At 32.8% G+C, this 64,299-nt stretch overlaps 2 protein-coding genes across 2 annotated transcripts; one reads left to right on the forward strand and one right to left on the reverse strand.

Moving 5' to 3' along the window:
* The first annotated feature begins 25,603 nt into the window (after window positions 1–25,603).
* Cpr73D (Cuticular protein 73D) lies at window positions 25,604–44,368 on the forward strand. Its single transcript, XM_072538141.1, has 6 exons — window positions 25,604–25,648; window positions 31,276–31,465; window positions 31,888–32,092; window positions 32,155–32,370; window positions 34,748–35,571; window positions 36,587–44,368. The coding sequence occupies exons 1-6, from the start codon at window positions 25,634–25,636 to the stop codon at window positions 37,057–37,059; spliced, it is 1,923 nt and encodes a 640-aa protein (XP_072394242.1). The 5' UTR covers window positions 25,604–25,633; the 3' UTR covers window positions 37,060–44,368.
* A 3,727-nt stretch (window positions 44,369–48,095) lies between these two features.
* On the reverse strand, window positions 48,096–58,962 carry LOC140446970 (uncharacterized). Its single transcript, XM_072539566.1, has 3 exons — window positions 58,809–58,962; window positions 51,556–51,835; window positions 48,096–48,545 (listed from the first exon to the last, which is right to left on the reverse strand). The coding sequence occupies exons 1-3, from the start codon at window positions 58,818–58,820 to the stop codon at window positions 48,280–48,282; spliced, it is 558 nt and encodes a 185-aa protein (XP_072395667.1). The 5' UTR covers window positions 58,821–58,962; the 3' UTR covers window positions 48,096–48,279.
* Window positions 58,963–64,299: the final 5,337 nt, after the last annotated feature.

Below are 64,299 nucleotides of genomic sequence, written 5' to 3' on the forward strand. Positions count from 1 at the left end.
GACTACTGATAGTTAAAAAAAATTAATAATGGAAATAAACACAATTTTTATTTAAGGTCACATGCAGCGTATAAAACATAATTACCAAAAAGTGAATTCAAAAAGCTCTATAACCATAATTTAATAAATTATTGAATAAAACTTACATTGACGCATCGAACTCGACCAGCACTTATTCACAAATACACCAATCTCGTGGCCGGCCGTTAAATTAGGTGCACGAGACTTAATGTGGACAGTGTTGCCACTGTTTATAATAAGTATCCAGAATTGCGGTGACGTAGAACCGTTAGCTTGACTACGAGAACAAAAAACCATTTTGCCCGCCTATGCCATTTTACCCGCCCTTCCCCTACATATTACAAAATAATATAGTTAACATTTAACATGAGAAAAAAAAACATACTAGGTAACATTTATATTTCATTTAGCAGTTGATTTTTCTCGAGGAATTTGATCACCTTGTTGATTTAGTCTGTGCTGTTTAGGATCTCCTTGAAGATAGTTTTGTGTAACCAGCTGTTAGCGTATTTTGGCATAAATGGAACATTCGATAAGTAGGTATATGTCTGATTCTGAGAGTCGTATTACAGTGCTGACATTTTTGTTGTGGAGATGATGGCATCAGATAGCCATGTCTTAGACGGGTATTTCCTATACGCAAACTCCGTATGATTTCCATATTTTCCGAGATAAACTGGGATAGATAACTTGGTTCACTGATGGTTTAATTTCATGCAGCACCGAAGTAACTTTATTCCAGTGAATCTGCCAGGTGGATGGATTAAGCTTCTTCAGTCTAGCTTTTAGATCGATACAGATTTGTATATTAATAATGGTGTCCATGGATGATGTGGCTTTTTTAGCAAGACACTAATCCCGACATGGAATATTACCCATATCAGAATGACTCTTGTATTTTGATTTATAAGGAGCTGATATGTGTCATGAATATCTTGGACGAGAGGATGGTTGGTGCATATAATATGAATGAAGACCCAGCAGACCCAACTGCGGTGTTCTACTAGCTAAGGCAGATATTAGCTTGTGGATAGTGAAAGGAGAATTAAAGGATCTACTATGTTGATAATATGGACACGAGTCCACAAGGGAGGTGATTAAGAAAAAAATAAAAAACAAATCAGGGAGGCGGCATAAAAAGAAAATTGAAAGTTCTTCTGACAACGATAGTGAGCAGGAATTTCAACCAGCTGATGAAGATATGGATTTGGAAGAGATTCCTGGTGTAACGGATCCGGAAAATACGGATGTAAGTTGTATTTTCTGTGACGGAACATTTTGTGAGGAATATCGAGGTGAAAAATGGATTTAGTGCCTTATGTACAACTTGTGGGCACATATAGATTGTTCTGGTACAGAAAGAGACGAATATGTGTGTGAATATTGTACATAAAAAATAATAAAATAAAAATAAAAATATTTTTACTAGTATCCCATATTTATATCACCTTGAGTGTTTTTATGACATTACAGAAAAAAATATCTTACTAGGCAGAAAACGGACTAGCACTAAAGAGCAAAACAATTCTACATGCCAATTATGTAATTTGAACTTTTTCGATCAAAAATGGTAGCCCATATTTGTACCTTCTCCTCTATTGTAGTATTGATTTTTATGTAATTCATGCTGGGTAAAATGACCCAATAGAAATGTCTCATGTGCTTGACGCCTATTATGCATAATTTTCAGATATTAATATTTCATTTAGATTTGCTTTAATCCAAGTGGACAGTTAGTTTGTAATTGTCATTTACATGTTATAACATATATTATACTTAAGGAAATAAATAGATTTGTATTCTCAACATACAACATAATAATATCAATGCCCGATAATTAAATTTCAATAAAATATTCGCCTAAACCCATCTTCACTTAATCCCTAATGTAAGAAACTCCACTTCTTCTTTTACTAAATGCTTTTAACAATAGGTCGATAATTTTTCAAGATATATACAATTCAGCGCAACATCCTGTCTTTAAACAAGGTCAAACTAATAAATCCGATGGAATTGTAAGCAGATTTTTATCCAAAAAATCAAGTTATCAGATTGCTGTATGCTAGCTGTCTTAAACATTCAGTATTTTTTTGGTTCTTCCCCAGGAAATCAAGTATCTTTAACAATGCGGTTGTAATTTGTATTTCTCTTAGTCACGTAATCGACGTTTTTGAAGTATATAATAATAAAGAAGATTAAATTTATGGTCGTATAAATATTTTCTTTTAGCATTTTATTTTTAATGATTATACAGGGTGACAATTCGAGTATTTCTTACTGTTAATACCTTCATGTCATTCTTCTCCTTAAGGCATCTTCCTGTATCTGTATGTAATTGCTCTCAATCGTGAACAGTTCTTAATAATAAATGGGTGTTCATGCTTCATGCTTCATTCGGATTAGGAACTAGAAACGAGAGTGGAGAAAGGCTTATAGAATTCTGCCAAGAAAAGAATATGGTAATTTCCAATACTTGGTTTCAGCTTCCTAAGAGCGGAATATATACATGGACGTCTCCTTCACATACAGAAAACCACATTGTCAGAAACCAGATAGACTTTATACTCGTAAATGGCAGATATAAAAACTCTATAACCTCGGTTAAAACTTATCCTGGAGCAGATGTTAACTCAGAACACAATCCGTTAGTTGCTGACGTGAAAATAAAATTAAAAAGAACTGAACTGTAAGAATGTTAAAAAACGAAGAAATAAAAAATGAATTAAAAAATAATGTGAATGTTAATATGCAAAAAACACTAACTGACAACAAACAAATTATAGATGTAATAAAAAGTGGTATAATATAAAAAACACATTACTGAAACCAGCTCAAGAAAGTTTGATACAACATAGGTCAGAGGCTAAAAAACAGTGGATCACAGAACAAATACTATTACAGATGGAAGAAAGAAGAAAATATAAAGGAAAAGATCTACAGAAGTATAAAGAAATGCAACGAATAATTAAGAAAAAAATCAAAACAGCTAAGGAAGTCTATTTGATGAAACAATTTAAAGAGATAGAAGAACTAGAAACAAAATATGATATGAGAAATATGCACAAAAAATAAGAGAAGTGACTGGAATAGGTCGAAATAGACAACAAGGACACATCAAAGACAAAAAGGATTACTAGGTACTAATAGATTTACCAGAGAAATTAAGACGATGGGAGGAGTGCGTTAGAGAACATTTTCAAGATGAAAGAGGTGAAATGCAGAAAATATAAGAATTAAATCCTTTAGAGAGACAGAAGATTACGATACATGAAATCAAATATGCTATCAAAAACTCCAAAGACAATAAGTTAGCTGGATTAGATGAAATACCAGTAGAACTGTTAAAATTAGTGGAAGAGGATTACTTGGAAGTATTTGGCAGAGTAGCTGAAGTCAGCATCTATAACCATCCCTAAAAAACAAGCAGCAAAAGAGTGCTCTGATTATCGAACACTGAGCCTCATGAGTCATACTTTAAAAGTACTGCTGAAAGTAATACATAAGAGAATATACGAAAGGCTAGAGGAGGATATTAGCGAGACGCAGTTCGGGTTCCGAAATGGAATGGGTACTCGAGAAGGACTATTTGCTATCAACATATTGATTCAGCGATGTCGGGATGTAAACGTTGATCTACACTTGTGATTTGTTGACTACGAAAAAGCTTTCTATAAAGTACGACATGAAAAACTAATATCAATACTTATGAACAAGCGCATTGACAGTAAAATAATAAATATAGTGCAAACATTATATGGGAACCAAAGAGCAACAGTTCAAATTAATCGGCAACACTCAGAAGAAATGAAGATCTGTAGAGGAGTTAGACAGGGATGTGTTTTATCGCCACTTTTGTTTAATTTATATTCTGAAGAAATTTTCCAAAACACGCTCAATAATATCAAAGCGGGAGTTACCGTTAACGGAAAATTAATTAACAACTTACGATATGCAGACGACACTGTGATCATAGCAACGAGTATAGAAGATCTACAACATCTTATCAAAAGCTTAAGTATGAATAGTGCTGAGATGGGAATTACTATAAACGCTAATAAAACGAAGTACCTACATACTAATTACAAAAAGACCAGAAAATATACATCACCTATTGACAATCAATGGTAACGTGATAGAACAAGTAGAAAAATATCAGTACTTGGAAACTTTGATCAATGAAACCAATGATCATACTGCAGAAATAAACAGGCGAATAGAGATTGCCAGATTAGTATTTGTACGAATGAAGCCACTCCTAACGTGCAGAATTCTAAATTTGGAGATCAGACTACGTACCATTTGCTGTTATATATTTTAAATATTTTTATATGGAGCTGAGACTTGGACATTTAAAAAATGCAATTTAAAAAGAATCGAGGCTTTCGAACTCTGGTTATACCGCAGAGTATTAAAAATATCATGGAATGATAGAATTACAAATAAAGAAGTACTGAAGAGGGTTGGTAAAGAAACAGAACTAATCACCACTATACAAACCAGAAAACTGGAATACCTAGGCCACGTGATCAGGGAACCAAAATATGAAATTTTGAGACTCATATTACAGGGAAAGATTCAAGGAAGAAGATCTGTTGGTCGAAGGCAGAACTCATGGTTGAAGAATCTACGTGATTGGTATCAATGCAGATCGATTGATTTGTTTAGAGCAGTAAGTTCAAAAATAAAAATAGCCATTTTTAAGTTCATGCTTTTCCAGTCTCTCAATTTTTCACACACGAGCGTTTTATTCTTCCTGTACTTCTTTTTCCTTCCTACTTCCCTTTCGTTATACGTCGTAGGAAGTTGTATTTTTCTTCTCTATAAATATGTCCTACATAACTCATTTTTTATAGTGTTTATGAGTTCTTAGTCCCCATCCTTCTCAACACCGCATTGTTAGTCAAATGCTCTGTCCAAGAGATCTTCCGCATCCTTCGAAAAACGCAAATCTCAAAGGTCTCATACTTGTCACTACAAGACTCAATTTCCACTCCGTACGAAATTAATGAATGTCTTTACAAATCAGTTATGAATATTCAATGATAAGGAAGAGTACATTAGGATTTTTTTCATTCTTTAAAAATACACCCTTAAATAATATAAAAATCGGGAAGATAGTTTAATTTTGTTTTCAAGGGTAAGATTTGCGAGTACAGTGAATATTTATAACATCCAAAATTCTCTGACTTCCTACCAAAAGGTAATGTTATCCTTACAATTTTAAATGGGAATGGGTGTTAGTGACATAATCACTTTAGAGCCATTAATCTTCTTCTTCTTGTGCTCTATCCATTGCGAACGATAGTTATTAACATAGCAATTCGTATCCTTTTAACGCTTTTCTAAATAGATAAATATATGTTAGGCTGAAGCACTCGTGAAGGTTTTACATCCAAGAGTTTCTTCTTCTACCCGAACGTCTCCTTTTATCCATTTCCCCCGGATAATAAGTTCCTGGAGGAGACATTTACTGTGCCCTATAACATGGCTGAAGCATTATAATTTTCTTTTTTTTACTGTAAACGCAATTTCCTCTTGTTTACTCATTCTTTCCATTACGTCCCTGTTCGTTATATGGTCTGACCAGAGCATTCGGATAATTTTTAATATGCCCACATTTCAATGGCCGATAGTGTTTATTAACTGTTCTCTCAGGGTCCACGGTTTCACTCCATACAGTAAAACTGGGAACAAGTAACATTGAGTTAATCGGATTTTTATTGGCACTGAAATGTTCCTGCTTGTAAACATATTCTTGATCTTATAAATTAATTCTTCTTTTCATGGCGCCGTCTTCTTTCGAAGGTTGGCGATCCAAATGGCAATTATAGTTTTGGAAACTGCTGCGCGAAAGATTTCTGCGGATGAGCGGTCGAACCATCTCCTCAGGTCTTTCAGCCACGAGTTTTGGCGTCTTCCTACTGACCTTTTGCCCTGTACTTTTCCTTCCAGTATAACTTCGTAGTATTTTCAATGCAAGTATTGCATTTTCCTCTCTTTGATTATTTTTAGTAATTCTTTTTGTTTACACATGCGACGAAGTACCTTAACATTAATAACTCTTTGTACCATGGAATTCTCAACATTCGTCTGTATATATACATCTTAAAGGCATCTATTCTTTTTTCTATTTCAAAGTCCATTGTCCAACTTTAGCAGCCATACAGTAAGACAGAAAAAACGTAACATCTGATCATTCGGATTCTAAGCTGCAGACTAAGGTCTGATCTTGTAAAAAATGTTTTCATGCTCATGAATGCTTTCCTTGAATTCTCATGAATGCTTATTACATGCTTTAAATTAATACAGCTTCATTAATCTTATATAAACAAGCTATACGCTCCCGAAGAAGCTGAAGTTGTTTTCACTTGAAGATCCCTTTTGTGTGGGGGATCATCCCATTCTGGGTTTGGTTTTACAGTTTCTAGTGTGACTTCTCTGTTTCCACTACTTTTCTCCATTCTTCTCTCTCTTTGATTGCCCCTTCTATATTTCTAATTTCCAAACTCCAAAGTCTCTCCTAAGTCTTCTTTCACTTGTTGTCTCCATCTCAGCTTAGGTCTGACTTTGGTTCTTCTACCTGGTGTTAAAAATAATAATAAAACCTTAAGAAAAATCTTAGGTTAGGTTCAGGTAATTTTGAAACCGATATTTAAGCGACTGTTTAGTAAACATTTTAAATAAGCCTACCATGAGAAAGAAAAGTTAAACGATATTTAAAATGATATACCAGTTGGCCTCCTTTCCAGCCAGTTTAACACGGGTCACATTGGTTTAAAGTTCTTGCTAGGGGATAGAACTTCGTCTTCTTTTTATAATTAAGCCTTAGTCGTGTTTTGTCCTATCCTAAGGCTGTAGCTGTATTTCTGACCTTGACAACCAGTTACCTCTCCATCATCTTTTAAAGTGTATTCTTGATGGTCCGTTGGTCTTAAATCACTTGGTATTCGGATTAGTCTCTCAGTATTCATTTGTGTAACATGCTGGTCTTATTTCCGTCTTTTCTGTCTTCATCATTAGATAGCGCTACAGCCCTGACCAGGTTTCACACCTATTCCAGGAGGTTTATTTTGATGGTTTTAATGTGTTAATGTTTTATGTAAGAAATAATAAAAAAATATAAAAGCAGTACAACGGCTTTACAAAAATATGACGTTAAACATTAAAACTGGAAACAAATTAACTAAAGAAATTTCTATTAGTAAGGGTCTAAAGCAAGGTTGCTGCATAGTATCTACACTCTTCAAAATATATCTGAATGAGGCGCTCTCGCCGTGGAAAAGAAAATGCATTCTAATCGAAGACGAAAGATTGTACACAATACACTTTGCTGACAGCCAAGCCATTCTATCTGAAGACGAGAGTGAATATAGACTATATGCTTAGAAAACTGGAGGAGTAGTGCACCAAGTGGTACCTTACAATTAATATATAAAAAAAACGAGTATTTAGTTACAGGAGAAAAACCAGAAAGAATACAAATTGAAATGGGAACTATAAAATCAACTGAAACCTTTAAATACTTGCGAATCCTAATAACCTTAAAAGAAGGGAGTAACGAAGAAATACATTCTAGCATTGGCCAAGCAAGATCAGTCACTAGACATCTACACGAACTATTGTGGAATAATAAAATAATAAAAGAAAATAAAAGATGAATTTATAAAACAATAATAGAAAGTATTGGGTTGTAAGGCGCCGAACTTCGGAAAGAAAATCAATCAAAGAAATAAATAAAAAATTAAGGACATCGAAATGGACTATTAGAGACGATGTTGCCGGCACACTAGACTTGATAGGTTGAAAAACGTGGACATCAGGAGAGAAATGGGAATTGGCCTAAACATAATAGATACTATCGAAGCCAAAAGACTTAACTAGTATGCACACCTGCAGATAATGCCTGAAAATGGATGGTCAAAAAAGATAGAAAAATGAACTCCACCCACTAGAAGAAAACGAGGTAGACCAAGACGATCATGGAGAGAAGATGTCGAAGATGTCATGGAGAGAAATGTCGAAGAAATTAGGACGCGAGAAACGGCGCCAGCTGTAGAAGACTCTTCTTCTTCTACGACACTACAGCCCAAATTGAGCCTTGGTCTCCTTTATTTTTTGCCTCCACCCTTGCTTATCTGTGGCTGATCTTCTCCATACTCGAACTCCTAAAAGGGCTTGTGCGTCTCTGTTTACTTGTCTTTCCAGCGCTTTCTTGGCTTTCCAACCGTTCTCTTTCCCTGCATTTTAGCATTCAGTGCTCTTTTTGGTAGCCTATCCTCTCCCATTCTTATCACATGTCCGGCTCATTGCAATCTTTGTATTCTAATAAAGTTTGACATTGGTGCTTCCTTATAAAGTTGATAAAGCTCGTTATTGTATCGACTTCTGATGATTCCGTTTTCCCTCACAGGTCCTAGTATTCTCCTCAGTACTTTCCTTTCGAATGTATCGAGTTTGCTTTTGGATGTTTCTTTCAGGACCCATGCTTCACTGCCATAGCATGCTATTGGTCGAATTGTTTTATAGATTCTTATCTTTGTATTTCGGTGGACATTTTTAAACCGAAATATATGGGAGAGGGCAAAATAAGCTCTGCTTGCTTGCGTTATTCTCTTCAGTATTTCTCCATCTTCTGATCCGTCGGCATATGTTTCTACTCCCAGGTATGTAAATTTTCCAACCGTTTCAATGTCATCTTCATGTATATTGTTTTGTGGTACTATATTTGTTCTCGTCTGTATAATTAGTTTTGGTTTTTCTGTGTTAATTTCCAGACCTAGTATTTTTGTTTGCGTTTTTAACTCTGCGTATGTTTCCTGCGCTCCTGTTGATGTTCTACTCATAATGTTTCCTCGTCCAGTTTGCATTTGCCTAACCGCATACTCCAGTGCCAGGTTAAACAAAGTTGGGGCCAGCCCATCTCCCTGCTTTAATCCCTGCGAAATTTTAAAAAAGTCTGTCCGGTGGTTTTGTATTCGTACATATGCCTGACTTTCATGCCTGAGTTAATTTCAAGAATTTACTGCTCTCTTCCTCTTCTGTCACTTCTACATGGTTACCTGTTTTTCTTTTACAGACTATACTGGTATGTTCCACTTTTTGACAGTAAAAACATTTCCAATTAACTGCTGGGTATGTTTCTGGTTGATGTCGTCTTCCACATCGAAGATATGCTTTCAACACTGACTGGTTTCTGGACTCTAACTGACTTTTTGACTGACTACGATATTGCTTATTAGACATTTGTAGTTTGCCTACTGATACTGCTGCCACCCCGTGAACAAGCTTGCTTTGACATTCAGCCGCTTCTTGGCTTAAGGCTTTCTTACAAGTATCTTTAAATGTTAGGGTCTCAACTTAGTCTGGATACTAGTAATAATAACACCGCAAACTAAAACATCTCGTAGGGGTTGATCGAGGAAACCTTCAAATTTGCAAGACTTTGGCAGCGCTTTTATTTCTTTTACATAATGCTCCAGCAACTCTTCCACTTGTTGGTTTCTACTATCAGATCTGTATCTTTCATAGATTACACTTGCAGTTGGTGCATATCTGGCTTTAGGTATAGTGACTAACTGATCGTATGTTTCGCTGCAGGGGTATCTGTGAATAAATATATTTTTAACAAATCATACGTTTTCGCACCCATAAATGTTATTAAATTTGCTACCTTTCATTTTCAGTATCATTCACTATGAAATACTGCTGCAGGCGCTCTTCCCAGGCTTCAAACGATTCCTTCTCATTATTAAACTCGTCGAAGTTTGGCATATTGACTACTGCCCCTGAACACAAAATTTGCAATTACTTATACCTACGTGGAGTTCTTTCCGACTCGTCGCCAAATGATGTGTATTGAATCATACAAATTTATTGATAAAATGGACTTTTATTAATATCAAAGAAATAACATTATTACTTAACCTAAAACTAGGCACACCCGACCATCTTTGACATCCTTCTCGCAAAGTAAGTTCCGTTATTCACAACAGCTTATATCAGGGGTGGCCAACCTTTTTAAGTCGAGTGCCAATATGAGAACAAAAAAAATTTGGCGTGCCACTAAAATTTTTCGACATACTAACATTAATAATATACGGTACAATATGTATTTCTTATGTAAATTCCACATTTTTCCGTTTAGTCAAGATAGTGGAGGTTTAAAAAATAACGTAATAAGTAAAACATAACAACAAACTTACTTTATTGTTAATAAAAATAAAATAAAAACGTTAAACAAAAAAACTTAAATATTTTCTTATTATCTAAAATTCAAATTATTAAACAGTTACTTATTTAATGTGGTATTTGAACTTGTATTTTTTTAATTAATTCATCTATATTGGGATTAATTTCGGAACTAGCCAACAGAATTAGATTTTTTAAATGCATGTCAGTTAATCGTGACCGATATTTTGATTTTATTATGTTCATAATAGAGAACATTTGCTCACAAACGTACGTTGAACCAAATCTACAACAATATCTTAGAGCTAACTCGTGTAAATTAGGAAAATTGTTTGCTGGTACAAATTTCCAAAATTCAATATAATTGGGATCAGTAACAGTTGAAATAATTTCCCTATATTTGGTTTTTAGTATAGTGTGGTTCTGTAAATCAATAATTTCGATCTGTATTTCAGCTGAGTAACAATTGATATCTTGCAGAGAAATAGAAAAAGGATTTATGAAAAGGTCAACATTCATTTTGTCTTTTTGAAAATCTTCAAACCGGGTATTGAATGAACCTAGCAAAATAGATATAAGGTTTTTAAATTTGTCATAATTTGGAGTTCTACTGACCTTGTTGGCTAATTCCTGCATTAATGTGAAATGTGTCAATCTCTGTTCTCCAAAATTGTTACAAAAAAGCATAGGTTTATTCACAAAAGAAGATATATGACCAACTAGAGTAGGAAAAATACAATTTTTTCCCTGTAATCTTAAATTTAATAAATTTAAAGGTCTCATAATATCAGTGAGAAAAGCTAAATCCCAAAGCCAATCTTTATCATTAAGTAACGAGCACTCACTGGGTAGTTCATTGTTTTCTTGCAAATATTTTAAGACGCACTCCTTCAAGTTCCAAAACCTTTCGAGTGCATTTCCTTTGGAGAGCCAGCGCACACTGCAATGGAGAAGTAACTCTCCATCTTGCTCCGTTTCTTTCGCGAACAGTTCTCGAAATTGTCGTCGATTCAATGCCCGAGCTCGTATTTTGTTAATGCAGCGTGTTACAGGGTCAACAACAGATGACATGTTTAGGTCCTTGGCACAAAGAGCTTCCTGGTGAATAATACAATGGTACTTAAAAACTTTTCTTCCCAAATAGTTTTCCAGTAATGTAACAAACCCCTTTAGTCTACCAACCATGCAAGGAGCTCCATCTGTACAAACACTATCTAATTTTGACCATTCAACTTTGTTGACTTCGATTACGTTTTTAAGCTGTTGAAAAATGTCCTCTCCTGTTGTTGTGACTAGTTGGCGCAAATCCAGAAGCTCTTCGGCATTTTCAAAATTATCATTGGTATAACGGACAAAAATGCTTAACTGCGCATTTTCTGTGTTGTCACAACTTTCATCCAACGCTAAAGAAAAGAATTTGCAGGATTTTAATCCACTTATAATTTGGGAAACAACATCCTGGCCCATATCATCTATACGGCGCATGACTGTATTTCGGGATAATGCAATATTATCGACCATATTTTTGATCTTTACATCTCCCACATTTTTAGCAAATATTGCCAGACTATTTTTAATTATCTCCTCTCCATCAGAGTAGGCTTTTTTCTTCTGGGCTAACAGCAGAGAAAGTTCATATGATGTTTTAACCATAGTTTCCATTTCATCACTTCTCTTCTGAAACAGTGACTGTTGGCTGGCTAGAGTTTTCTTTTTTTTTTCAATAAAGTCGGCTCGCAAATGTGAACCAATAGGATATTTGTTGCTGAAGTCCTTATGCAGTTGTTTATAATGTCGTTCCAGGTTAAATTTTTTCGGAACTGCTACAGACAATCCACATATCATACAAACAGGCTTTGAAGTATTACGATTAGTAAATAAAAATTGTTCTTCCCAAGCAGGTTGAAAATCGCGAATTGCAATATCATCTTCGTATTTTCGTTTTGAAGTCGAAGGCTTACTCGTGGACATATCGAACAAATACTTTTAAAATTTTAAAGAAACAATGCGCGATGACAAAATGTGCACATACAACGGGGCAGTTTAAAATAAACTAAGCAAGGGTAACGCAGTCCTATTGCATATTACGACAGCTAGGATCACGTGCACCAATCGCAGCAATATCGCTCGCCAGAGGATGCAATGATGCCGCATCTATCGTAACTTCCGTAAACCTACCAAGTTTCTTCTTATTATTTTTTGTTTTTCAAGTTTTAATTTTTTTGAAAGTGTTTTAATCCAAAACGCTACGCGTGTCACTGATAGGACTCAATCGTGCCACAGAGTGGCACGCGTGCCGCGGGTTTGCCATCCCTGGCTTATATCCTAAAAACTAGTTTTGGTATTACCACACTAAGTATATTTTTTTTAAGTTTGTTTGCGTAAATATGTTTTAAAATACCTAATTGTAAGACAATAAATTTTTATTTTTTTGTATTAATTACATATTGTATTCTTCTTCATATAGTCCTTTTAAACGGATTTGTTTTTTTTAAACTCAGAAAAAAATCAGCCTAGGTAATATTTTTGTTTTATTTATAATAATGTACTTATTGATTTTTTTCGCAATTGGAACATATTTTTCACTTGTCTTCTCTCTATGCACTAAAGGGTTAAGATGAAGATGAATCTGGATACAAGAAGCTGCAAGGTGTGTTCACAGACAGATGTTCTGTAACCATACAAAAACAAATTTTATTAGAAAAACACGTCAATCTGCTATCCAAGGATATGAAATGCACATTTGAGTTTTCTACCCTTTCTGATCTCTTTACTTTGGAGAAAGCATTTAAGTATGAAATTTCTTGGTCTGACTAAAACCGGTGAAATGATTTTGCCACCAATAACAGACATCTATTACTTTATATTTCGCCTGTTTTTGTATTTTAAATAATATTTTCATGTAATTTATAAATTCCTGCGAATATCAATTACATTAATTGAAATCCTTCGATTTGTACATCCGTAAGTCGATATTTCAAGCATACACGTATGTAAAAAAGCAAGAAACATCACTAATTGTTAATTGAGTATAACTAGTTGGTATTATGCTTTAATTAATTACATATGACTAATTTTGCTATTTATCAGCTGGAAGTGAAGGTAGTAGATTTGATATGCATCTACATTAATAAATTATTAAAAAGAATTACTACGGAAACGGTAAAGATGTTTTAGAGATGTAAATGTGATTTTAAAAAAGAACATGTTATCAGAATTTTAATATATGTTTAATAATATATATTTCTTGAGGATGATAATGATGATAACGGATGAATGAACAACAGATGTAAGGAACTGGGGATTTACTAAGAAAACATGACCACTTTAATGCATACAAAAAGATAAAGGAAGTCACAAATATCAAGAAAATATTCACTACAACATGTGGGAAAAGCAGAATCACAAATGAATAAAATCCAAGAAACAGTACTTGATCTATTAACATGAAAGGCGTCAGATCCAGATGATATACAAATATCGGACACAGTGTGAAAAAATAATGGGTTGATAAAACAATTACATCTCATCGCGATGCTTTTGTTCGTGGTCTGACAACAGGATTAAAAGCTCCAACAGCTCGTGGTGCACGGTTCGTTTTATTGCACGCAGGATCTACCAGTGGATTTGTTGATAGAGCAGAGCTCACGTTTTTGGCAAAGAAAAATACTCAGGACTACCACGACGAAATGAATAGACCGACCTTCGAAGATTGGTTCAAAAATTACTTAATGCTAAATTTGCCAGAAAAAACTGTTGTGGTAATGGAAAATGCCTCATATCACAGCAGAAAGTCAGAACAAATTCCCAACAGTTCAACACTAAAAAAAGATATTCAAGAATGGCTGTCAAAGGACCTATTTTTTGAAGAAGACTACCTAAAATGCGAGTTACTTGATGTAATCAAGGCCTTCTAAGCGAAATATGACAGGTACATAATAGAAGATATTGACAAAAAGCACAATATGAAGATTCTTAGGCTCCCACCCTATCACTGTGAACTCAATCCCATCGAAATGGTTTCGAGTGAAGTGAAATGGTATATAGCTGGACACAACGCGAATTTAAGAGAAGCTGAAATGCGAAATTTAATTACAGCAGCGTACCAGGTCATTACGCCAGAGAAATGGAAAAACTACGTAAACCACGTAATAGCAACAGAAAAAAAAATGTGGGAAATTGACAATTTATTGGATGATATCGAACCAATTATTATAAATATAAATAACCGAGATAGATAGTGATGACAAATGACGATAATAATGATGATGATGATAGTGAAGCAGAAACTAAATGTGACAGCGATTGACAGAAAAAGGAACTAAATAGAATGGTGTACAATTACGATTACTTACACACGAAATTAAATACAATGACTTCTTTTATTTTCAACTTATTTATTAGTTTTATTTTCGGATATTTCTACGTTTTGTTACTGCCAACATATACAGTGCGGTTTTTAAAAATCCTTCCCCCCTTAACTTTTGAATGGAACAATACATAAATAAAATGTTTCTTTATATTTTAGTTTTATTTTAATCGATTTTATTTAAATCTATAAACAAATGGTTTTTATCGCTAGCACATACTGTAGAATTAAAAACAAACTGCTTGTGTGACATAAATAAAAGGCATTTCTTAATTTCTGTTTTATTTTAATTTAACCCAAGTATGTTGTAGCAAATATTATTTATGTTTGAGAACCACTAACAGAAGGAAGCCAGGCAGGGTCGTTAATGGGCATTAGTACTTAAGCTACCCTCAACATAAAAGATGGATTAGGCTAAGTAGTAAGAAGTGACGTTTATTTTAATACAAGTTTACAAAGAAGTATGGCATCGATGTTGTGCATTTACCCTGTACAGACTAGTCACTTTGAGACAATCTATAGCATCGGGATTGCCCGGGACCCCGCTATCGAATATGATATAAAAAGATTTTAACAGCGCAGCTAGTAGAAATTAGAAGACGGGGTAGACCAAAGGTGAGGTGGATAGACAGGTTAACACAAGATGCTGAGAAGATCGATGTTGTTTACTAAAAAATCCAAGCAGGGAACAGAGCAAAATGGCATAGAAAGCTTGAGAAGGTTGATGCCCTTTACTGGCATTAGCACCGTGATGATGATGATTACAAATAGGAAATAAAATAGCTGGAGCATTACATAAGATACATCAAAGAATGTTTCAAGAAAAGCAAAATTACATAATATGTATTATTATTACATATTGCTGAGATAGAGGTAATGAATTTATATGTGGAACCTACAATTGCTCAATTAGCCAAAGCAACAAGACTAAGATGGTTAGGTCAATTGGAAAGAATGAATGATAAAAGAATACCAAAGAAATTGAGACCCGCAGAGTTGACAAATAAGAGACGAGTAGAATGACCTAGAAAAAATTTGTCTCGATGAGGTGGAGAACGAACTAACAGACAAAGACATTCAAAACTGGAGAGCGAAAATCAAAGACCGAAGAGAATGGAAGAGAATTATCAAGCTAGGGACCTGAAAGGGTTAGCTGCGTTAGCTTTATATGTATTATTAAAAGTCAAATGGTTTGTACCTATGTAGTATAATAAGTCTAATACTATGTATGCAATAAAATTCTTTTCTCCGAGCAACTAATTTTTTCTATCCCTTTGGTTTACTTAACAATTCTTGTAAAATTTGGGTCTTATTTTGCTAATAACTCGACAATACTCAAAAAGTTTCCTCGAAAACGTGGATCATTGCTATCTGTCTTTTCTCTGTGACGAAGAAAGGCTAAATTACACGTTTAAAGATTAGAGTAACGTCAAGGAGACTAGAGAACTCTGTTCTACCTATCTACGCATTGGACATTTTCAAAACAGTTGCAATTTAGTTTCTTGTTAAAATGCGGACGAAAACATTATTTCATATTGATTTTATAAATCAACAAAATAACAATTCAAATGAACGTCTAGTATTCAATAATTCAAGCACTCAACCAGCTACAAGTGATACTTGCAATAATAATCAAACAAGTGAACAGTCTACTGTGCTATTTCAAACAAATTCAAGTTCTATAAATACCGAAGAAGGTATAACAAATGCATCTATTCTATTATCCACAGAAACATTCAAGGTTAAGGACATTCATGGCAATTTTCAAGTGGGTAGAGCCTTATTGGACTTTGGAGCACAATCGAATCTAGTAAGAGAAGCATTCTGTAAGAAAATAGGTATACCATTAAATTCTGCAAATTTATCAATTATTGGCATAAATCAATTAATATTTACACTGACAAAAAAGACTTCATTAACAATATTTTCCAATGCCAGCAGTTTTCAATGTAATATGTGGTGCTATGTGATGATGATGATAGTGTGTTTGGCATGGAAACTAGTCCTTTTGCCACAGATTTTTAAATGATTTATGTTATGTTTATCAATTAAAAACTTGATTGTACTAAATTTATATTATATATCCGGATGCATATAAGTGAGTACATATTAGTTCGTATATAGATTTCTGATTCAATGACAGTAGGTGGGTTATGTTTACTGGAAGTTGCACATTACTTTTAACCAGGTTTTCATAAAACGTAGATGAGAGTGCTTTATTTTTAATACATCCAAACAGGATGTGATTAACATCACACTGGGAAATATTATCGCATAAACACTTTCCTGATTCTATAATGTTTAATCTAGCCAGGTGAGCATGAACAGCACCGTGACTAGTTTTTAAGCTTGTGATAGTTGCTGCTGATCGTTTAGATATATTATAATGGAATATGTGTGGTAATTCTGTTAGGGATGGTAACGTAGGATGGATCTTGTAATAATGATTATTTGAAGTATTCGCCAATATTTTCCATCTGTCTTGCCAGTTAAAATTTATTTTTTTATTATAAAAATTGATTAGGTCTGATACCGTGTAAATATGTTCTTGTATACCTGAATGAGTAGAATACTTAGCGAGCTCGTCTACTATTTCATTACCTTTTATCCCGGAGTGACTTTTTGCCCAAATAAATGTTATATCTTTGTTTCTCATTTTTTGTTTAATGTCACATATCAGCTCACATGTTTTATGGTTTAACTCAGTATTATTAAGTCCACTAAGAATTGACTTAGAGTCTGAGATGATCACAGCATCTTGCAAATTTGCGTGCTCTAGCCAATCCAGAGCTTTCCTAATAGCTACCCCTTCTGCAGTGTAAATAGAGGAGGAATAGTGGAGGAATAGTGGAGGAAGCTTTATTTTAAGTGATTTGTTTTTGGAAGGAATATACACTGCAGACCCTACTTTCCCATCGTTCAGTTTAGAGCCATCTGTGTAAATTATAGTTTTATTAGTATATTCACTCAATATAGAGTTCAACAGCTTGTTATTTATTTGATGTGAATCTGAATATTTCGGAAATATAATATTTAATTTTTTGAAGATTGTATTAAATTCTAATTTATAAGATGGTTTAATAAAATTTGTTGAAAGTGTAACCGGTAAATCATTGGTTTCCAGAAAGGCATCTGCTAATGGTGGTGAATTTTTTATTCTCCAATAATTGTTTACTAGATTTTGTATGGATAATTCATACAGCATACTTAGTAGTCCATTTATTCTAGCCCTTAATTTTAATACATATTTTGTTGCTAATAAATTTCTACGATTTTCTAATGGCATTTCATTACTTTCAGCAAGTAACAGGGGGCATGGTGTTGATTTCATAGCACCCAAAGTTAATCTCAAACTTTTAAACTGAATACGATCTATTTTTAGTAAATGTGTTTTGCTTGCTGATCCGTATAACACACATCCGTTATCCAAAATTGATCGCACGTAGGTCCTGTAAAACATCAATGCAACTTTGGGATCAGCACCCCATTTCCTGCAAGTGACACATTTAAGGAGATTGATGCCTTTCTCACATCTTTTTTTTACATATTGGACATGTTTAGACCATAGTAATTTGGGGTCTAGGATTATACCAAGATATTTATACTCAGTGACAATGGGTATATCATATCCTGACAGGTGTAGACTATCAGGCGTACGTAACCTATGTCTTGTAAATATCATAATGGCAGATTTTTCTGGGGATATAGTAAGTTCGTGGTCTTTAGTCCAATTATCTACTAGTTTCATGATGTGTTCCAGGACCTCCACACAATCGTCATATGAATCACGGACGGAGTAAATACATATATCATCGGCGTATTGTATACATTTTATGGAATCAACAAAAATGTCGTCTATACTTGCCGAAAATATGTTGAAGAGAATTGGGCTTAATACAGACCCCTGTGGTAATCCTGTATGAGTTATTCGTGGACCATATAACTGATTACTATGGTCTCTGATATATAAAGTTCGGTTGCTAAAAAGATTAACTATATTAGCGGATAAATTTGTGGACAGCCCCAGTTTGCATAACTTTGAATGCATTACTGTTAAATTATCACAGTCGTAAGAGCCTTTAAGGTCTAGAAAGAAACATGCTAAATATTTATTTTTAGAAAAATTTAGTTGGATATCTGTTGTTAAGTGACTTATTGCATCTAGTGTTCCCAGACCAGATCGAAATCCATATTGAGTGCTTGGCAAAAGATTATAGTGTTCGACTGTCCAGTTAAGACGATTTTTGATAATTCTTTCGAAAGTTTTTGTTATACAAGACAATAGAGAAATGGGTCGATAAAATGATGAAAGAGTTTTGTCTTTGTTGGGTTTGATAAAAAAAGACATATAATTGTTGGTGCTATGTAACGCTTATGATTTCATCGTCTATTCCTTAAGAAAAGATCAATTGAACAATTCTGGCAACATCAATATTTCTGGCAGACAACGGTAGGGAAAATCTTTTATAGAGATATAATGTCACGGACCAAAACACCCTGACACCCGGATTAACCGTGTTCCGGCTAAAACCTTAACCACTGTTTTAGACTAGTGCTCTTGCCACTCAATAAAAACTAAAATCTATATATTAACCGTCACCTAAAAAAAAAGAATATTATATTAAGGAAAAACTTACAAATAACCATACCTATTACCATAAATCAGAATAAAAATTGTTTAAGAATTGCCTATTACCAAAAGAAATCAAAAAAATGAAAATATTTCCGTAAAGTCATAAACTAATTTTGGTACTTACCGGTTCTTAGCTCTGGAGAAAAAGGACAAGATTTCTGATCCCTGGTTCAATTTCTTCCTCTGCCCTCCTGCTCCTTCTTCTTCATCACTCCAGAAATCAGGCAGTGTACTTCTCTGCATGCTTTCTCTCCTCTCATCATTATGTTTACTTAAAAGATTTAGATTAGAGAGTACTTGCCGCCAAAAAGACTTTCCTTTCTTGATCATAGACTCTTAATCTTCATCTAGTGTTTCATGTAACCGCCATTCTTGATACGTAAGATAGGAATTTAGGTAAATTTTCTATGTCTCGTGTTTTCTATGGCATCTACAATATGTTTCCAATCGTTATAACCTTCCATCCAAACATTTTGTATTTTATTAGATGTCCGAATTGTGAATAATCAACATGGTTTTCAATATGCCTTCTGAAGTATTAAGGAACATAGTAATATTTTTGTAAGAGAGATCTATTACCACTGTCTTTTAAGAAAGGTCCCTTAGGTTTACAATGTCCGTTTAGATCACTAATGGGTTCACTTGATCATTTAGTTCTTTAGATATGCCCTTCAGTGATCAGTGGTATATGGTAAAGATGCAATATTGTTCACATTAAAATATTATTTACTTTGATTTTTTACTAGTACCTTGTTGTGGTTGTTCTGGATAAACACTTGCGTCAGCTGCTACATATTTTAGACTATTACGTTTAGTTAAGTCCAATTCTTAACTTTTAAAGCACTGTTCATAATTTGATTTTTTTATCAGTAAACTCATCATAAAAAATACAAATCCTGAATTTCCCTAATACCATGTGTTGCTAAACCGCCAGCACCACGAAACAAGTAATTTCTCTCCGTTAACAAAATGCGGGAGTGGTCTTTGGTCGTAGAGCAAGTCTAACTTAATTGATTTGAAGTACTTAAATAAAATTTATATTTTTTACTAAATTGTCTTAAAAATGTTAGGCCACTTCTGAACTCGCAACCTTTGCGACCGGGACCCTAACCGGCCGGGTGGGCGTCCATCTACATATTATTCAGTTCTGTTAATGATTTCATACCACGATGGCTCCACGTAAACACGTGACTTTGACTATTGAACAAAAGACCAAAATTCTCAAGTTTATACAACAAGGAACTAATCGAAAAGTTCGTCAGCGAAACGGAAAGCGGTCCAGGGAAGAGGAAAACCATCAAACCCCCCGAATATCCATAGGTAAAAAATGCGTTGTTCATGTGGTTACTACAACAGTGGAGAAAGCATGTTCCGGTGAGTGGTGAAATGTTGCGTGAAAAAGCCCGTCATTTCCATCGTGAAGTGTCACCAAATCACCAAGCTTTTAGCGCATATAAGGGTTTGTTGGACAATTTAAACGACGCCATTGAGTTTGAGACATCTCAAAATTACTGGTGAGAAATTTTCGAGTAATGGCGACTGCATCGAACCCTTCCGAACAGCATTTGAAGAACTTGTGATTAAAAACAATTTGACACCTGAACAAAATTTCAATGCAGATAAAAGTGGTTTATTGTGGCGCATGTTACCAGACCACACATTGGTGTCATCTCAAGAAAAGAACGATCCTGGTCGAAAAATTATGAAAGAAAGAACAACCTTTGTGCCTTGTCCCTTTGTGAGGGACTCACAAACTTTGTTTGCTTGTTGCGAGGACGGCTAAGAAGCCTCGTGCATTCTAATCTGTTAATGTTCCTGTATGGTATCAAGGCAAAAAAGTGCATGGGTGACAAGAAATTTGTTCTTGGATTGGTTCAAAACTGAATTCGTCCCTAATATTAGTCGTCATCTCGCACGTGTGAACCTTCCTCAAGAGGCAGTGTTGCAGCTGGACAACTGCCCTGGCCATCCATCCGCTGATGAACTACGTAGTGAAGATAGCAATTTGTTTGCCATGTTCTTACCACCCAACACGACAGCAATGATTCAACCAATGGACCAGAATGTAATCCAGAACACAAAACTGCCGCTACAAAAAAAGCTTTACTCTCCCAACATTCTTGCTGATGAGCAAAGAGGAATGGATCTGGTAGTAGCTTTGAAGAAAGTTAATCGTCGTTTTTAATTTGGCAAATTGTTGGTCATCCATTTCACAACTTTTCATTAACCTTTCTTGGAAAAACTTGACCCCAAACTTAGTGGCTGTTAACGACTCTTGATCCAACGAAAAAGACATCATTTTAGGCCCCATTGTCGCTCAGCTGGATTAAGACAACACGACAATAATTACTGAATCTGAGGTTCGAGAATGGGCATCAGGTGGCTGTGACAAAGAAACTGATACCCAAAAAATGCTCACGGATGAAGAAATTGTAAGGTCTATTCAAAATGAAGAAACGGAAGTGGAGGATGTCGATGATCAACTACATGCTTCAAAAACTTCTGCTGCTGAAGCTGTTAAGCCCTGAACACTGCCATCAGATGGGCAGAAGACAACCTCAACAGCAGCGAGGAGATCATGTTGCTGAGGCGTATAACAGACAGAGGGTTTGATCAGCACGTTGAGACTGGCGTCTAGAAAAAAATTACAGATTTTTTTACTGCTTTTTATTGAAATTTGTATAGATATGTATTTATTAAATATATTATATATATATTTGTACACCATAATACAGTAGACTCCCTCTATAACGAGAACTGAAATGACAGACTAATTACCTCGTTATAAGCCGATCTCGTTATATCAGACAATAATAATACTGTGCATACATATGAATCTGTAGTTTTCTAAACCATTAACTTCCTATAGTGAAGCCATTCGGAGCAATATAAGATGCTAATAAATATTGTTTGGATGGCGTTTTTGAAAAAAAGGTATTTACTTTTATTGCCAATGAAATATATTAAAACATAAAAGAGTTGTTTACTTTTATTATCAATGATATACGTTAAAACAAAAAATCTGTACTTATATTTTTTTCCAACTACACAATGTATAAAGCGTATTTTCAAGGATAACATAATAAACTATTGCTTCTGCAATTTTAAGAACTCTGTAATTTTTAACAGCTTTAAATGGTCCAGTATCATTCTATCATATATTTTCTAAACATGTGAAACAGTTGTATTTATTCATTGTAAAGAAGTTTATTGCGGGCTGCAGTTAAGTTTATTGAGGGGCTGTTTGAAAAGGTATTTATTTATAGCCACGACCGGACCAAACACGTAAAAAACACGTTTTTGGATCTTATTTTCTCTCGTTATAACCAAATTTGCCTCGCTATAGACGGTTATAGTTCAATAGAAATTTCACGGGACATCTAATGTATCTCGTTATAAGCGAAACCTCGTAATAACCGTGTTCGTTATAGAGGGAGTATACTGTATTTAATTAATATACCGGGTAATCCAATAAGCCGATCTCTCGGCTATATATCAGAAACTATTCATGTTTAATGTTATACCTTTGGGAGAAAAAATTCAGTTAAAGTGGCCAAGAGAAATCGCTGAAAATAACTTTCAAGTTTCTGGGTTAACCGCTAGGGGACGTAACCTGTGAAGAAAACTTTGAAAACCAGTTTTTTGGGAAATATGACCAATTATACCGTGTTAAATAAGTAAACTAGAAAGAGGCCTAAATTCTGCACAAAGCTGTTCAAATACTTTTTTTTATTTTTTCAAATAAAGGGTGGGGGAGAGTGGGAATCTATTTGTCGATAAATACCTATAACTTTGGTTTGGATGAACCGATTTTAACGAAATTAGTGTCATTAGAAAGAGTGTGGATGAATTAATTTACATCTACTATAAAATAATTGCATTTAGTTTTAATTGGCATAGGTAGAGGCTACTTTCGAATAGAAAAAATTAAAATTTGTTTTTCTTTAAAATGTTTAATAGAAACACCCATTTATTGTAAATTATAATGGAACTGGATTAAATTCGTAACAAAATGGCGCAGACCGCATGTTAATAGCTTTTGTCGAACTCGAGATATGAATAAAAACGCATAAACATAAGTAAGTATAGTATTGACTCACCCTGTATTATAAATTAAATTAAAAAATAAGAGTAGGTACTTTCAAATTTTTTTATAGCAGAAGAATCTTAATGTTGATATCTATTTTGACCATTGTTATTTCACATGATTAAAAATAGTTTTTTCGAAACTAAGTACGCTACGACAATGAATTTGACGGGGAGTTCATAAATATGGTTTATTTATTGATAGCAGTCAAAACATTGTTAAGAAGTGTTATATTATAATTCGAATTGAAGATTGCACTTTTTTCAATAGATATTAATATTGGTAATATTAGTAATTAATTATCAGTACTAATAATTCGTGATGAGTATGCAGAATGCAGAAATGCAGAATTGTATGATATGATTGGAGTTTATTTCGAATGTCACCAAAATACCGCTATTGCCTCACGTATATATTCTGTAAGATATCCTGACAGGAGACATTATGGCAAAGAAGTATTTGAAAAAAAGGCAAGAAGATTAAGAGAAACTAGTAGTTTTCATCTTCCTTGTTTTAAACGACGTAGTAGAGGTATGACCTAAGATAATTCAATCAATGTTCTTGCTTTAATTCAACAGAATCCACAAATAAGTAGTCGGCAAATCTCTATAGAATCAAACATACCCAAAACTACTGTTCTAAGGATTTTAAAACATCACAGGTTGGTTTTTCATATTATAAAGTAAACGTTTAGGTCAGAAACTTGGAATTTCCTTTAAACTTTAGATTTAACTATAATTTTAATATTCCGATAAAAACGGAGTTCTTCCTTGGAGTTTTCAAGATTTTTTGAGTTTAGGTAAATATAGTGGTTTCTTTTTCACCAATATTTGTTGTTCTGTTTTTTAGACTGCATCCTTATCATGTAGTTCTCCACCAAGCTTTACATGAGAGAGATTTTGATGCAAGGCTGAATTACTGCAATTGGATATTAGGTCTGCTAGAAGAACAACCGCATAGCATGTAAAATATTTTGTGGACAGACGAGGCTACGTTTAATAGTGCGGGTGGTGTTAATCTGCATAATATGCATTATTGGGCTGAAGAAAATCCGCACTGGATACCTGAGGTGCAGGTTCAAGGTAGATGGAGTCTTAATGTTTGGTGTGGTATAGTTGATGGAAAGATCGTAAGTTCATATTTCTTTGATAGAACTTTAAATGGCGAAACATATTTGGATTTTCTGGAAAATCAGTTGCCTGTTTTATTGGAAGATATTTCCTTATAAACAAGAAGAGATATGATATTACAACATGACGGGTGTCCTACGCACTTTTCCAGAGGAGTTCGATAATATTTGTCTGCAAGTTATCCAAATAAATCGATTGGAAGGGGAAGTATATTTTCATGGCCAGCTAGATCTCCAGACTTAACATGTCTGGACTTTTATCTGTGGGGAAGATTGAAAGACTTAGTATACCAAACTTGACCAACCACGCGAGACGACATGAAACATGATTTAAAAAAGATTTCTCTTGGCCACTTTTACTAAGGAATTTTTTCTCCTAAAGTTATAACATGAATAGTTTCTGATGCATAGGCGAGAGATCGGCTTATTGGACCACCCGGTATATAAAGCATTTTTAGTCATTTTCATTGTGTTTCCCCGATTCCGTTCGGATTAACAGATTAACCGTTAATATAAGAATAACTTAAAATATTATACTTAATACTGTATTATGTATAACTGTGCTTTTCTATGTGCGGAAATACACATAATATTTAGAAAGTAGGATGTGGAACCTGTAAAAATAAAGAAATATATTTATTAATCGTAAGAAGTATATTTCATAACAAAGGGAAGTTCTTATATGAGTTTTAATGCGTTAATTTATTTATTGTTAAATTTACTCACTTTATATTTTTTTAATCCCTGATATATTGTCAAATTAACAAACAAAAAATTATTATTTACGTTTTTTTTTTCGTGGGATTTGCATTCGTCTGTAAATATAACTCATTAAAAACAGATTTCGAGCTTCCGTACTATATTCATTAAAACAATCAAGTGGTGTACGTAAACATTCTCGTGGTTATTAAAAAATGAAGTGACCAATCTATGAGGTCCTGAACCCATCAGACCATTAAGGAAAATGCAAGGCCATCTCTGATCTTCACGGTAGGAAGATTTTCCTCACAAGCAACCAATTGTTTTGTTATGGGTTTTCATTATAGGTTATTGCTTTTTTTGTTTGGTTAACTTTGTTGATATGTTCAAAAGATGAAAAAAATGTGTTAATACCCCACTTTTAAATATAGGAATATAAAAGTTATTTCTTTATTTTTTAAAGACAGTAATGTTTGGAGTTTTGGCAGTGAGTGGGTTTTTGTAGTTATGTATTTTGAAAAAGTGAGTGTTTTCAGTTTTTTTTTACATCTTATTTGGATTAATGTGTAAGGTGGTATCTTTGAGTGGTTAAGTTAAGCACTATTGCGTGAACACTTAATATAATTTAAATAATTGTTTGAAAGAAAACTAGTGAAAAACTAAATATTTATTTAAAGTTTCGCCTTTTACATTAAAAGTAATTAACAGAATTTAACATTTTTCTTATTTCCTATATTCATTGGGAATAAATTAAAATTTTGATTAAAAATTTTACAAAGGGTCATTATAATTTAATATTTTAGCACTATTGCGGAAAAATTCAATTTAGTTTAATTTTGAAAAGAAATGTGAGTAAAAAACTAAATATTTATTTCAAGTTTTTATATTTATTTATATGTTTATTAAATATATTAATTGAAATAAACTAGAATTCCAAGTAGCCTTTTTAATTTTAAAAACTAGCTGACAAAGTTGTCAAAAAACTTTGTAGATCTAGTATACAAGAAATATAAAAAATAATTTTAATATTTTAGTGTATTACAGATACACTGTTTTAAATTTTATAAATAAACTGTTAAGTATAATATTGGATTATATATAATTGGATTACCAATATGCTGAATGCTATGCTCTTAAAAAAGCTTTTAAAAATTAGCTTTTTTTCGTGACACTCGTCCGTCAGGCAAACGACAGTTGTTTTGAGTAGTATGGACCTCTATAACAAGAACCTATATGTTTCCCGCAGTCGATTTTTTAAATTTAATTAGTTATTAACAAATTAAGGCCAAAAAAACGGTAAATTTTCGTTTTATCGTTTAACAGCAAAAAGTGAAGCATTTGAAACAAATTTAAAAGTAAGAAACTTTTAAGTCATATAAAATCCTTTAATATAGCGTGTTCCTATGCTTATTTGTTCCTAATAAAGTTGTAAAATGGGTCAAAAATTTCGGTTTTATATAAACGTTAATAACTTTTCTAAAAATCAACTTATAACCCTTATGTTACACACAATGTTGAGACTTGTGGTACTCCAAATATGATCAAAATTTTAAGTCGATCATCAAATAGCTTAAAAGTAATTTAATTTGTTTTTTCCAAATTTTTTTGTAACAATATAAGTCAGAAAATTATGTAGTTATAGTAATTATACGGGTAGCTTATAAAAGAAGAAAATTTATTGTAATAATATTATTTTAAAAACACAAGAAAAAATAATTTTAAATATTGCAAAAAACATGTCGATTTTTTTTGGGTATAAACAATTAAAATAACTTTTTAACCATTGCCTGCAACAAAATTATTTTTTCATATTTAGAAAGCCTGCATTTTTCTACATATTTAAAAGGAAAACATATTGACCTAAGACACTTTGGAACGAAGTTAGTGCCTTTTTTTTAATTGATAGCAGGTTTGTATATAACAATTAAGAGATCTACTTAGGGTCATCTGAAAGAACATGCTTTAAAATTTTAATGTGCAAAATTGGAAAAAGATTGCATTCTAACGGTATCGTTCACAAAACTTCAAAGGTGTGGTCCTCAAAATCGGCCGACTTTGAAGCTCGTGAGAGCATTGGACGGGAAGGAGCTGTTAGCTGTGTCTAGTTCTCGTTTATGGATTTCGACGTTTCTTTTTTTAATATTTGTATGTACTTTTTGCTTAAATTACGATTATGTATTATTTAAATAATTAAATTGTTGACTCAACCATCTAGTTTGTTTAAACATTTTTTTTAGTTTAAAATTTTTTTAGTAATATTTGAGGTAATTTTTTTTTGTAAAACATAAATATTTATAATTATTATATATTTCTTCAATGAACTTCGTAAATAATTTATTTATAATAGGTTTTATGAAAAAAACAAATTATCCTATTCAATTCTTTCTACATATTCCCTTATAAATAAAAAATATTAAATAAAAATTATATCTATGGAAAATTTTTCTTGGCAACCTATTGATTTATTTATTTATTATTTATCTATTTAACTCTTTTTGAACATATTATAAAAATATGTTTTTTTGCTTCAAAATTACTTTCTTTTTAATAATTAATAATTAATAATTTAACATTACAGTAAATAGTTTACCACGGAAAGCTGTTTATTTAAGCTAAATTTCATTTTTATTTAAACTACTGCTGTATTTATTCCTTTTTTTTTAGATTACTTACCTTAAAAATATATTCTAAAAATTCGAAAATTCGATTTCATTTTGACAATATATTTATACCATATATGTATGGAATATGTATGTGGTCCATAGGTATGAAATAAACTCATTTTGGCGTTATTATGTACTATCTGAAAAAAACCTGAAACAGGTCGATTTTTATTTTTAAATTGACAATTTACTTTATGAAAATATTATCCCCTTCCAGCAACCCCTTTGAATTATAAGCACCCCCTCGAAAATTTTAAATAATAAAGAGGGTCGTCTGGCACCTTGTTAGAAAGAGATTTTAGTCCTCTGTTCAGCAATATAAAGTTTTTTGAGTTTCTGCAATCATAACTGAAAAAATTGATTTTTACAATTAAATAAAATGTTCAACTTGACCACCATTATTCACTTCTTGATAATAACCGAGGCGATTTTGGAATTCTTGTACAACATTTTGTATGACCTCGGGGGTTATTTTGTTAGTTTCTTCCGTTATCCTAACTTTTAAATCCACAATATTGCCCGGTCTATTAAAATATACTTTAGAAATAATCAGGTATTTTCGTATCTGTTCTGCTAAACATTAGGGAAAAAATTTTGAAGATAATAAAATATTAGTCAAAAAGCCAAATAAACAATTGATATGAATCTAGTAGGCTGCTGTCATTTAGGTATTTAAAGTTACTAAAAGACGTCAGTAGAATATTTGTGCGCGTATTAAATTTAATTATGGCTCATTTGTCCGAGACTCAAAGAATAGAATTTTAATTATGATTGGTTTTGATAATAAAACAAGAACTCAAAAGGAGGTTTGTGAAATGTTTAATAATAAATACCCTGGTCAACAAGTTTTGCAGTCTACAGTTAGACAAATTAAAAAGAAGTTTCGTTATACTGGAAGTGCAAAAAATATTGAAAAACCAGGTAGAAATGTTAAATTTACTGATGAAAAAAAGTTAGATGTACTTCTAGAGATTGAGGAAAATCCGCATAAGACAACTCGAAAACTGGCCGCCGTCAATAATGTAAGTAAATCATCTATTTTGAGAGTTTTGCATAAAGAAAAATACCACCCTTACAAAGTTCAGTTGGTTCAGGAGTTAAATGAAGATGATCCCGATAAAAGGCAAGAATTCCGTGAAATGATGATGGACAGAATGAACGCAGATTTGCAGTTCATAAACAAAATAGTTTTTTCTGATGAAGCGACGTTTCATTTAAACGGAACGGTTAACAAACTCAGAGAAAATCCTCACGCAGTATCCTAAAAAAATTAACATTTGGGCTGGTTTCATTAACAATAAAATTATTGGTCCTTATTTTTTTGAGGTCACAGTTGATGGTGAGGTTTATCTAGATTTTTTGATTAACTTTTTAGTGCCTATATTGCGAAGATTTTTTCCTGATGTCAATCATCCAAATGAGATAGATCGATCTATTTACTACCAACAAGACAAAGCTCTTCCGCTTTTTGCACGTATAGTTAGAAATTATTTAAACGAGGTTTTTCCCAATAGGTAGATTTAAAGACTTGGAACGATCGAATGGCCGGCTAGATCCCCGATTTGACTCCTCTCGATTACTTCTTATGGGGTTATTTAAAATCTAAAGTATATTTTAATAGACCAAACAGTATTGCTGTATTAAAAGTTAGGATAACGGAAGAAATTAACAAAATAACCCCCGAAGTCGTACAAAATGTTGTACAAGAATTCCAAAATAGCCTAGGCTATTGTCAAGAAGTGAATGGTGGCCATTTTGAACATTTAAATTAATTGAAAATTACATTGAAAAATACATTCTAAATATTATGTGACATTATTATCTTCATTCAACCTAAGTTTTGTGATAGAGACATTATCAAAATATTACATCTTAAAAATCAATGTTTTCAGTTATGGTTGCACCAAACTTAAAAAAAAACTTTATATTTCTGAATAGAGGACTAAAATCCCTTTCTAACAAGGTGCCACACGACCCCCTTTGTTATTTAAAATTTTCGAGGGGGTGCTTATAATTCAAAGGGGGTGCTGGAAGGGGATAATATGCACATAAGTAAATTGTCAATTTAAGAATAAAAATCGACCTGTTTCAGGTTTTTTTCAGATAGTACATAATAACGCCAAAAATGAATTTATTCCATACATATGGACCGCATGGTATAAACCAATATCATTTTTAGAAACCATTGAATAGATTAATTCGTTTTTTTTTATAAAGAGTGTATGTGGTCTGACCGTTTTGTATATATTTTAGTTTGACAAAAATGTGAATAGAACACAAAAAGACAATATTTGCATTATATTTGGTCAGTTAACGTCTAGCTTTTGTAAAAGAAACACGATTATACCGCTATCAAATCATCGTAATTTTCATTATAAAATAAACCCTAAAAACCCTGATATTAATTATTATTAGTATAACATCATATTATATGTTTGGCTACTCCACGTATTAATATGTTATAATATACTTTTTTCAAAACATGAAAATTTGAGATCCTAAAAAAAAATGAGAAAACAACCAGTCTAAATATTGACGAAGCACCTGTACAGCCATTTGAAAACGACCATTTTTTCTCTCAAATGGGATAAACAAATAGAATTGTTTAAAAGTTACTCGATTGATTGGGCCCATATTTCGCAAATGTGGTAACTACTTAAAAACTCACATTGTGAAATATGTTGTAAATATTTAATAATTATAAACAATTAAAAAAATGCTTACTTTTTGGTTTAATTTGCAATACATTTTTTCTTCATAATGATTTTTTAATTACGAAAATCTCATTTTAAAGAGCAAGTATTTTGAAGAAAGTCGTCTGTTAAACGTTTTCATTTAGATTGCGTAGTTTATTCACAATATTGAAATTGATGAAAAAGTCGCTTTTTTTGCTTAAATGTTAATAAAAAACCATGATACAGAAAAAATTTCGATCCACACGAGATGGTACACCTTTTAATACTAATACCTATGCCTAATACCTACGAGATGGACTTCAATCAGGTAATCCAGTTGAAAAATAGCGCCCAGTAATTTTTCGGTTTTTCAAGTGCTTTGTCGGTTTCGTTTTCTGAGCTATAAATAAATATTAAATATTACGTTGAAAAATATTAATTAATTAATATAAAAATTGTACATTTTCAAATTAAAAAACTTTTTTCAAAATTAAATAAATTAAAAAATTCACTATTGTCATCATCTGTAGCAAGCGCTCTGCGTCTATTTAACGTATGCTTTGCAAATGAAATAATGTCACCGTGATTCGATCTGCACACCATAAGCGCCAAGTATAGTAAAAAATTACTTTTTACTATAAATGGCGCTTAGATATTTGAACTAATGGGTCTATTAGACCCCACCAGACTAACGCAGGGTTAATGATGATATTTTTTCATGACTTTTACTTAATAGTTTTAATATCTTTTTTATATTTATTTATGTTTAGTATACAATTTTAAATAATTCTCTTTAATCATTTTTTCTTAGATTAGTATATTCTTCGTTTTGGTGATTCTAATAACAAACGAAACATCAGCTGGAGATGATGATTATAACGTTTTACATACAAATGGCGCCTACGAATTTGGTTATAATAATCCCGATTCATACCATTATGCACAAGCTAACAGAAATAACGTAGTAAAGGGAGAGTTTGGAGGAAGAAACCCTAAAACCGGTAAGTTATTTTTTCTATTTTAATATAAATTTCACAATTTAACTTAAAGAAGTTACTTATTATTTTTGGTACGAGTTTTTAATATACCAAAAGAACAGGAACTATTTTTTAATTTACTTTTTGGCAATCTCTTGGCAAATTCTACAAAATAATTGGTTTAAGATGTTGTTGCGTGCTCTTTACGATCTGTATTGTTTTGTTATATATATATATATATATATATATATATATATATATATATATATATATATATATATATATATATCCCTCTTTTTCATTCATTTCCACGGTTCATAAATAATTTTGTCTTCTATGAATATTTTTCTGAGATTGCGTGCTGTGAAACTGATGCTCCCAATGGTAATTTGTGGTTCCGATTAACTATCTGATTTACTATTTAAAAACTTTAAGGTTTTTTGTAGGTACAATAGATAGTACCATTTATACAGCTGGCCCAAGAGGTTTCAGACCCAGAGGTAAAAATGTCGTCCGAAAGTATGATTTAAGTCAAGCTGGACCGAGGCCAGTAGGTTCCCGTTACGATCCTTATTTTGATCCCTATGAAGATCCAAGTTATAGTTTCTCCTTTAGAACCAGAACTTATAACAGAGATGAAAATGCAAATAGGTAAGTGTTTGTCCTAACTACAAAGGAAGAACTCCTTTTTAATTTAAGAAATTTTATTGTAGAGTAGGAGATGTAACCGGAAGGTATTCCTATACAGACGACGTAGGAGAGAGACATAATGTCGAATATATTGCTGGTAAAAACACAGGGTTCCACGTTAAGACTCCGTTTCCGGATTCAAATCCAAAAGCTTATGGTCCGCTATATTTTAGAGGAAGGGGAAGACCGATACCAAGGGGAAGAACTTCAATTCAAAGAGGACTTGATGGAAGTTACAAGTATGATATTAATGATAATATTATTGACAAGAATGATTCTAATTTTGTTTTAATTTTCTTTAAAAATATATTGCTAGTCATTTTCATTCACATTTTTTCCCTGTAATGTATCTTCCAATCTTCCAATGTATATACAGGGTGAGTCATAACTATTGGGACATAGACTAAGGACAGGTTATTTGGACCAAAATATGGCTATTGGGCCAAATATGCCTTAATAAAATGTTGCTGAGAAAAAAGATACAGGGTGTTAAAGTTAATTTTTGTTTTTCGTTTTTTGCTAATAGTTTCCCTGTATATTTATAAATTGCTATCAAAATTGGCACAGAGGCATAATCTTAGACAAGAAATAGTATTTTATTTACAATTTTACGTTTTGTCATAGCGGGCGCCACGTGGATCATTCCTAATGATCAAATTAAGTCTAAACTTTTTCTGATGAAACTTTTTAGTAATTTTTATTAGAAAATATGACGTAAACATCATTTTTACGTAAAATTGGTACTCTTGTTTAAACATGATAATTTCAACCGTTTTCGATAAAAACGCAGTCGAACTGCTTAGAGTCTTACAAAAGGATTTCAAATATTATTTCATTTATGAAAAGTATGCTTTGGACTGTCAGATAATTGTTGTTGGTAAATGTCATTTGTTCAGAGTTAATTATTTTTGATGTGACAGTGTAGTGTAATGTTGCATTTTTTAAAAGTAATCATTACTTTTTTTGATTGAAATGCCTCGTCACAATCATTTTACTAATGAAGAAATGCGAGATATGATTTGCGTATACGCACAAGAAAATTTTTGCGGTCGCTCGGCAGCCAGAAGGTATGGAATGTTATACGCAAACAGAAGGCAACCAAATCACTTAACTTTTGCAAGATTATATCGTAGTTTAGGTGAAACTGGGTCATTTTACACTAAAAATCGGGGTGGTCGACCGAAACAAATCACACCTAATCAAGAAGATGAACTTTTGGTTCGAGTAGATGAAAATCCTGAAATCAGTTCACGACATCTATCAGCAGCAACAGGAGTAAATCAGTCGTCTATTAGAATTCTAAAAAAAGAGAACCTCCATCCTTATCACTTCACTCCTGTTCAAAATTTACTTCCAACAGATCTTCCACGACGGTTACAGTTTTGCCAACGTATTCTGAATAAACATCAGCAAAAGTTTTGTGATTTGGTTGCCTTCTGTTTGCGTATAACATTCCATACGTTCTGGCTGCCGAGCGACCGCAAAAATTTTCTTGTGCGTATACGCAAATCATATCTCGCATTTCTTCATTAGTAAAGTGATTGACGAGGCATTTCAATCAAAAAAAGTAATGATTACTTTTAAAAAATGCAACATTACACTACACTGTCACATCAAAAATAATTTACTCTGAACAAATGACATTTACCAACAACAATTATCTGACAGTCCAAAGCATACTTTTCATAAATGAAATAATATTTGAAATACTTTTGTAAGACTCTAAGCAGTTCGACTGCGTTTTTATCAAAAACGGTTGAAATATGTTTAAACAAGAGTACCAATTTTACGTAAAAATGATGTTTACGTCATATTTTCTAATAAAAATTACTAAAAAGTTTCATCAGAAAAAGTTTAGACTCAATTTGATCATTAGGAATGATCCAAGTGGCGCCCTCTATGACAAAACGTAAAATTGTAAATAAAATACTATTTTTTGTCTAAGATTATGCCTCTGTGCCAATTTTGATAGCAATTTATAAATATACAGGGAAACTATTAGCAAAAAACGAAAAACAAAAATTAACTTTACCACTCTGTATCTTTTTTCTCAGCAACATTTTATTTAGGCATATTTGGCCCAATAGCCATATTTTGGTCCAAATAACCAGTCCTTAGTCTATGTCCCAATAGTTATGACTCACCCTGTATATTTTAGACTTTATGGCGGTCTTCCTGCATCCCGACTATTCTAAAGGGTGAATGACTTTGAATTTATCTGTTATTACTAATCGTGCTAATCTATTGATGCCCACTATTTTTATACGGTCTTATCAGAAAAAAATATTGTCTTAGTGATCTCTCTCTCCCCGAATATTTTTTCCTTCTATGATTCTCAAAATATTCATCTCGAAAGGTCTTAATAAGCTTTTAGCAGTATCTATATCGAGTTTATTGATGCAGATTTCATTTATTTTTTGTTTATCTAGCTTACTAGATTATGAAAGTTAGAGATGTCACTTCAAGCTATTTGATTTACGTTACTTGTTTAATGCTTTTTGCATCAAACAGAAAGTGAAAATTTAAATATTTATACTGTTAAGCATAATTTTATATTATTTACAAACTGTCGATTGTTTTAAAATATAATAAATATTGTACTAAATTTTTATTTAGATTTGTATCAGCTGGTCCTGATCAAAGACGGACTGAAACCAGCGATGCTACAGGTCACGTACGTGGATCCTATACATATCTTGATGACAAAGGGGTGCAACATTCAGTTCATTATATAGCAGGACCAGAGACTGGATACAGAGTTCTGAAAACCGTTAAAGGACCACATTTACCAACAGTGTTTCCCTTTAATCGTCCAGATATAATTCCTCCAGATTTTTACGATTACAACGATAAAGATGTCTTCGATACTGCTGCTAGTGGTCACGTAAAACCTGGTAGACCTGGTGGTAGGCCCGGTGGTCGTCCTCCTAGTTCAAAAGATTCTGGACAAGCAGAGCAAGATAATGGAGTCAAAGAAGGAGATAGTGATTTTGGAAAATTGCCAGGTTTTGACGATTCTGGAAGTGACTTTGAATTTGGACAAAAAACACCTTCAGGGATTAAACCTTCTACTGCAGTAGGTGGAAAACCGTCGAAGTCTCCTTATGACGAGGATGGCTCAGATGGTTATGATACAGACTTTGGTGATCTCTTTGGTGATGGCGGAGGAAAAAAAGAGGGACCAGGAAAGGGAGGTTCTAGTAAATTAAAACCTACTACTACAACAAATAAACCTTTTATACCTTCTGATGGATCTTTTGGAAATGGAATATCAAAAGAAGATAGTAGTGGTTCAAAGGAAGATGGAGCTTCAAAACCTAGCAATGAATACATACCTCCTGAGGATGGTAAATCTGGTGAAGGTTCTGAAGAAGATTATGGCTCCAAAGGAGATAGGTTTGGAAAACCAAGTACAGGACCTTCCTCTACAAGACCCTCAGGTATGTTAATAGTTTAAAAATTTTTTTTTATATTAGTAAAGTTCTAGAATATCTTTATCAAATTTAGTCCAACTACCATTAATCTCTTAAGAACTTAATGCTAGTACTCCGTATTTGATTTTATATAATATACATATATGTTATTCTCCTTACGATGACATTTCAAATGTTGGCGATCAACATGGCTATGCTTATTCGGTATAATCTCGCCAAGAATCTTTCTCTCTGGTTCTCTTTTTCCATAGATTTTGCCTTTAAGGAGGAGTTGTAACAAACCACATCTCTACTCATTTCTCATAATATTGCCCAGATATTCTGCTTTCTTTGATTTTTTTGATTTCTTTCTTATTCTACATATAACCTTAACATTAGTCCCCCGATCCATCCATGAATTTGGCTATAGCACCACTTATTTAAAGGAGAGTCAAAAGGTTGAAGGAAAAGCTAAAACAAGGTAAAAACATAACATCTAAGATGGAGACTTTGATTCTAAGTGGTAAATCATTAGTTGTGAAGATATGACTTCATATTTACAAATGATGATCTTGCCTTCCCTATACAGTCTTTTATTTCGATAGAGACGTCCCATTGACTGTTTGTGCTGATATCAAGGTATGTGTAGTTATTGACTCTTAGATAGTTAGATAGGTAATACTTTGTATGTGTTTATGTTCTTTTTGTCCATACTCTTGATTAATATGTGATTTGCATGGTATTATCATAAATCATATGAGTTACTCATAGTTTTAATATCACCATGTAAGAGACACTATATCTGTGTGTGATACGGGGAGACATAAATGGGAGTTGAATGCCTTGTGAAGACCAGTTATTTAAAATCCTATCCAGTCTGTGACCCTTGGTGCGATTATTTTAAAAACAAAAGGTACTATATCTACAATTCAGCCTAAACACCCTATACATGTATGTATTGCGATATAAACTGTAGAATAAAAAAAAATAATTTACTAAATAAGTAGTCGGTTTAAAACTTGTATTTGTTCCTTGTTTACAGGTTCATATAGACCATCGGGTAGACCTCAAAGCACATTTTCAACAGAAGACGACGATTTCGGCTTATTCGGTAGTGAGACCAATCGACCAAAACCACCATACCATGGCAATACCGGATCTACAGGTCCAGTTATCACCATAGGAGCTCCAAACAAAAATTGTCCTAGATGTCAAGGTGCTGTCTTGACCAACGTTGGAGACACATACCTCTCAGTGCCTCCAGGAGTATCGGTACGAGCTCATGTACAAGCAATAGATTTACTTCCCTACAGTTCTAGATTTCCCGGTCCAAGTGCACAATACAAGTCTGAGTTACCGCTTAACACTGAACAACTCAATTCAGAAAATGACGAAATTGTCGGCGAAGTAGATATAACCACCGAAAGTGACGGTGAAGAATTCAGTACGGAAGAAACTACAACAGATGCCGACGTTACAACCACTCTACCTAATACAAGTGCACCTACTACTTAAATTTAAAATATTTAGATCAGGTAAACGTTCTCAAAATGTGCAAAACATGGTTTTAAAAGCCATAGAATAACATAAAACAGTTTTTTCACTCATCAAATAATTTAATAAACGATGCATTTGATAAAAATACAATAAGTGAAAAATTTGTAATTATTTTACATTAAGTTGGTATACATCGTTTCTTATCTTTTATCTCCATCACATTCTCTCATATATTTTCGTTCTTTATGTATTTTTCACTTTCGCTAGTAGTATTTTCAATACAAGGTAGCTTATAACTATTCGGACATAAGGCCTGGTTGTTTGGACCAAAATAATGAATCAAAGATCTGTTTTTTTGTTGATTAATATTATATCTTGTGGGTGAATAATTTTTTACTGTAAAAGTCTAGTGTATTGTTGCATTTTTATGACTACCATTACGTTTTCGATTGAAATCTCCTGTCACAATTATTTTACAATTAATGAAATACGGAATATGATTTGCGTATACGCACAAAAAAAATTTCGTAGTCGCTCGAGAGCCAGATGGTATGGATGGTGGATAAAACTTTTGCAAATTTATTTCCTGGATTAGGTGAAATAAAGACATTTCACACTAACAATTGGGGTGGTTAATCGGAATGAATCACTCCAGAAAGTTTTGTTCTAGTCCGTATCATTTGTATACTTTACTTAAGTAGGTTGGCGCAGCAGCAACAGGAACCTTAGTACTTAGTGTATGTGTTAATAGTTATGTCTCACCATGTACACTTTCTTGCGATATTATCTTACTTTTTATAATCAAGCATATCAAGAAAGTTTATTAAAACAGTCTTTATATCTACATTTTTCTATACTTTCTACTCTATAGTAAATGGTAATGGGACAACAGATGGTATCGATATATATCAAAACATTAAATACTCGAACAAAATCAAGATAAGCAGATATATTTAAAATCAAAAGTTGTTTCTACAACAAAGTAGTTCATAGAACAAGAGTCACACTGAGAGTTTTCAGGCAATAATAGCCACTGCACTCAGCGTGAGCCCATTGTCTTCCACACACATCTGTATCATAGTTCAGTTTTTACACCAAACTCACCACAAAATGAGCCCATTTCAGTGTTTTCGGAAAATAATTCAAATCTGTCATTAAATTCGTTGTCATCACATATTTTTGATTTATCTTTATCTTCTTCGGAAGTCGATTCTTCAAAATTAATTTGTTTTCGACACCTTCTTCCTTTATTGGTAGCCTTGTGTTTTAATGCACCCAATTTTATTTGGGATTTATTTTCAATTTTTAATTGTTTACTATTTTTCACTCTTCCACATTTTGAGCTTCAGATTTGGGACGACCTTTGGATCCTGTATAATTTTTTTAGTCTACGCTTGGCTTCAAAGTCCCTAATTTCTTTTTTGTCCTCTGCTTCTTCCAAAACCATTTTCACAGGGGTACCTACTCAGAAGTACTCAGTCATAATTACTGAGTGTTGTTTTCTGGAATTTTTTGGGTTTGGTTTATCATCATTGAATGACTTTGGAAGAGGTGATACAGATTCCAAAATGTCTACGAAATGAGAGAGACTCTCAGTGGATTTTGGACAAGAATTTGGACAACATTCGTGTTCGAACTACCAGGTAATGAATTTTCATAAATCCCACTTAATTTTAAGCTGGTTGTTGTCTTGATTCCCAATTTCTATACCATATCTTTTGGATTAGGTTTCAAAATTTCACAAGTTTTGACAAAAGTCTCGTTAACACCTGTAAGGTCCCCAATGACATTATGTGCTCGTGAAGAGTGGCACCAAGTGCTGGTTCATCAATATTTTCACAGTCAACGATGACTGGAGTTTTATTGTCTTGTACAGTAATAAAGTATATCAGTAAATTTTTTGGACTGTACGGTAATATCTCTGAACTCTGAAGCTAAACTCTAAAACTCTTTTATCCATCGTTGCGATCTTCAAGTAAGCTTCATTAAATATAGATGCTATGTCCTACATAGAAATCTTCTAAAATTGGTTTTCTCTCAAGAACCTGTCACACTGTATGTTGAATGCTTTCTTCAGGGGGCAACAAAATAACAGGTCCAAAGGCTTTAGTTTATGTGATGTGTGAGGTGGTATTGGGACAACATATATATGATTAGATCTACAATAATCATCACTATCAAGGGAGATATGACTCCCGTGATTGTTCTTAATCAATAAGACGGGATCTTCCTCTGTTCGTTTTATGTTGTTTTTGAAATGTGTGAGCCACTGCATGAAGAGATCTTCATTTGACCAGCCATTATGGGAGCATTTGTAAATGACTCCAGCTGGTCTACCTTTCTCTAACTGAAGTGAGATCCTTTGCCTAGAATATAAACACATGGGCAGTATATACACACCTGAGCACTCAAAGTGCAAACAATCGTAATGTTTCTACCTATTTCCCAACTTGTGACAGAGCCCACCTAATTTCGATCCTTAGTATCTAGCACCTTTTCAGGTTTTTGTAATGTTGATATACCGATTTTATCCCTATTAAATATTCTAGTGGACTTTAAAGGATGTTTCTTGTAAACTGTTTCCAAATTGAAAAAAAAATAAATCCACTTCAAATTTGTTAAATGCAATAACTCGGTTCAGAGGTGTTGCTGAGGGTTGTCTTAGGCTTAAGGTAGCATTCCTCTTACAAAATCCAAAAACCCAGTCCTCCCCAGCCATGTTGGTACCTTTAATAAAATTGTGTTTTACGTTTAACTCTTCAGCAAGATCATACGCAAGTCTCGGTAAGTTTGTCAAAGTAACGAAATAAAACTGGTTTGTCAAAAAATCAACTCGGATAAAACATTATTTGATAGTTGCGTCACGATGCGTATTGATATCGAAATAAAAATATATCTACCAAGCCTAGGAATGATTCCAAGGAATTGTTATATGTAGCTACTGACCGAGAAGCATTTTAGCTTCTCGCTAGCCTAATCGATAGCCAACGCTTGAAAACAAGCATTGCACTCAATAAAAATAAAATGCTGTACTTAACTTCAATTTGTGCAACGTGTCCCAGGTATTGTAATTTTTTCATTTTAATAGTCCATACTATCTCTTTTTTTTTAATTTATTATATATTGTGGCTAATATATTCTTTTTATTATTAGAAAAAGACAATTATTTCATCTTTGATTCTTTTAGTTGGGATTTTTGATATTAGTCAAAAACAACTGGTATATTCATAAACACTGTATATCTAATTACTTTGATAATTATTTACAAAATAAGGAATGACTTATTAAATATTATTACTTGCGAGCTGAAATACTTCACTTCACCATTACTGGTTGCCTATATAGTTACTAAAAGCATACATTTAAAGTTGTTGCGTTGTAAGTCACAGTGATTCATTTACACAATATAATTTCATTTGAAATTTGTAGTTCATTAAGAATTAAAAATCCGCAAATTAAACTTGCACTTAACTTTTGCAGTAATATAAAATATGGTTGACTGTTTCAGGCTCTTTGCTTCAGGGGCTACAGTTTAAGTTTCCATAAAACAGTCTTCATCCCTATTATCGCTATATCGCAATTTACATTTTTCCAAGTGGCTTTACTTTGACTTTTTGGAATTGTTGTTTCCAATTTTTCGTAGAATTTCTCGACTGTTATGTCGTCTGCTGTACTCGCATAAACTTGTATGATATTGAGTTTTTGTGGTTTGCCTTCCAGTTTAAGGAGAACTATACTATCAGAGAAGTAAACATAATTGTCATTATGTGTTCTAAAATAGCCCTCTCCCAAACAATGTGTTTCAGCTAGTCCAGAGATTTCAATGGTATACCTTGCTAGCTCTCTTTCAATAAATGACAGCTCTGACAAGATTCCCTGCCCTATTGCATCGCAGTATCAAAACCGTTCTACTGATACAACTCTGCTTGTGAAAATCCAATGAATCCAATGATGTGAAAAAGAGAAGGATGTATGGAGGTTAGCTGGATAGAGGATTGGGAACTGTTTTCTCCTATGAGGAGCTTAGAAGAAAAACAGTAGCTGACGTAGGGGCAGGGTTGCCAAGCTCTGAAGTATTCTGTCCTTTATTAGGAACTGTAAACGAGTACTACCCGTTACCCCAATCATCGGCTTATCGGATGTTATTAATTAATGCTTATGCAAATAACTCCTCCGAATACAGGTTAAATAATAATGGCAACAGTATGTAACCTTGTCTAATTCTTTGGAATTTGATGGTCTTAGTGTCTCCATCTCCGTTCCAATAAATGCATTTTGATCCCAATAGAGTTCACGTATTATGTTTATATCACTGATATCGATGTTTTTTGTAAAGATTGTATTAGTTTTTAGTACTTGATTTTATCAAAGGCCTTTTCATAATATATTAAACATAAATATGCATCATTTTGTTAAATGCGATATTTTTGCATAAGCACAATGAAACTAAACAAGACCTCTCGGGTTTCCATATCTTTCCCGAAACCAAGTTGTTCTGAGTCCATTTTCCCCTATCATTTATGCTTGTTAGTGTGCTACACTGTTTGCTATTTCTATTTCCAGTAAGTTCCGTTATTTTATTGCAGATAAATTTGTCGTCGTATTTTTTTCTGTAAGTCTTCTATCTCTTTACATGTTTCTATAAGCTACTTCTTCTTTGCTGCTATGGTGAAAGGTGGGTCGTCTTAATCTAGAGTAGGCATTCTGCCCTATTAGCCGGTTTCCTTTTTTATATCATACCGATATCTGACAAATCAATCGTTTACTAAGCCAAATAATGTTTATATAAAACTGATGAAACTCCAAGGTTACTTAAATTGCAACAAAAGTATTTTGAAACTAGATACACATTGTTATACCTATACCATACGTGTATCCTAGATTTCTGATTTCTGATAAATAATAATTTATTATATTAGAATATTATTGATAATTTGAATATTTTTGGATCACTGTTATATCAGTATTTTTAGGATACGTCTTTGATATATACTACACAGCCTCAACTATCTTTCTTCTTTGGGAAGTTCGTTATATTTACTGTTATATTTATTCTGATGTTGTTTTCTCAAATTCATCATCTCTAATATTTCATCAGTAATCTATGGTTTTTTGCCTATTGGTTTGTGTTTCTAGGTGATTAAATTGTTTTCAATTTGTTTAATTATTGTTTTTAATTCAGACCACAACTTACCGGGATCTTCATTCTCTCACTCTACTTTCCGGATTTCTATTCTAAAGATCACGATACTTTTGATTAATGTGACCTGTTACATTGTTCTTCTGTTATTCTTTCTTCAGTAAGTTTATGTCTGGTCTTGGTTCTTCCTTTTTTGATTTGATTTTTTTATTTAATTTTTAAATTTGGCAGTAAGCAAGGTGTGGTTGGTGGAAACATCTGCACCGGGAAAAGCTTTTGTACATATAATACTATTTCGGTATCTTTGATTAATCATTTTGTAGTCTATCTGATTTCTGATACATTTTTCTTTATTGTTTTGTGGCGTTTTCACATGTATAATCTGTGAGCTGGTAGTTTGATCGATTCTTGACAGTTGTTTACTGTTCTGTTTCTGTGATAAAATATTCCGTGAAACTCGCCATTGCATTTGAAACTAACTGTACATTAATAAAGAAATTCCAATGAAATTTTATATTCTTTCGTGCACTAGTATCTTATTTTTCTTTTTTTTTGGTGCCTATCCTCTGTGGATGTTGGCAATCACATTGGTCCATACAACTTTGTTGACAGCTGCTATAAATAGATGTATGGTAGTTATTCCTGCCCATTGTCTGATGTTCTTAAACTACAATGTGCTTCTGCGCCCTTGAGATCTTTTGCCTTCTATCTTGCCTTGTAAAATTAATTGAATTAGTTGATACTTCTCATTGCGCATCACATGCCCTAAATATGTCATCTTTCTGATTTTCACGATACGCATAATTTCCAGATCTTTATTCATACGTTGGATCACGGTGTTGTTTTTAACATGGATGGATATAGGAAATTCTGAGCATGCGGCGTTAGCACCACATTTCGAAGGCTTCTAATCGTTTGGATGTTGCCTCCGTCAAGGTCCAGGCTTCGACTCCATACAAAAGGGTAGAAAATACATAGCATCTCTAGACTCGTGTTCTTATATCAATGTTCAGGTGCATATTACATAAAATATTCCTGAGGCGATTGAAGACAGCTCTCGCCTTTTCTATACGACATCTTATTTCTTGTAAGTCGTCCCATTCCTTATTTAGGCTGTTATTACGTCGTTTTTACTTACTACAAGAATTTTGGTCTTCTTACAGTTTAATTTCATGCCGTATCTGTCACAGGCTTCCACTACACGGTCTAATAATGTTTGCAGATCCTCCGCATTATCAGCAATCAAAACCGTATCGTCCGCATATCTTAAATTGTTTATGATTTCACCATTGATTTTTATATCTTCTCTTAAACCATCAATAGCTACCCTGAACAGCATTTCCGAATAAGTATTGAACAACGTCGGTGATAAAATGCAGCCCTGACGTACTTCCCGTTTTATCGTGAATTCTTATAATTCTGTAATCAGAGCATCTGGTGACATTTGCCTTTTTGGAGAGAGGGATGATGGTGGAAACTAGCCAATCTCTAGGAAATTCTGCAGTTTCATAGATTTTGTTCAGTAGACTCGTTAGGAGTTTGAGTTGGTTGTTTTCAAATAGTTTCAATATTTCAGCTTGTATGTTATCAGGTCCAGGTGCTTTGTTGGTTTTTAGTCTTTTTATAGCATATGTTACTTCACTGAGCGTTATTTTTCTTCGTTCTTCCGTTAGCTCTAATATTTATTGTCTCATTCATGCCTGTTTCTTAATATTTTTTTTTGTTTTTTATTGCTTTCTTCCTAAACTCTTTAACGTAATATACCAACTACAGTTATTTAAAATTTCATATAAAGTTTTTTTTATCTTACTTTAAAAACACATTGCATTTATTTTTATCGAAAACTTTGAAATACTTTCCATACCTGCAGTATAAATAGGGTAAATGATTTTTAATAATGTATATGACCCCTATTTTCACTTGCTGTTTTACAGACTGACCATTCATCATATAAAATATGTTATAGAATTTCGTATATGTATGTCAAATAACATAATTTTGTAAAAATCTATAATATTTAAATAAATTATTTATACAAATTCCATATTAATCATTTTCCTACCTTTTCCGCTATATAATTTTATTGACAAAACTAGATGTTCAGCGAAATCTCATATCTTCTACCATGTGGGCAGAACGAGTCAGATTGATCACATCTTAATAGATTCAAGGCATGTAACATACGTAATAAATTAAAGAAGTTACAGAGGCGCAAACATAGACTCCGACCATGGTCTAGTGATCTCAACATTAAGGGCTAGAATTTTAAACACCAGTAAAGAAAATAAAATGGATAGGAAAAAATGGAATGTGCAAAAGCTGAGAGGTGCGACAATTGCAGAATGGTACGGAGAAAACATTATCAACAGAAGGCCAGACAGATATGGACTCGTACTGGAGCAGAATAAAGGAGAACATTGAAGCAGCACCGAAAGATGAAATAATAACAGATATTGTGCCCGTAAAAATCATTGGTTTGACGATGCATGTAATAATGTAAAGAAAGAAAAAAATTAAGCCTACAGAAAGATGATTACCCGACGAACTAGATCAAATGTAGGGAATTACCAGACACAGAGAAGATAAGAAAAAAAGATATACTAAAGAAAAAAAAAGAAACCGCTTAAATAAGGAACTTAAATATATAGAAAACCTCAACAGAGAGCAATAATTCAGAGCATTCTACAATAAGGTTAACATCAACAGAAAAGAATTCAAGGCAACCACAAGTCAATGCAGAAGTCAGTATGGCGACCTATTAACAACAAGAAAAGATGTATTGAATAGATGGGTGAAATACTTTAACCAGGAACTTAATATAGAGGAAGAAGAAGAAAACCTGGAAGACGAAAGAATGAGGTAAGGGGAACATACGAAAAGAAAGAGTTGAGACTATTGTAGTTGAAGAAAATTAGACAATGGGCAGGAATGACTACCATACATCTATTTAGAGCAGCTGTCAATAAAGTTGTATGGGCCAACGTGATTGCCAACATCCACAGAGGATAGGCACCAAAAGAAGAAGAAAAATAAAATACTAGTGCACGAAAGAATAGAAAATTTCATTGGAATTTCTTTATTAATGTACAGTTAGTTTCAAATGCAATGGCGAGTTTCACGGAATATTTTATCACAGAAATGAAAGAAAAACAGACTACTTTAGTTCTGCCAAGAACCGAATATGATTGTTATGAATGCATGGTCCAAACTACCAGCTCACAGATTATACATGTGCAAAACGCCACAAAACAATAAAGAAAAATGTATCAGAAATCAGATAGACTACATAATGATTAATCAAAGATACCGAAATAGCATTATATGTGCAAAAACTTTCCCCAGTGCAGATGTTTCCACCAACCACACCTTGCTTACTGCCAAATTAAAAAATTAAATAAAAAAATCAAAAAAAAAAGGAAGAACCAAGACATAAACTTACTGAAGAAAAAGTAACAGAAGCACAATATAACAGGTCACATTAATCAAAAATATCTTCAGAATAGAAATTCGGAAAGTAGAGTGAGAGAATAAAGATCCCGGCAAGTTGTGGTCTGGATTAAAAACAATAATTAAACAAATTGAAAACAATTTACTCACCTAAAAACACAAACCAATAGGCAAAAAGCCATAGATTACTGATGAAATATTAGAAATGACGAATTTGAGAAAACAACATAAGAATAAAAATATAACAGTAAATATAACGAACTTCCCAAAGAAGAAAGATAGTTGAGGCTATGTAGTATATATCAAAGACGTATCCTAAAAATATTGATATAACAGTGATCCAAAAATATTCAAATTATCAATAATATTCTAATACAATAAATTATTATTTTTAAGAAATCAGAAATCTAGGATACACGTATGGTATAACAATGTTTGTCTAGTTTCAAAATACTTCTGTTGCAATTTAAGCGTAATCTTGGAGATTCATCAGTTTTATATTAACATTATTTGGCTTAGTAAACGAGATGATTTGTCAGATATCGATAGGATATAAAAAGGTAAACAGACGAGCAATCGAGGTCAATTAATAATCCTAATATAATTTCGTCGGTTGTTTTTTGTAATTAAATTAAATCGTGTTACATCGTCAACTAAGTACTATATAAATCATTTAAGTAAGAAATGTTTTATGTTTATAGTCTGAAACTCCGTACCTCTAAGATGACCGGCTAATAGGGCAGAATGCCTACTCTAGATTAAGACGACCCACCTTTCACCATAGCAGCAAAGAAGAAGTAGCTTATAGAAACATGTAAAGAGATAGAAGACTTACAGAAAAAAACACGACGACAAATTTATCTGCAAGAAAATAAAGGAACTTACTAGAAATAGAAATAACAGACAGTGTAGTACACTAAGAAGCATAAATAATAGGGGGAAATAGACTCTGAACAACTTGGTTTCGGGAACGATATGGAAACCCGAGTCTTTACATAAAAATACCACAAGAAAATAGCTTTAGGTCAAGTACAGGAAAGTAATTAAAAACTTAAACATTTATGTAGTAGAGTCAAATAAACATCCACTGCTAGGCAGGGAGTGGATTAGGCAATCACAGTTGAATTTACAAAATGAAATCTTTAGTGTAGATTTAAATGTGCAATCAAAATTACAAAGTTTACTAGCGGACCAACTCGACATCGAGTTTTGATGTAAGATTTGCTGATATTTAAGAGGGGCGGAGTCTAACGATCCATCGTTTCCGTCGCCTGGAGTAAATGTTCCAAAAATCCTAAAAATAAACTGTATCGACGCCAATTTTTTTAAATTGAAAATCGATACAGTAGTTTTTTAGGATTTTCAGGAAGATTTACATTAGGAAACGGAAACAATATGATTGTTAGACTCCGCCCCTCTTAAATAAAAAACGGAAGTAAAACCGGAAGTAACTTTTTTTTGCATATTTTAGATTGTAAAATGCCACGTTTAAGAAAAAGAAGTCGGTTTGAGAACTCTAACTATTTAACTAACTAAATTTATATTTAAACATTATTTAAATTTAAAAAATACAGAAAACAGTATGATGCTCCGCGCTAGTCTACACTACCGCCTACTGTTCCACTTTTTTGAGAATACGCCACAATTTTACTTTATAAGTTTATTTTTTATTTATTTATTTAAAATAAACCTAATTTAAAGTAAAATTGTGGCTTTTTCCCAACAAAATTAATAATATATTTCTAACTAATAAATTAAAAACAAAGTAATGCTTACCTAATTATTTAATTCTTCAAGTATTAAACTCAAAACGTAGTCTAAATCTCTAAATATCAATCACAACACCTCACACACGCTGCACTTGTTGAAAACAGAATACTTTCTAACTAAACATAAAAATAAAAAAATACCAACTCATCAGATAGTGTAAAACAGACCCAATAAATTAAAATCGGAGACAGGAGGATCCCGAATTTTGAGTGGTCATTATCGTTATTCCTTAAGTTGAAACACTTGTTGGTGCATTCCAGCATTCGAGAATTGACGCGTTGTTGCATTGTGTATAATATTGAATGAGAAATGAATTTTAATATATTTATATATATTATACCGCTAGCGGTCTAACGATTTATATTTTAAACATATATTTTAAAATATTTTAAAAATACATTGAAAATTAGGACTTTAAATTTTGAAGAATGAATCCTGTAAAATTCCTATACTTTACTATATGAAAAATTCATTTTATGGCCGCCATTTTTAAACCGGTTCGAATTTTTTAGATTTTAAACGTTAGGGGGAATCTACTCAACAATCTGTTTAATTATTTGAAAAAATTATTCTCCTATCTATCACCGTTTAGGAGGAGTATTGCGCACAAGAAAAGGGCATAGCCTTTTAGTATATAAGATTTGAAAAATACAGTAGAATTCAGAACAACATTAATATTTTTAATTCAAATACCATAATGTTTTAATAAATTTTTATTTCTTAAAATAGGTTCTTATCTTTACAATACAAAATAATTGATAACCTATTTCTCCATCACCTACAACTAAAAAGTGATTCAAATTTATTAAAAATCCTAAAACTGTTTTTAATCGACGCACAAAAAAAAACTATTTAATAGGTAATTCGAAAGACATAGTATTCTAATATAACCTCACATGAGGGTAGTGATAGGCGTATCTATAAAAGTATGGATAATATTGGGGATATTCCAGAACAAGATCACTAGGCAAAATTAGTCTGTAGTCAGGAAGGATTTGATAGTATTCTAGTGGTCTTTCCAACTTTTGGATATTTTCGGCTTCCTTTAATGGCATTTTGGGCATTTCCAATTTAGGTTGTTCGGATAACAGTTCTTCTGATTTTTCTTTTACTTCTAAATTCTCTTGTAACTTTTCTTTTTCCAAATCTAAAAATATAAAAATGCTTTATTATAAACTAAAGCAAGAAAATATTCTAGAAAATAACTGTAATAACACAAAAAACACAAAAAATTTATGAGAGTTGCACCAAAACAATAGCGTATATAACTGAATGAATTCTCTACATGAAAACATATGTATTGCAAAAGACTATGTAAGTATGTTAAATACGTGGAAATCACAACATTACTTCATGGGAAAAATCTAAAAACACTCCGACCAAATGAGATTTATGCCAAAAGGACCATCCATCAAACCACAGAGAATGCGAGGTTCATAGAAATTTCCACAGTTCTAGAAATAATCCACAAATTTAAAATTAAATTGCTAAGATGTACACAATTATTCTTCTTCTTTAAGTTCCATCTTCTATCGAAAGTTGGAAATCATCATGGCTATGCGGACTCTGTTGACTGCCGCTCTAAAAAGTTCTGCACTACTGCATTCAAACCATTCCCTTAAGTTCTTAAGCCAGGATATTCTTCGTTTTCCACATTTCGCTATTATATTTCGCCCACACAATTATACATAAACTATTAAACATAATTACTAGATAAGCATATCGATTAGACAATCTATCATGCCGCCTGGCAGTACTCGAATCTATAACCATTTAAATGGCTGTTATACTTACTGGCAATATATAATGCCAACGGTATGAATGTCTTATTACAGCCAGGAGTTAAAAAACTTTTAATTGCAAATAAAATTGATACAATGCTTAATTCCGAAACGCACTATGTGGGTAACAGTTACTGGGAAATGCCAAACTATAAACTGTATACCACAAATGATTATGATGTTACTAAACACGGAGGTTCTGCTATAATTATCAAAAGCAGTATAAAATATTACCAACTACTAGCAAGTTGGCACCTGCAGTTTACAAACATAGTAATTAAAGAATGGAGAGGGCCAATCACTGTATCTTCATTCGTGCCCTCTCAAGCACATAATAAAAACAAATCAAATTTCTAAATTTTTTAAATCACTCGGATCAAGGTGGTGATAACAATACGAAACATTCTTCTTGGAGCTTAAGATTGAGGAATCCACGTGGCAGATAACTACTTTAGAGAATTAATATTAATGACCTCGAAAGTCACTCTACATATGAACCCACATATTGGCCAACAGACACAAGAAAACTTCCAGCTCTCCTTGATTTCTTTATAAACAAAGGTATAGCAGATAATCACCTAACAACTAAATCATGCTTCGTTTTAACATCCGATCACTCTCCAGTATTTCTCACCCTGTCTTTTAAAATAATTTATTTACCTACAACTCCTAAGCTTTATTCATCAAGAGCCAATTGGAATTTATATAAAGAAAACATTACTAATAACTTAAACATAAACTTAGGTCTAAAGACAGAAAGTGACCTGGATACTGCTATGGATTATCATATTACATGTTTACAGAAATAATAAGTGTTCTGGGAATCCACCCCAAGACCCAACTATAAACCTAACAAGGAGTTCTATTCTGAGGCCATTGCACAAAAAATTAGAGGAAAGAAAAAACTTAAGAAGGCATGGCAAAACAATCGACTAGAAAAATGCTAAGTGATAAAAAATACATCAACTGCAAAATACCTAAGAGAGTTATCACTATTAAAAGCAATAGATATCCTTTGGAAGGCTACCAAAAGATTGTTACGACCACAACAACATATATTATCAAAATGAGTAACGGAAATTGGGCACACACTGATGATGAAAAGGCAAATTTCTCCAACACCTGGAAACTACCTTTACTCCATTTTCCTGTGAGTTACAACCACAAGAAGAGGAAAATATTAATCAATATTTAAATTGCCCATACCAGATGTCTCTGCCTATTAAACGTTTTAAAAAAACCAAAACCGAAGATTTGACTTAATACTAATAAAATCAAAGCTCCTGGTTATGAGCTCATTATTAGATTTGTCTTCCATCAATTACCATAAAATGCACTCCACTTGTTAACACAAATCTACAAGGCGCTCGTAAGATTAGTATATTTCCCTTCACAAAGTGAGATGGAAAGAGAGGAAAGTACGATTTAATCCGTAACTTCATATAGACCCATTAGTTTATTACCAATTCTTGCTAAAAGTTTCGAGAAATAATTAATAAAGAAATTAAATTCTTTTCTAAAAGAAAACTGCTTATTTCCTGACTACCAATTTGATTTTTTTTTGACAAAAACACGCTGCAGTTGACCAACTGTACAGAGTTATTAATGTCATAAACCAGGATCCTCCAAAAAAAGGGCTATTGTTCTGCGGTCTTCTTGTACATCACACAAGTTTTTGATAAAGTATAATGTTTTGATAAAGCAGAGAAAGTCCTAGCAAGAGATGCTTAAATGATCTAAAAAACAACGATAAAGATAAAAGTGAGAGAAGAGGGGGAGAGGAACAAAAATGTTCTAAATAAAGGAAAATAACGAAGCACTTTAAGACCCACCCAGAGTTGTAAGAAGAACAGCGATTTTAAAGATCCAACTTTCTACTTCGTAGACTAGATTTTGAATGAAAAATCTCGACAAATGAGATTAAAGTTTAAAGAATAAGTTTCTGGTTATTTCAGTCCTTGTAATTTCTCATTCATCCGGATCCGACTTGTAGTTTTACCAAATACTGAATCGATACAGTATTGCTATATATTGGTTATTAATCGTCAGTTGTATATTCCCAATATGGTGCTAATATTAATAAATTTAGTTTTGCTACAATTTCTTTTGTGATTACTTTTATGATGCCAATCGCATTAAATTTATCAAGTAGAATTTTTGGTGGAGCTTGTAAGTTATCAGTAAATGTCGTCAAGATATCTGATATTTTGTCTTGATAATACTTTCTTTCAAGCGAGCTTTTTATGAATATTCTTGCCTCTAATTTTTTATTTGTTATTTTAGTGTTCCAAACTATAAGAAGTAAACATTTTAAACAATCACAATATATAAGCAGCGTTAAATATCTTAATTATTAAATTTTTCTTTTATACATACCTTGTACCTTTACTTCAACTGGTTGTTTTTCTGGTATTCTCTTCAAATCATTTATAAGGAATTGCTTCACCGGTTTATTCTCTAATAGTGTAGTTTCTATTAAAGGTACTGAAGAAATAGGTTGGATATTAGTAATAGCTAGTCCTTTATTTTCACTTATTGAGTATGAATATTCACTGCCATCTTGTTTTCCTTTAACGGATGACGATGAAGAGTGTTCTAGTGGAAGGATTGATGCTGCTTGTAGGGTGGTTTGGAGAATTAAGATGGTAAAAATAACCTGTAAATTATATAGTAATAATTTAAGTGAAGTAAAGTATTATTACATAAGTAATACAGTTCAAATATCTGAAAGATAGGGCGCTACCATCTTACAGCTACCGCGGTATCGATACTCCTGAATTACTTGGCAACTAAAAGAAAGACATACAAAGCCGAATTGACGATAATTATCCAAAATAAGGTATATTAGAAATATAAGAAAAACGTGCAACCTATATTTACATTTTTATTTAAACCGATTCTTAGTTGTCGGAAATTTTAGCAAATTCTTAAGGTTCACGTTTAAATATCTTAAAATGTACCAAATAATTTCTTTTTTAAATTTTATGGATAAATAAATATGTTAATATTTATATAATGAATAGAGAATTGAATACTTCCAAATGAACTAGCACCGACCCCTTTTTTTCATTTAAAATATCATCGATTAACGGATAAAATCATCGGATAATGTTACTAGTATGATATATATGCCAAAAAATTATAATTTAAAATATAATATCGAGTTTTTTCGGTTTGTATCCAAAGTCGCCTATTCTCGAAAAATTAATTTATTCCATAATTTTGCCCCTCACTGTATACATGCTAATACTAAGTATTATAGTTATGAATTAAAAGAAAATAGAATAAACTTAAAATACAATAAACAAATGCAGCTGTATTTTTAAAAAATTGCCATTGTATTTATGGAGATTTTACATCAAAAAATTATACGAACAAGCTAAATTTTGCTGAGAATGACAATTTTGGAACCCCAAAAATATGCAAGTTTGCCACTCCTAACCCCGGCTTCTCCCAAAAACCCCACCCTCGTAGGGGAGAAAAAACGGTAATAATCTGTACGACGTAGAAAAAAATATGTCAAATAAAACGTAGCTGAGATAATTTTGAACAAAAATGTTTATTAGCATTTTTTCTGGAGAATGAAACGTTCTCTCAGTAACAATGCTTGAAGGGACCGGCGATTTTGAATATCAGTTACTACAACGAGCGCGAAATCAATTTTTAATAAAAGCGTTGTTTCTGAGAGAACGGTTCATTCCACGTGAAGAGTACTAATAAACATTTTTGTTTAAAATTATCTCTCTCTTTGATAATTTTGATAATTGATTTTTTCCATTTACCCTCCCCTACGAGGGGGTTTTGAGGAAAAGCCAGAGGGTAGCAGTGGTAAACATTTTTGCTTATTTTTTGGGGTCTCAAAATTAACATTTTTATCAAAATTCAGCGTGTACGTATGATTTTTAGAGGTTTAGTGGCATTTTCGTCTCGACTGGATTATACCCGTTAAATTACCATATCACCCATATCTTATGTCTTATATAATAACAAAATATTGGCATATGGTATATGTAATTTGAACAACTTTTAAATTAATTCGTAAATAGAGCAAAAATCTAGAATTTGATAACACTATAAAAATAGGCGAAATAAGATGGACGAACTCTGGGCAATGTAAAATTAACAATTATCACATATATTATTCAGGTAACCCCAACAGAAGACACGAAAATGGAGTAGGTATAATCTTAAATTAAAAACTGCCAGATATCTTAAAAGCTTTGTACCCATAACGGAAAAAATGCTCCTCCTTCAACTTGATACCTACCCAATAACAACTAACATTATCCAGGTATATGCCCCTACAGCTTACAAACCAGACGACATAAGTGAAGCATTCTATAATTAATTATCCAAAACCTTGAAACACCTTCCCAAAAAGGATCTAACCTTGATTATGGGTGATTTAAATGTCAAGATTGGTAGGGGACATTCGGGAGAATTCATAGGACAGTTTGGGCTTGGAGAAAGAAATTAGCGAGGAGACCGATTGGGTAAATTCGTATCAGAAGAAGAGCTTGTAATTACTAACACTTACTTCAAACTCACATACAGATGATTATACACGTGGAAATCACCTCAAGATACTTCAGGCCACATAGAAATCAAATAGATTACATTATGATTAATAAAATATTCCGTAACAGCATTACATCAGTCAAGACATACCCAGGAGCCGATATCAAATCAGACCATAACCCACTGATTTGCAAAATGAGGGTCAGGCTAAAGAAGATTCAACGTAGTGTCAACCTAAAATACGACATCAGGCTACTCAAGGACCAACGCATAGAATAGAGTGTAAAACTGTATATAAATAGCAATATGAATACCGATATTCAAACATAATTAATAGACCAGGAGCTTAAAATTGCATAGAGTTTCACAAGACATACAAGAAAAATTCCTCAAACTACCAAAAATTAAGAAAAAATCGTGGATGACAAATGAGATTCTAGATATGATGGAAGAGAGGCGAAAGGTCAAAGATCAGGACAAGACATTATACAAAAGAATAGACAGAGATGAAAAAAGCAATCAGAATGGCTAAGAACACACAGCTAAGAGAACAATGTGCGGAAATACAGCTATTACAACAGAAACATGATTCATTCAATATGCACAAAAAAGTTAAAGAAGCTGCAGACTTATACAACCTTAGAAGAGTTGGATGTTCAGCAGCAAGAAATATGTGGAAGTAACATTTACAGATGAAAGGAAAATTGCCATTGAAGACATAGAATGCCAAACAGGACCCTCGATTACCATTGAAGAAGTCACGGCAGCTATTAGAAAAACTCAAGATGGTAATGCTTTAGGGCATGACAAATTTTATACAAAATTCCTGAAAGTTATGGACGAACAAGAAATAAAATGGATAACGACTATAACAATATATATATATATATATATATATATATATATATATATATATGTGGATATATGTATATATATATATATATATATATATATATATATATATATATATATATATATATATATATATATATAAAACTGGAAATATTCCCCAAAGCTGGATAAAGTCGACAAATGCAAAAGCATGCGAAGACTACAGAATAATTAGCCTAATGAGCCACTTACTTAAAATGTTTTTAAAGAACAAGTGTCATGGACACATTTTAGATTCCGCGATACCTTAGGCACCCGAGGAGCTCTATTAGCTATACAAGTGCTTATCCAGAGGTGCAGGCATGTCAACTGTGATGTATATATTTGTTTTATCGACTACAAAAAGGTATTTGATAGTGTAAAACATGACAAGATCATATCCATCTTGAAAGAAGCGGGCTTGGATGATAGATACTTGCAAATTATATATAATTTATATTACAACTAAACTGCCAACATAGGGGATGACCAGTTGACAGAGACAATCTCCATAGATATAGGAGTGAGACAAAGATGCATTCTGTCTCCAGTGCTGTTTAACATGTACTTGCAGCGTATCTTCAAGCAAGCACTGGGACAACTGCAGGAAGGCGTCTTAGTTAACGGAGTGCGTCTAAACAACATTAGATATGCTGACGACGCAGTAGTTTTTGCAGAAAGCTTAGATGGTTTATAAGCCATAATTTCGCGCATATCAGATATAAGTCGAGAATATGGGCTGGATCTCAATACAAACAAAACAAAGTACATGGTAGTTAGTAAGCGCGAAATATTAAATACACATCTTTTGGTAAACCAACAGCCAATTGACAGGGTAAACAGATACTCATATCTTGGTACTAACATAAACAGTCAATGGGACCACTCTGCTGAAATAAAACAACGCATAGGGAGAGAGCAAGATCAGCGTTCGTAAAGATAGAGTCTCTTTTTGGAAGTCACGATTTACCATTTAGTACCAAAATCTCTATCATCAGATACTATGCATTTTCTACATTATTGTACGGAGTAGACGCATGGACGCTCTCTTAATCTTGTTTAGGAAAGATCAAGGCGTTCGAGATGTTCTATTACAGGCGCATCTTACGAATTTTATGGGTGGATCGTGTGACTAATATTGAGGTCCTACGTAGAATGGGCAATAAATGCGAGATCACTAACTCAATCAAAGAGCGCGAATTAGAATCGCCATGTTATGAGAAATGAACACAGATATGGCTAATTGCAACTCATTTTTCAAAACAAGATATTTGTAAAGAGAAGACCAGGGAGAAGAAGAATATCTTGGCTTCAAAACCTTAGGAAGTGGTTCAATACGTCTATAACCGAACTATCCCGAATAGCTGCAAGTAAATTTAGGATAGCTATGCTGATCGCCAACATCCGGAACGGATAGATACCGTAAGAAGAAGAAGATAAAAATAAGACACCCCTTCTTTTAGAGAGCAAACACAAAAAAAAGTGTAAGTTAATTTTTACAAAAGTTATAATTAATTAACGATTTTGCCTTATTTTGCTGTTTTTTAAGTAACTAAATAATTTAAAAAATCTTTTAACAAATGAAATCTTTATAAAGTATAAATAAATAGCTCTTATTCAGCAGCCCTTCTGAAAAATGAACTTTCAGTATGACAGTATGATCAAATCGAAAGTTTTAATTAACATAAATCGTACCGAAAGCCACTATATTCAAGACGATTTATTTCATTTTTTGAATGATTTTTTTTAAGTTTGTAATGATTTTGAGTATCTACGTAGGCGGTACTTCTAGGACACGCCTTCGGCTCGTTCTGGAAACTTCCTACTCATCCCATAAAATATCTTTCGAAATTTGTGATGTAAATTATTGTTAAGTGGTAAGCGAAGATATAAAAAATGGCATTTTTCGCATTAAATTGTTAATAATTAAACGAAACAGTTTTCTTACTTTAAGTATTGCGAAGTTCTGGGAAATACTTTTTTCCCTTGGCTAATATAATATTATAAATGGCAAATTTTAACAAAGAAAGATATTGTTAAATAAAAAAAAGAATGAATGTTTAAGAGATAACTATTTATAAGTTATATATTTACCTTGCAGTCAAAAATTTAGATAATATTCGATACAAGTCTATATTTAGACATGTAGAGTTCTAACAAAGATAATAGTCGAAAGCTTACAGGGTGCCTCCACGAGATACCTATTCCAAAAACGAATAACCGAAAAACGAAGAAACACATATGTCACAGAAGGTGATGGAGTCGAAGAAAGCTGGGCAAAAATTAAATCCAATATCTTAGCCTTGGCCAAGGAGGTTTTTGGGGAAAGAAATATAAATCAAAATAAATCATTTTCAAGGCGAAGAACTCTATGGTTTTGTACAGAAGTAAAGGAAAAATGTAAAGACAAGAAAAAGCTAACCTGAAATACATGTCAACCAAAACACAAGAGGCATACCATAATTACAAGACAATTAGAAACAAAACACATGCACTTGTAAGAAAAATAAAAAATAATCACTGGGAATGCTTTTCAAAAGAAATGGAACATTTCTGTAAAAAGAAATATGGCGCTTCATATGAGATCAAAGAACGGAGGTAAAGGAACTAATAGAACCAAAACACATAAAAAGGGTACGTGGATTGACTACCTAACAAAGCTCTAGGCAGAGGAAAAACAAACGACACTAGAACCGGAAACACCAGAAATTACCACAAATGAAGGACTTAACATAAATGTACAGGAAGTTCGGAAAATACTTAAAAAGCTGAAGAACAGAAAAGCAGCAGGTAAAGACGGGATACCAAACGAATTGACAACGAGCGAACTAATTCTACTATTCAAACAAGGAGATCAAAAATAGCCAGAAAACTACAGAGGTATAAACTTCTTAAATACTAACCTAAAACTTACAACTAAAATTTTACAAGTGCTAATAAATCAGAGTATAAGTTAAGCAGATGAGCAACAGGGTTTTCGTAGTGGAAGATCGTGTAGAGATGCAATATTCGTTGTAAAGCAAATTACTAAGAAATTACTAAAGTATAATAGACCAGCATTTCTGTGTTTGATTGACCTAAAGAAAGCGTTTGACAGAGCAAGACTAAAAGATATAATCTATCTTTTGTATAATAGAGAAGTTTCCCTAAATATTACAAAAACTATCGAAAACATCTATCAAAATAACAAAATGGAAGTCAGAATAGATGGACAACTTACCGAAGCTATAAAAATAGGCAGCAAAATAAGATAAGGGGATTCATTGAGCCTCCTGCTCTTTAATTTAATCATGGAAAAAATCTTAAACGCGTTAACAAAGGAAGAGGATACAGAACAGGAACCAAAGAAATAAAAATACTCTGTCACGCAGACGAAGCAATATTGATAGCCCAAGATGAAGATAGTCTTCAAAGACTGGTCCACAGATTTAACATAAGAGCAAAAAAATTTAATATGACAATCTCATCTCAGAAAACTAAAACAATAGTAGTCAGCAAAGAACCAACCAGATGTAAAATAGAAATTGATGGCATCAGTATTGAACAATTAATGGAAATAAAATAACTATCTCAAAGAAATAATAATAAACAAATGTGAAAATTCATAAATATTTTAGCATAAACGATATTCAAATCAACAAAGCAATCAATAATAGTAAGTACGAACACGAATTATCAAAAACCATAAAAAAGCTAATAATACAACTATTTCCGATCACCCATTATAAATTGCTATGAAATTAATCTAAAAACCTATTGTGAATAAGCAAATACTAACTAGAATATAGAATTAAAACAAATCAATGATACACTTAGAAACACCTAAACATAAAATACATAAAAACCATTTTCTGTCCAAAAAGGTGGTTTTTATAGGATAAAATTATACATAGATAAACTAAAATCCCATATATTATCAGTAATTGTTAAATAAAGAAATGAACTAATCCTTGAAGAGATGAATATCTCCTAGCAAACATAATACGTTAATATTCGTAGATCACAAAAAACTGTAACAAATTACTAAGAAAACAGTGTATTATGACGCAATAATATACTACAAAATCCACGGAATCTGAGAAAATATTTTCATTAAAACAGGTAAGCAAACCCTTTTTTGATTAAACATACGAGCAAAATTGATTATTTTAGCATTCAATATAATATACAGGTTTTTAAAAAATCATCAAGTCTATCACTAAGAATTTGTGCCCAGTTTTAGTGTACGGAATTTAACTCACCAATTTGATCATTTTCAAAGACTTTAAAACTTTACAAATAACTTAATACTGGTATTTGTCCAAGAGCAGAGGAGACTTTTATATAGACTAAAAAAACAAAAATAAATGTGCATCTGGTATTATGTCTAGAGTATATAAAAATTGATGGTAACGATTATTTTTCTGGTAAAGAACCAATAGGCCTTCTTCTTTGGCGTCATAAAAACAAATCAAGAATCTACTGCATCGTCTACAGTACATGCAATTCATCTAGCCGAAGTTTATTCCACCACAGAATAAAACAATTGAAGAGGGTAAGTACACATAGTTTTTTAGCCGCTCTGATAGCCAAGCTGGCCAGGCAAGCGTTATGTTTATTTTAATTTATTAACAGTCTTCTAACGCATGTATTTACAATCTCCTAACACTAACACTAAAAACACAATTAATCGCAAGTCATCAAACCCCGACATGATATTTCGATTATAGGTATGTACCAAATGAACATTTTGAAGTAATGAAGATGTGCCAAAGCAATTTTAAGTACCTTACTTCTATTGAGTATCATCTGCCAAAAAAAAAACAGAAATTCGGGGCATTTCATTGTCCAAATACGAAGTCGGAAGAGCTAAATTAGTCAACGGTATTGAGATGACGAAAAGCCGCTGGATGACTACCACATAGATCCGCATGGATATCCTTAGTAAACATTATCATGGACCCACTAATCGATAAGTGATCATGGAGGTCGGAATCCATACACCGACAGGAAAAACCAATTAGATTTAAACTAGAGGACCTCTCAGGTCGTCATCAAGGTAAATCCCTGTCAAACAAATAAGAATAACACTGTAACCTTGAAAATTGGAACATGAAACGTAAAAAGTTTATACCAATTAGACAAACTGCATAATGCTCTGTCGGAAGTGTGAAGAATTAAGACTAACATACTGAAACTTAGCATTTTACAATTCCCTGAATCAGAAAAATGTAATACCAAAAATACAACAATTTATTATACCGGTAATAACAACTCCAAATAGAAACAGGGATTATAGTTGATAAGAATTCTAAAAACGCTGTTTGCAACTTTGTTCCCTACTCTGATCGAGTATTGATGATGTCTCTCAACTCTCATTTAAAACGTAAAATAAATATAATCCATATACTGCCACGCACCCACTGCAGACAAGGGTGAAGACACCATAGAGGCCTTCTATAAACAAATTGGCAATATCTTAAATCTAACTTAAAGACATGATATACCTGCATATTATAACGGGCAATTTAAACGCTAAAGTGGGACAAGAAGAAGTGGAGAGTTGTGTGGGCAATACGAACTCGGGAAGAGGAATGAACGTGGCGATAAGCTGGGTAATTTATTTATGAATGAGTTACTCACAACTGCAAATACATTGTTCAAATTTCCTGAACGTTGGTTCTACACGTGGAGGTCACCAGCTGATAATAACAACAAAATAGTCAGAAATCAAATAGATTATATCATCTTTAACAAAAGATATAGAAATTCTATATCATCCAAAATTTTTCCAACAGCAGATATATCCTCCCATCACTACCCGTTTTTTTTGTCGACGAGAGTGAAACTAAGGACTGCATAAAGTCCTTAGTTTCGCTCTCATCAATAAACACAGTTACAGTTAGAAAAGAAACCCTCACACCACTTGGAAAAAGACAAACTTTGGGTGAAGAACAAAGAAAACATAAAGCAAAAAATCTATATAAGTACAAAGGAATTCACTTAAACATCAGAAAGAAATTTTGAGAATCAAAAGAGAGGTGGCTCTCCGACAGATGAAAGGGAATAAAAGATCTGGATAAAAAGTATGATATCTTTAATTTATCAGAAAATTATCAAAGAAATGGCAGGTTCTAGAAATAGCAGAATAATCGCAAAAATGATAAATGGGATATTATTACTGATGTGAATGAGAGATTGTGTCACTGGACCAGTTATATCCAATGATGAAAAAGAAAAACTCTCATTAGAAACCACAGAGGATACCGATCCACCAATATTACGATCAGAATTCATCTATGCCATCAAACACACAAAAGATGGCAAAGCTACTGTGTCGCCTCGGGGTGATAATTAAGGGCCTATACACCTTCTCAATCTCCGGACGCTCTGTAGAGGGATTCGAATATGCTGTCGAGAGCTCCTCTACCCAAGTCCATTTCCAGGGTATGGACTTGCAAATATTTATCTTTACAAAGATATTTCTTACATGACAAAGGTGCACCAAGCCGAAATAAGACATCAGGTTGTAGTCTTCTGATGGCTTGTCTTGAGAAAGATAAGATATATCTTACATGACGAAAATATAAGTCGAAATAAAACATCAGATTGTAGTCGAAAATAACTCTCAGCCACAGAGTATGAAAAAATGCAGGAAGCAGCGCCCCAAGAGCACTAAGCTCTCGGAGAGCCCGTGAGTGACTAACCTGACTGCGCCTCGGAGTGCGTACTGGTCGCGCTCGAGGACAAATGCACCGTATGATGTGCCCCTCGAATTATTAAAACTCATTGATGAATGTGGTATTGAAGTAACGGGTGAACTCTTTAATCTAATATATCTACCACAATCCTCAGACAATGGTTGCAATCGACCTTTGTAGCAATTCTCAAAAAGTCAAGTGCATCAACCTGCTTAAATCATAAAACAATAGCTTAAATGAGTCTCACACTTAAAACATTTTTGAAAATGGTACACAGCAGAATTGTGACCGCAAAATATGCTTTATTCGGCTTAAATGTACTTGCCCAGATATGCATGGACATAAAACAGGACATTTACTTATCTTTTGTAGACTTTCAAAAGGCACTTACACAAAAACACAACACAAAAAGCTTATAGATATATTGAAATGCAAAAATGTTGAAAGTACTAAAATGAAAATGATATCTAATCTATATTGGAATCAAACTGCCAAGGTGAAAGTTGACAACAAGAATACCCGAGATAACAAAAGTGAATAGCCCAAGTCCGCCAGGGTAGCCTGCTGTACCCACTACTATTTAATGTCTGCACTGAATTGGTATTTAAAGAAGCGCTCTCAAATTCGATAGAGGTTGTATCTATCAACGGACAAATTTTAAAATTTTGAATAACTTCACGTCTTGCAGACGATACATTAATAATGAAGGATAACAACAATGGTTTACAGAACGTAATGTAATGCAACACCTTAATGAATGCTGTCATGAATACGGGCTGAAGATGAGTTTGAAGAAAATTAAATTGCTTGCATGATTATGACTAAATCAGCAGATGCAAACATCCAATTGATTATTGAAAATATTATAATTGAGAGTGTGGATACATAACTACCATGATACTATAACTAACATGTTTGTTATAGTATCATGCATAACTACAAACATTTAGAAACAGATAACATTAAATGTACACCTAACCAAAGAAATTAAGGCACGTCGGAAGAGGAAGAGTATCATCGTTTAACAACTTGAGGGAATAGTTTGAATGCTGTAGTGCTGAACTATTAAGAGCGGCGATCAAGAGAGTGCTCATAGACATGATTCGATAAAAGATGTAGCTTGAAGAAGAAGAACGAATAATAGTTCCTTTGTAGGAAGTATAATCTTGATAATACCTACACAATTTACGGTCGAAAAAGACAGAACATTATAAGAGCCATTTAAAATTTTTAAAAGAAATTGGGAAGTCAAAGCAAAGGTTGGCGATTTGAAACAAGTTTGTACTGTACTACCGCCCATTACCCAAATTAAAAAAAATATTTATTACAAATAATTCCATACATGTACAATGAATATGCAGAGTTTTATAAATCACTGCCACATTTATTAAGTCAATTATTTAAGTCAATTTATTTAGATAAACATGTAATGTTTCTTTGCATAAAATATACAGTGTGGAAACCACTTATGGAATAAAATTGTTTGTGCCCTTATTTTAGAAAATAATAAAAAACATTGAGATACCTTAACATTTAAATTTAAATGTGCGCTTTTTAAACATAAATTTGAATGTACAGGGTGATCCATGCAAGTCTGGCATAGTCCATAATATGTATTTTAAATGAAACACCCTGTATATTTTTATGTTTTTAAAAACTCCTTAATAACCTGATCTCAACGAACTATAGCATGTGGGGTCTATTATGAATAATACAAGGTGAAATTTTGAAATTAAGTATAATTTTCTTTAAGACAATTAATTCATAGAATATCCGAGGTAATTTATTGGATTACATTAAAATAAATGTTCAAAATATTCTTAATCTTGTTGTTGGCAATAACACAGTCTCCTATAATACTCGTCCCGAACTTTGTTTAAATTTTGAGGTAAAATATTCCGTATTTCTCTAGTTATCCTTTCTTTGAGGTGTTCAATGCTAGTGGGTTGTGTTGCATATACTTTGTTCTTGAGATAACCCCACAGAAAAAAATCCAAAGGCGTAAGAACTGGCGACCTAGCTGGCCACTAAATAGTACCCCTTCGTCCAATCCATTTATTGAAGAAGATTTCATTCAAGTAATTTCTCACCATTAAAGCATAATGGGGTGTTGCACCGTCCTGCTGGAACCAGACAGTTTCATGCGGTAGGGTCATATCCATTTAATTGGGATATAAGTTAGCCAACTGAGAAAGAACATCGTCTCTTAGCATGCTTAAATATTTTTCCGCTGTCAAATTACCATCTACAAATATAGGACCAATAATATGATCTCCTATAATACCTGCCCAAACATTCAACTTTTAAGGATACTGAGTGTGTGTCTCACGCATCCAGTGAGGATTCTCCGCTGACCAATATCTACAGTTTTGTCGGGTTACCTCTCCGTTCAATGCAATTATTGATTCATTAGAAAAAAGAATTGTGCCAAGAGCTATTTCATTTGTGTTAATTTTATCCATCATTCTTTCGCAGAAATCCATTCTACGATCTGGATCGTCTTCTGTTAGCTCCTGCACAAATGTTAATTTATATGGATGAAGTTTTTCTTCATGGAGACACTTTAGGACAGTTGTGTGACTCACATTATTTTGACGTTCAACTTGACGTTGGATTCTCTGCGACACTTAACAAAATATTCACTTTCACCTCATCTTCAATGAAGTTCGGTTTTCTTTTTAATGGTTTGACATGTCCAAGTTCTCTAAATTGTGCATAAATTTTAGACACAGTACCTTGTGCAATATTAGGCAACTGAGGATACCTCTGATTAAATAAGTTTGCTACTTCAACTTGACTTCTACAATTCTCTCCGTAACCGATCATCATGAAAATCTCAATTCGGTTTAATTAGCAGACTATCTAGACATTTTTTACCTATTCATGACAAAAAATGTTAACACGGTTACTAAACAGAATTTTCCCCAATATACTGACACTTAGAGTAGAAGTGTATTGTCTGTATTTAGCTAATTTAAAATAATACCATAACACATGATAAATTATTAATTTGAAAATTTCACCTTGTATTATTCATTATAGACCCTACATG

Source organism: Diabrotica undecimpunctata, chromosome 7 (genome assembly GCF_040954645.1).
Source record: "Diabrotica undecimpunctata isolate CICGRU chromosome 7, icDiaUnde3, whole genome shotgun sequence".
NCBI lineage: Eukaryota > Metazoa > Arthropoda > Insecta > Coleoptera > Chrysomelidae > Diabrotica > Diabrotica undecimpunctata.

Excerpts from the sequence above, each read along its gene's own strand:
- Cpr73D (XM_072538141.1), top strand. Across the intron at positions 31,466-31,887 it reads AGGAAGAAACCCTAAAACCG|GTACAATAGATAGTACCATT; the intron begins GTAAGTTATTTT and ends GGTTTTTTGTAG. Across the intron at positions 35,572-36,586 it reads TTCCTCTACAAGACCCTCAG|GTTCATATAGACCATCGGGT; the intron begins GTATGTTAATAG and ends CCTTGTTTACAG.
- LOC140446970 (XM_072539566.1), bottom strand. Across the intron at positions 48,546-51,555 it reads AGTTGAAGTAAAGGTACAAG|ATTTGGAAAAAGAAAAGTTA; the intron begins GTATGTATAAAA and ends TTATATTTTTAG.